Genomic DNA, 72,089 nt, shown 5'->3' on the forward strand with positions numbered 1-72,089 from the left:
AGTGCTGGGGCCACAAGGGGACATGGGTTCGATTCTGGGGTTGGGAAGATCCCCTGGAGAAAGAAATGACAACCTACTTCAGAAGTCTTGCCTGGATAATTCCATGGACAGAGGAACCTGGTGGGCTACGGTCTATAGGATTTCAGAGTCAGCCACGACAGAGTGAGCGTGCGGGCATTAGCCTTCTGGAGGGCATATGACTCAACAAGGCAACACTTACTGGGTTCCTGGAAAAGAAAACAGTGTTTCAAAACCTGGCCCCAGACATGCTGAGAGCCAGCTTCTATCCTGGAGGTGGACAGCACAGAGGTTCGGCAACTTGGAACCCTAAGGTCTCTCAAGTATAGACATCATGACACAAAATGAACACAATAAATGTTAGGGCAAAAACTTAGATGCTTCACTTTCTCGTGGTTGGTTGCTCCTTTTTTTGAATTGGGAGCAGTGCACCAAGGGAAAACTCTTGAAGAAAGAAAAAGTTCCATCCACTTTTATAATGGCCCTACTGTGCTGATTCATAAAAAAAATTAGTATGTAATTTCTCTGGAGAGTCATTGTTAAGACCACTATAAACTTTCTGCATGGAAAGTCAGTTCAGCGGCAATAAGGAAAAACGGCACTCCTGACAATTCTCACTATTTTTTAATGTGGTCCTTCTGCTTCATAATTTCAAAACCTGTTAATGACAAGGATCTGCTTCCCAGACAGAATGTTTTACTTCAGTGTGGAATTCTGTCAAGAAGAAATGACAGAATTACTTTTTAGGACAATCTTATTTACATAAATGTATATAAAATCTCATCATCCAAAAAACTTATTTTTATGTTCTCAAAAAGAGATGGAAATTTTTGAATCTTGATTATAGTCTCTTACTGAACTCAATTCATAGGAGTGACCCAATAGTACTCATTCAAGCAAATCTCTTTCTTTTACCCACCGTGCTGCTGCTGCTGCTAAGTTGCTTCAGTTGTGTCCAACTCTGTGCGACCCCAGAGATGGCAGCCTACCAGGCTCCCCCATCCCTGGGATTCTCCAGGCAAGAACACTGGAGCCGGTTGCCATTTCTTTCTCCAATGCATTAAAGTGAAAAGTGAATAGTCTTCATTAATTCAGGGATTAGGTTCAAGAAGGGATAAAAGAGTTTGGGGTATACCTTTATGATCTCTGTAATAACAGATGCTGTTATTTAGAAATCATTGTCACAGTTTATAGAAAACCTATTGGTGAGCAGTAAACACTTTCCAGTGATCTTCAAGGAGGAGTTCCAAAGTCAAGTTCAACAAACCTTTTTTGAAAGTAGAAATAAAATTACTCATCATCCAAAGAAGTTTTTCTTTTAGTAACTGTTTCACAAAAGCAGTTAAAGATACTCAAAGTAAAACTTGTCTCACTTTCTAAAAGAAACTGGTCATGTCACTGCTCTTTTGCTTTATTAGAACTTATATTGACGGAAACAGGTCCTTTGTCAACCTCATGGGTTGTAAAATTTTGCCATTTTATACATATTCTTATACTTACAGTGTCACAATTTGCTAAGCATTTAATATGTAGATTTGAAACTGTCATTAATGCTACCTAGTTTGAGCTAATACCCCAGAATAAGCAGTTAGGTATCTGAAAATATATATAAAAAAGTGTATTTAAGTCAAAAAATTTCTTATAAAATGTCCTACTTAGGTAATAAATGTAACACAAACTATATGCAGTCTTTAAGAAACGTATCCTGGGTGATGCTTGAGGAATAATTTCAGTTCACTATAGTAGCTGAGGAACATTTCTTTTGCAGGTTTGATTTTAAAATAAAAGAAAAACATCACTGTTCAAATGACACCTCTCAAAACATAAGCCTTTTGGGAAATTTAACAGACAAGGTAAGTTTTACTGAGCAAATACCATGCCAGCAATAATAATGATGTGACACAAAATCCAGTTGAGAACAAAATAAAAAGAAATAACATTTATTTTCCAGAATATGCAAATCATAGGGGTAGAAACAGTTAGTTCCTAGTATATATCTTCTGGACATGGAGACAAATAGTTTGTGTGTACGGGGTTACCTGCGGGTCATGGCACACATCTGCTCTGGGTAACCTAGAGAGCTGCCAAACCCTTGGCGATAAGCTGATCTGGGTTATAGTCTGACTCAAATGACACTTCAAAACCCAATAGGACCCTGGGCATGGAAGATTTTATGTCTGCGTTTCCTGTTTTAGGGAAAAAACTCCAGCCTCCATGACCTTCCTTGAATTCCAAAGGGCAAAGTAAAATAGTTCTTAACTAGAAAAAAGAAGAGATATAAGCCAATGAGTTTTAAGCCACCTGACCTGCCTCTTGAGAAACCTGTATGCAGGTCAAGAAGCAACAGTTAGAACTGGACATGGAACAACAAACTGATTCCAAATTGGGAAAGGAGTACATAAAGGCTGTATATTGTCACCCTGTTTATTTAACTTATTTGCAGAGTACATCAAGCCAAATGCTGGGCTGGAAGAAGCACAAACTGGAATCAAGATTGCCAGGAGAAATATCAATAACCTCAGATATCCAGATAACACCGCCCTTATGGCAGAAAGTGAAAAGGAACTAAAGAGCCTCTTCAGAAGATGAAAGAGGAGAGTGAAAAAGCTGACTTAAAACTCAACATTTAAAAAAAAAAAAAAGATCATGGCATCCAGTCCCATAGCTTCATGGCAAATAGATCAGGAAACAATGGAAACAGTCATAGACTTTATTTTCTTGGGTTTCAAAATCACTGCAGATGGTGACTGCAGTGATGACATTGAAAGAGGCTTGCTCCTTGGAAGAAAAGCTATGACAAACCTAGACAGTGTATTAAAAAGCAGAGACATTACTTTGCCAGTAAATTTCCATATAGGCAAAGCTATGGTTTTTCCAGTAGTCATGTATAGATGAGAGAGTCAGACCATAAAGAAGGCTGAGTAATGAAGAATTTACACTTTTGAACTATTGTGTTGGAGAAGACTTTGAGACTCCCTTGGACTGCAAAGAGATCAAACCAGTCAGTCCTAAAGGAAATCAATCCTGACTATTCATTGGAAGGATTGATGCTGAAGCTGAAGCTCCAGTAGTGTGGCCACCTGATAGAAGACCAACTCGTTAGAAAAGACCCTTATGCTGGGAAAAATGAAGGCAGGAGGAGAAGGGGGCTGTAGAGGACTAGATGGTTGGGTTGCATCACTGACTCAGTGGACTTGAATTTGAGCAAGCTCTGGGAGCTGGTGAAGGACAGGGAAGAGTGGCATGCTGCAGTCCATGGGGTTGCAAACAGCTGGACATGACTGAGGGACTGAACAACAATAACAAAGCTTTGCACACCCTAAGCTTAACAGCAACCCTACCCTTGAACCATTGCCATAAAACTCCTCATCAACTCCTGCTGCATTGGGACACCTACTTTTGGAGGCAGGAACTTGCTGGGTCTCCATTGCCTGGCAAAGTTATAAAGCTATTCTTTTCTATTTCACTCAGAACTCTACTTCCAAGATTTGATTTGGCACTGGTGCACAGAGGCCAAGATTTCAGTATTACTTTCAAATTTTTGACCTATCTGCCAAAGTAAGCTGTCAATGAACATTTATGAGAACTAGACAAGTATTGCTACTACTGCATCTCATTCCCTTAAAAGGTGTTAATTTCCTTGGACTACTGGGTAAGACAATCCAACTACTCTCCAGTAAGTGAGATTAACTTTTTAATTATTTCTAAATTCTTTCACCAGCTTGGCTTTGATCATTCTAGTTTGTAGATATAACTAGATGAAGTATCATTTCTATCAGAGCTGCCCTTCAACATATGCCTTAAACACGACTATAGAATAATCTCCTTGCCCCAGGGGCAAATCTTGAATAATGTAGAATCTGGAGCCTGAAGTTGAATAATTCTCATTCAGAAGATCAAGGTAGGATTAAGTATAGAAATGTGAATATCTAACAGAGACCTTTGGTAATTCTGATGCCAGGGATGCCAGGGCCACCCCTTGAAGTGTTTAGTTTTAAGTAAATAAAGGTTTTGATCTCTTACCTAACCTCGACTTCCTTTTAAGAATAACCTTTGAGTTAGAGAAGCTGGAAAGTAATCATCATGTTCTTGAAGACAGTAGGTAGTTGACTCATCTTCTGTCCCATGGGCACTAATTGACATTTATGCTCAGCAGAGTCACTACCACAACACAGACATTTAATGATCGCACGATCCTGTGGTTATAAGCTTCATAAATGGAAATACACACAGCAGTGTGGTCTTTTATTTATGCAATCATATCAAAGAGAGAAGTCAGAGCAGTTAACTGTGTGCAGTCTGTTTACTAAACGGAGTTTAAGCAATGGGTGCAGACAGAGAACCTTTCAGCTTAATGTCTACCAGATGATTAGAAATGTTTTCAGTTAGCTTCCTGTTCACAATCTACCCAGCAAAGCGGTAATACCTGTAAAATAATTAGGGTACATCATGTGCTTAATTTATTCCAAACATTGCAAGATTTTCACATTAGCATTAATGGCTTGCTTAGAGGGGAACCCTAGAGGCCACATAACATAATAGGAGGCTCAAAAGTTGTAGCTAAAAAGGAAATGTTAAAAAAAAAAAAAAATCTCACATACTGTTTGTGTTACTTTCCACAAAAAGAGGGTGGTTCAATGTGGGCATTGTTCTCTCCAGACAGTACTAATTTGTTTCCAATTAAAAGAAAATGGATTGCAAACGACTTCACAGAGCAGCCTGGTCAAAGGAATAAGGCCTAGCCTTATAATGTGGCCTCAGGAGCTATACTTTTGCTGCAGGGCACAAAATCTAAGCTTCATTGAACAGAGTAGCTGTGTCTAAAAAGAAGAGCTTGAGTTACTTTGGCACTGAAATTTATTGTGCTGTTGAAGTTAATTAGTACCCTCTAGTTTGGTGCTTTGCAGAAGCTTCCAACGTCTTTGTGGAAGGAGATTAATAAACTCACATCACAATCCATTTTGAGTAATATTAGTGTTTACCCTCATTTTTAAAAGTGTAAAGCCATCCCCCCCTCCTTGTCATGAGTAGGTAATTATTTCCTTATGATCCTCATCTCTTTGATAATGGACAATGAGTTAACAGGCAGGCATCTTATGAAGTAAGGGAGACAGGGAGAAAGGAAGTGTTCTCATCAATATGATAAAAGACCCTGAAGACCTGTGATCCCCTTCAATCTCTGACAGGAAAAGCTGGGAAATGCTTCTCATTCCTGTGTTTGGATTCAAGTCCAGGAAGCAAGGGAAATGTGAATGCTTCCAAAAGGGAAGTGCTTTTTCAATTTAGAACCTAAGACATACACAAAAGCTTAGCTCACAGGCACTCTCTCCACCTCCCCTACACAGTTTGGAGAAATTAAGGCTTTGACGATAATAGAGGCACAGAATTCCTATACACATTCTCTAGAGAAGCTGGATCTTGAGATGTGATGACCTCTACGTGGACTTAATTAACCCTCTGCTTTATCAACTATTGGCCAAAACAGTGTCTTCAAAACAAGCGATTCGTTTCTAATAAGAAAAATCCATTGAACAACATCAAATACTGGACTGCAATGAAACAGCTGTTCCCCTGAGCTTTGATTTGCTATCAGTGAGGTCTGTGCTTGAAGAAAAAGAAACAAATCCCAGCTTCAATTGGTTTAGAGAAAACAAAAGAGATTATTGAAACAAAGATGAGCAGGGGAAAAGGAGATAATTGACTTATCTAAGTTTCCATGAATAAGGATCTTCATGACCTGAATTTCTAAAGATGGTAAAAACGAACATATACTGAGCAATGACACGTATGTCTCATTATCCTTTTAAAAGCATTTTTCCTGAAGTCAAATTGTGTTAAGAGAAAAATATCTGAAACTTGGAAATAAGGCAAAAAGTAAGTGACACACCCTTTCAATGTTAGATAGAAAAACTGGACCAATCCCAGTTCTTGCTTGTTGTTTTTGTCCCACTCTGTGTGACCCCATGGACTGTAGCCTTTCAGGCTCCTCTGTCCATGGGATTTCTCAGACAAGAATACTGGAGTGGGTTGCCATTTCCTTCTCCCAGGGATCTTCCCGACCCAGGGATCAAACTCATGTCTCCTGAATTGTGGGTGGATTCTTTACCACTGGGCCACCTGGGAAGCCAAGGTTTAGTTTACTACTCATTAAAACCTCAACTGAGTGAAGCTAATGTTAACATGTAGACTTCTATCCAGTCAAGATGCAAAAAATATCATGTGGTTAAAAGATAATCCCAAAAGCATGGCTTACTATCCAATAGGACAATGACTAACTTTGTATCTAATTCAGTAATCTTATCCTAACTTTTCTTTACTAAATTGACTATAAATACCTAGATCCCTTAACACTCTTCAAATTGATCTTAGTTTCCCTTCTCCAGGGGCTCTTTCTGACCCAGGAATTGAACCGGGGTCTCCTGCATTGCAGGTGGATACTTTACCACCTGAGCTACCAGGGAAGACCCTCCTTTTACTAAATTGACTCTAAATAACTAGATCTATAAATACTCTTCAAATTGATCTTAGTATTTCACTGGTTGCCTCAGTAACTAAAACGTTGACTAAAATCTTCAACAAGGGTTCATGATTTATTTTAAATTTGTGTGAGAATTTACATTTTGGAAAACTATGCTTTAGTAATAAGTAAAATGTACTTATTATACAGTGTCTGGTAAAATATAAATTAATACTAGTGTGCAAATGCTTTTTAGAAATTAGCTTTACACTAAGATTCCCCTAATTAGGAAAAATGGAGTTTCTTTTTTCTCCTTTAAAAAAACAGATTCCTTACTATTGCCCAACAACCTCAGTTCTTTTGTGCCCATGAAGTCTTTGAATTTACTGTTCCCTTTCGCTGGACTGGTTTGCTCCCAAATGCACGGGAGGAAACTAGGAGAATGATTTTCAATAATTAAGTGATATCTGAATGAATGAGTTTTTTTTTTTTTTTTTTTTGACAGTCCACTATGTTTCATACACTTTCCATGGAACTTGGAGATACGGCAGGAGCCAGCGGCCATCTCTGAAAAGAAATATAACTTAAGGAAAATCAGTAATTCGCATTTGAAGTGTAACCCCAAAATCACACCTTATACTAGCCTTTATATTATGATTTCTACAAACTCAAATTGGTAGAGCAAACATCTACCCTGATTCTGGTAATATTTTATCAGTTAAACATAGTGATTAGCTTCAGCAAGCACAGTAGGACTCCGGAGTTAAGATGACCTCTCCTGAGTAGGGAAGAAAGTCTTGGGATATTTGAACTACTTTCTTTTGTAGAATTCAGCAGTCTTGCATCTATGTCCCCTGGAAACACAAGGAAAGAGTCTGCAGGTTCTAGCTGGCCACTTGTGGCTACCAATTTAAAATGTTACTCTCTCAATTTCTGTAATTTTTCTGACATCAGTTCAGTTCAGTTCAGTTGCTCAGTCATGTCCGACTCTTGGCAGCATGCCAGGCCTCCCTGTCCATCACCAACTCCTGGAGTCCACCCAAACCCATGTCCATTGTGTTGGTGATGCCATCCAACCATCGCATCCTCTGTCATCCCCTTCTCCTCCTGCCTTCAATCTTTCCCAGCATCAGGGTCTTTTCAAATGAGTCAGCTCTTCACATCAGGTGGCCAAAGTATTGGAGTTTCAGCTTCAACATCAGTCCTACCAGTGAACACCCAGGACTGATCTCCTTTAGGATGGACTGGTTGGATCGCCTTGCAGTCAGGTGACCTACTACTGAATTGATTTAAGAATGTTGCATGTGAAAAAGGTAGTTATAATAAATGTAGTTTCAAAATAAGGCCTTAGGGGAATTCCCTGATGGTCTAGTGTTTAAAATCCTGCACTTCCACTGCACGGGGCACGAGTTTCATCCCTGGTCAGGCATCTACAGGTCTACATATCTCACAGTGCACCGCTCCCCCCCAAAAAAAGGATTGAAGTGGGCCCGAGGGGTGAAACGACTTCCCAAGAGTTGCCACCTCTGCAAAAGCCAAATCAAAATTAGATATCAACATTTCTTAGCTTAGTTTTCTGTAGAGGAATTAATGTGATGGTACCTCAAACCCAGAAGGCTACCAGTGGTCTGGCTGAAGGTTTAGCATTAGTGGAGCTGTTACTTTTAAAAATGTTTAAAAACATTTAAATATTTTAAATATATTTTTTAAAAAGAAACACAATTTTCTGGGTTCTGGTGAAGTAACAGACAGTTCTTACAACAGGTGGTCCTGAAAAGAGCTAAACAGATGAAACTGAAATGAGAAAGCTGGAGGAACTCAAAGAGGTTTGTAAAGAATGATGCTGTATTAGAGACATTTAAAAGAATTCAGTGTACAGCTGAGACAGAAATCATGAAGAGACTTTCACACAGGTAAACTTTTTTAGAGCTCACAATATAGGCTTTGCTTCCTATATCCCTGTGCAAACTGTAGGAAGGCTGGCAGAATAATTAGCATCTGGATTTCTGGGTTAAAGAAAAAAGCCAAAAAAACTTTCAGTCATTTGATTGATCATCTGTTTATTTTCTCTTCCCTTTTTATGGTGCCTCTTTACCCTTCCACGCACAGTAGGGGATCAAAACAAAGGCAAATGAGAGGAAACAAACAATCTTGGTCTCTTTTGAATTTTTAAGAAAGAGCTAGAGTAATCTACAAACATTGGCCTGAAGATAGTGGTTTTATTTATTTTGCAGTTTGCTTTTTAATAGCAATATCAATACACTTTAATATTTTGAACTTGTACAAAAACTGTTTCATCAAAAGCAGAATCATTTGTCAATTTGAGAGACAGCGTTCAAATGGAGGGTGGAATGGATTAAAAGCTTTCCATTTGAGAGAAAGATGGACGTCTATTTCTCCTTCATTTAATTGAACAGCGGAGAATGAGGTTCAAAGTGTTCTTTGCTAAAACGGAATCTTTTGCCTCCTTAGTGGCAGAAAGGATGCTAAAAACCTGATTCTTCTCTTTTCACCACACCATGAAGCCTGAGTTTTTCACTGTGTGACTGAAAAGATAAAAATAAACAAGGACTATCTGCGAGGTAACTATATCAGGATTGAAACATAGACATTTAGGAAATTTTTTGTTTCTTCATTAGGATGAAATATGTTATTATTTCTTCTGTTCTTGTAGATAGATCTTCAGAAAAAGAAGAAATAAACAAAGGCATTCTATTGTCTAGGTTCAGATGGGGGAAAAGAACAGAGGAGAGAAAGTTTATGGCACGTGAGAGCAGCAAAAAATAGAAAAATAAAGAATAAAGTGTGTCATGGCCTTAACGGTGATTCTCCTGGAAGATAAGTCCCAGTTCTAATCCCCAAGTATTACCTTATGTGGCAAAACATAGGATTAGTTAAGCATCTTGAAAGAAAGAGATCATCCTGGATTATCTGGGTGGTCTTCAGTGCAGTTCAGTTGAGTTCAGTCACTCAGTCGTGTCTGACTCTTTGCGACCCCATGAATCACAGCACGCCAGGCCTCCCTGTCCATCACCATCTCTCGGAGTTCACTCAAACTCAACTCCATTGAGTCGGTGATGCCATCCAGCCATCTCATCCTCTGTCGTCCCCTTTTCCTCCTGCCCCCAATGCCTCCCAGCATCGGAATCTTTTCCAATGAGTCAACTCTTCACATGAGGTGGCCAAAGTACTGGAGTTTCAGCTTTAGCATCAGTCCTTCCGAAGAACAACCAGGGCTGATCTCCTTCAGAATGGACTGGTTGGATATCCTTGCAGTCCAAGAGACTCTCAAGAGTTTTCTCCATCACCACAGTTCAAAAGAATCATTTCTTCGGCACTCAGCTTTCTTCACAGTCCAACTCTCACATCCATACATGAACACAGGAGAAACCATAGCCTTGACTAAACAAACCTTTATTGGCAAAATAATCTCTCTGCTTTTGAATACGCTATCTAGGTTGGTCATAGCTTTCCTTCCAAGGAGTAAGTGTCTTTTAATTTCATGGCTGCAGTCACCATCTCCAGTGATTTTGGAGCCCCAAAAAATAAAGTCTGACACTGTTTCCACTGTTTCCCCATCTATTTCCCATGAAGTGATGGGACCAGATGCCATGATCTGAGTTTTCTGAATGTTGAGCTTGAAGCCAACTTTTTCACTCTCCTCTTTCACTTTCATCAAGAGGCTTTTTAGTTCCTCTTCACTTTCTGCCATAAGGGTGGTGTCATATGCATATCTGAGGTTGTTGATATTTCTCCTGGCAATGTTGATTTCAGCTTGTGTTTCTTCCAGCCCAGCATTTCTCATGATGGACTCTTCATATAAGTTAAATAAGCAGGGTGACAATATATAGCCTTGATGTACTCCTTTTCCTATTAGGAACTGGTCTGTTGTTCCATGTCCAGTTCTAACTGTTACTTCCTGACCTGCATATAAGTTTCTCAAGAGGCAGGTCAGGTGGTCTAGTATTCCCATCTCTTTCAGAATTTTCCACAGTTTATTGTGATCCACACAGTCAAACACTTTGGCATAGTCAATAACGCAGAAATAGATGTTTTTTTGGAACTCTCTTGCTTTTTCGATGATCCAGCGGATGTTGGCAATTTGATCTCTGGTTCCTCTGCCTTTTCTAAAACCAGCTTGAACATCTGGATGTTCATGGTTCATGTATTGCTGAAGCCTGGCTTGCAGAATTTTGAGCATTACTTTACTAGCGTGTGAGATGAGTGCAATTGTGCAGTTCTTTGAGCATTCTTTGGCATTGCCTTTCTTTGGGATTGGAATTGATCTTTTTCAGTCCTGTGGCCACTGCTGAGTTTTCCAAATTTGTTGGCATATTGAGTGTAGCACTTTCACAGCATCATCTTTCAAGATTTGAAATAACTCAACTGGAATTCCATCACCTCCACTAGCTTCGTTCATAGTGATGCTTTCTAAGGCCCACTTGACTTCACATAACAGGATATCTGGCTCTAGGTGAGTGATCACACCATCGTGATTATCTGGGTCTGAAGATTTTTTTTGTACAGTTCTTCTATGTATTCCTGCCACCTCCTCTCAATATCTTCTGCTTCTGCTAGGTCCATACCATTTCTGTCCTTTATTGAGCCCATCTTTGCATGAAATGTTCCCTTGGTATCTCTAATTTTCTTGAAGAGATCTCTAGTCTTTCCCATTCTGTTGTTTTCCTCTATTTCTTTGCATTGAGTCCTGAGGAAGGCTTTCTTATCTCTCCTTGCTATTCTTTGGAACTCTGCATACAGATGCTTATATTTTTCCTTTTCTCCTTTGCTTTTTGCTTCTATTCTTTTCACAGCTATTTGCAAGACCTCTGCAGACAGCCATTCTGCTTTTTTGCATTTCTTTTCCATGGGGATGGTCTTGATCCCTGTCTCCTGTACAATGTCACGAACCTGATTCCATAGTTCATCAGGCATTCTATCTATCAGATCTAGGCCCTTAAATCTATTTCTCACTCCCACTGTATAATCACAAGGAATTTGATTTAGGTCATACCTGAATGGTCTAGTGGTTTTCCCTACTTTCTTCAATTTAAATTTGAATTTGGTAATAGGGAGTTCATGATCTAAGCCACAGTCAGCTCCCGGTCTTGTTTCTGTTGACTGTATAGAGCTTCTCCATCTTCGGCTGCAAAGAATATAATCAATCTGATTTCGGTGTTGACCATCTGGTGATGTCCATGTGTAGAGTCTTCTCTTATGTTGTTGGAAGATGGTGTTTGCTATGACCAGTGCATTCTCTTGGCAAAACTGTATTAGCCTTTGCCCTGCTTCATTCTGTATTTAAGGCCAAATTTGCCTGTTACTCCAGGTGTTTCTTGACTTCCTACTTTTGCATTCCAGTCCCCTATAATGAAAATGACATCTTTTTTGGGTGTTAGTTCTAAAAGGTCTTGTAGGTCTTCATAGAACCATTCAGCTTCAGCTTCTTCAGTGTTACTGGTTGGGGCATAGACTTGGATTACCGTGATATTGAATGGTTTGCCTTGGAAATGAACAGAGATCATTCTGTCGTTTTTGAGATTGCATCCAAGTACTGCATTTTGGACTCTTGTTGACCATGATGGCTACTCCATTTCTTCTAAGGGATTCCTGCCCACAGTAGTAAATAAAATGGTCATCTGAGTTAAATTCACCCATTCCAGTCCATTTTAGTTCTCTGATTCCTAGAATGTCGACATTTACTCTTGCCATCTCCTGTTTGACCATTTCCAATTTGCCTTGATTCATGGACCTAACATTCCAGGTTCCTATGCAATACTGCTTTTTACAGCATCAGACCTTGCTTCTATCATCAGTCACACCCACAGCTGGGTATTGTTTTTGCTTTGGCTCCATCCCTTCATTCTTTGTGGAGTTATTTCTCCACTGATCTCCAGTAGCATATTGGGCACCTACTGACCTGGGGAGTTACTCTTTCAGTATCCTATCATTTTGCCTTTTCATACTGTTCATGGGGTTCTCAAGGCACGAATACTGAAGTGGTTTGCCATTCCCTTCTCCAGTGGACCACATTCTATCAGATCTGTCCACCATGACCCACCCATCTTGGGTGGCTCCACAGGCCATGGCTTAGTTTCATTGAGTTAGACAAGGCTGTGGTCCTAGTGTGATTAGATTGGCTAGTTTTCTCTGATTATTGTTTCAGTGTGTCTGCTCCCTGATGCCCTCTTGAACACCTACCATTTTACTTGGGTTTCTCTTACCTTGGGCGTGGGGTATCTCTTCATGGCTGCTCCAGCAAAGCACAGCTGCTGCTCCTTACCTTGGGTGAGGGTTATCTCCTCACCGCTGCCCCTCCTGACCTTGAACATGGAGTAGATCTTCTAGGCCCTCCTGTGCCCGTGCAGCCACCACTCCTTGGACATGTGTGGCCTTAACTGGAATGATATGTATCTTTGAAAGACACACGTTGGAAAAGATAAAGAGGAGGAGAAGGCAGTTTGATCACAGAGGCAGAAGCTGGAGGCTGTGCCCTCAAGCCAAGGAATGCTGACAGCCTCCAGAAGCTGAAAGAGGCAAGGAAGTTTCTCCTCTAGTAACTCTGGAGCCACTGTGGCCCCACCTACACTTTGATTTCAGACTTCCAGCTCCAGAACTGTATGATAAGACATTTCTGTGGTTATACACCTCTCAGATTGCAATTTTTTCTTTTAATAACCATCGCCGGAAACTAGCACAGACTGGAAGAATGCACGTATGAGCGTCTGTCTTCCTCTTCTCTTTAGGCTCAGTGTGGCCATGGGGCTATCGGATTGCATGCTTATGGAGGAAATCACGATAAGGATATGAAGTTTAATACGCTGGCACCTAAAAATATCGAGCCCCTCAGTACTCTGGATGTGACCATGTTTTAAGGGATTCATACCTTCTGGTAAACCTGAAATCTTGTACTATTAGTTTGCCTATGAGTTGAGTTAGTTGAGTATAGGAATATAGACGACAACAAAGACAATAATAATAATGACATTCATTGAGTGCCTACTGTATTACTCTGGCCTTAGCAAGGAAGAGAATTTCTGCCAAATGGTTCAAACTAAGAAATTTTAAGGACACTACTGTCTACAGAGGAATGATTAGAACTAGAGAAATAAAATAGCAAACAAATGAATATATGGTAGGGCATCCAGAGACACACTACCTGTGGAAAGCAACGGCTATCCATCTATAACATTAAAAAGACATATGGTATGGAAAGCGCCCAAGAGAACCCAACCATGGAGGAAGGACTTCCTATTAGGTGCTAACATCAGGAAAATTATACTCCAGTGTGTCTCTGCTGTCAACACGCTAATACAAAGTCACTTCATTTCTGACACTGGATCTATGGGGTTTTTTAATGCATCAAGAAATTCTGTGACTTTATCTGTATGTCTTACAGTTTAATTCAGTTCTTACACTATCTGCCTGAAAATAACGTCATAACTACACTTTAAGGGGTTTGTGCCACAAGGTGGACCACAGCCCCTTTCAGACACCAATTGCAAGTCCAGCTTCCTATCTGTGATTTACTAGCTATAAATCGGATGTTCTTCAATCCTTTCCTCAGGTTCTATTTTTTCCTAACATGGCTCACAGGACTCAGAAAAACAGCTTACTATCTAAGGTTATTGGCTTAATATAAAAGGATACGATTCAGGAACAGCCCTATAAAAATGATGCATTTCATGAAAACTATGTGGACAGGGAGGAAGAGCTTCTACACTCTCCCTGGGCACACCACTCACTTTCAACATTTCCACGTGTTGACCAAGTGGGAAACCTCCACCTTGTCCTTTTGGGTTCTTACAGAGGCTTCATTACATCAGCAGTATCAATTACATCATTGGCCATTAGTGATACAACCCAGTCTCCAGCCCCTCTCCCCACCCCAGAGGTGGAGGAGGTGGGGTGGGAGGTGGGGCTGAAAATTGCAATCTAATAATTGATATTAGTTCTCCAAGTAGTTCAATTTTTATTTACTTTTGAGAAACCTCTTTTCTGTTCTCCATAATGACTGTACCAATTTGCAGTCCCAGCAACAGTGTACAAAGTATCCCTTTTCTCCACATTCTCACCAACATTTGTTATTTGTGTTCTTTTTGATGATAGCCATCCTGATAGGTGTGAGGTGACATTTTATCGTGATTTTGACGTGCATTTCTCTAACAATTAGCAATGTTGGGCATCTTTTCATATACCTGTTGACTATCTGTATTTCCTCTTTGGAAAAATGTCTCTTCAGATCTTCTGCCCAATTTTTAATCTGATTGTTTGCTTCTTTGACGTAGAATTGTACGAGCTGTTTATATACGTTGAATATTATTCCATGATTGGGCTTATCATTTGCAAATATTATCTCCCTTTTGGTATTGTCTTTTCATTTTGTCAGTGGTTTGCTTTTTTGCTCAAAAAGTTTTAAGCTTGATTAGCTCTCATTTGTCTATTTTTGCTTTTGTTTCCTTTACTTTAGGAGACAGAGTCCCCAAAAATCATTTTGCTGTGATTTATATCAAAGAGTGTCCCTGCCTATGTTGTCCTCTAGGAGTTTTATAGTATCTGGTCTTACATTCAGATCTTTAATGGATTTTGAGTCTATTTTTGTGTATTATATTAGAGAATGCTCTAATTTTATTCTTTTACATATAGCTGTACAGTTTACCCATCACCACTTTTTAAAGAAACTGTCTTTTCTTCATTTATATTCTTGCTTCTTTTGCCATAGTTTAACTAACCATAAGTGCCTGGGTTTATTTCAGGACTTTCCATCTTGTTCCATTGATCAATCTGTCTGTTTCTGTGCCAGTATCATACTGTTTGCTTATTGTAGCTTTGTAGTACAGTCTGAAGTCAGGGAGCCTTTATGACCCAGCATTTCCACTTCTGGGTATACATCCAAAAAAAAAAAAAAAAGGAAAGAAAGGGGAACATTAACTAGAAAAACTACACTCACCTCAGTGCTCATAGCAGCATTATTTACAAATGCCCAGATATGGAAACTATGTAAGCATTCATCAACAAAGAAGATGTTTATCTATCTATCTATATATATACACACACACAGATATAAAATGAAATACTACTCAGCCATACAAAGGGACAAAATTTTGCCATTTGCAGCAACATGAATGAACTTGGAGGGCATTATGCTAAAAGTCAGGCAGAGACGCACAATACTGTATGATATCACTTACATATGGAATCTAAAAAATACAACTTACTAATGAATAAACAGAAAAGAAGCAGATTCAGATATAGAGAACACACTAGTGTTTACCAGTGCAGAGGGGCAGTATTGGGGGAGAAGAAGGTACAATTTTTGGGTACAAGATAGCCTCAAGAATATATTGTTCAACAGGGAGGAATATAGCCAATATTCTGTAATAACTGTAAATGGAAAGCAACCTTTAAAATTGTATGAAAATATAAAATACTTAAAATTTTTAAAAATAAATTGGTTCCCTGGCGACTAGCCACCCTCCTAAAATTATATAGGGACTTTTCAAACCCCTTCATTAACATAAACTCAAAGGTGAGTGAAAGAGTCTTGTTATGAATAATAAAAGGCACTTTTATCACACCAATCACTAGGAAATCCCAGGGAATTTAGGAATTCTGAGACAGGAAGGTGGATGAAGCCCAAATATGCATTTCTTATTATAAATCGCAATAGCACAAAGCTATATTCTTGGAGAAGTACAGCTCCCGACAGAGCCTTAGCGCCAAAGCAGGAAGAAAGCAGAAAGGAAATGCCTTCACTCCTCCTGGCCTGTGACTAAAACTCTGAGGGAGCCTGGAAAGTGTGGTTCACAGAAGTCTGAACGCCGAGGACATAGAGCCAGCAGACAGGATGGAGAGAGAAGGGATGAAAAATAGAAAGCGACTAGCTCACCTATTGGAACCAGGCATGCAATAAGCCCCTTAGAAATTTTTGTTCCAGGCTTTACAATAGTCCCCCAGTTTGTGTATTACTATCCCTGTATTTACTGTGCAAGCCAGAGCTCAAAGGCTTTCACCAAGGTTATCTAAGTGTGTGCTCTTCTCCTGACACTGTTTTTTCATCTATATAAGTGGGTTTTTTTTTGTTTTTTTTTTTTTTTTACTCTTCAAGAGGACATTTATGCTGCTGGCCCTGCTCTCCCTATTTGTACAGCGTGTCCTTTCCGTGGAGTCCTCTGTGGCCCATCGTTCCTGTAAGGTGTCCTCAGCCAACCTTCCCTGGCCACCCTTCACCTTAGTTTCCTTTTCTTCACCACCCTCGACCCCATCTTGGACCTCGGGTTGCATTCGCTTCGGTGTCAGCTGTTACCCACGTTACAACACAAAAGCGGCGAGAAGAACTTGCACAGCCGGCACATAGTAGGTGCTCAGCAAGTGTCATTGCATGACAGGTAATAGGCAGGCTCAGAATGGGAACTCTTCCGCATGTGCTTCTGAAGCCCTTGTTCTTCATAATCATGGGCTGGAATCCCTTGGAAATGTAATCCAAAGGCAGCATGTGCTTCAGTATGTGAGTGAAAATCGTAGGAACAATAGTCATAGTAAAGCATCAGATTTAAAGAGGCAACAGGTCTCCATCCTCAAGATAACAGTATGAGGAAGAGCAGGATCATTTGGATGCAAATGAAAAAAGTCGGAAAAAATGACTAGAATTTCATTTCATCGGCTCACACACAGTTACACACACACACAGGCACACACACACATCATCATCACTTCCCACAGGCTCCCCTTCATTTTCCAGAGGAAGAGCTGACACGTGTGTACCAGATTCACTCATTCGCATCCGGACTGGGCAGAGAGCAGGAGGAAGTGCCCACACTGTGCACGCAGATGGGGACTTTGACACCCGTCGTCGGAGCTGTTGGTGGGGATCTTCCAGCAGCTCTGAGGTGCCTGGAAGGCCTCTCCCTGAAGCACTTCTCACTTCCAGTTTCACAGAAAGAGAAGCCGCCTGGGGATTTCAACCAAGTGCTGCTATAAATAACAGTATTGAGACGGAGGGTTCATGCTGCAGAGGAATCATTCTGGACTTATTGCTTGCCTTTGTAGGGGACATTTCTATCTCTTCAGCCCCTTTCTGGGGGTACTTATTTAAAATATCACGTAGCACATGAAAAAGCTAAAAATATCTGCAAAGAGGCATTCTTGCCTTAAAAGGGAAGGGACTAGCTTTCCCTCATTTTCTTTCAGCATCCTAAAGATTATTAACTTTTGACAAGATAGATGTGGCTACTCTGCTCAGGTACTTGCTGATCATGCAGTCAATTTATGAAGGAAAGAGCTCAATGGCAAAGGCTTCAACTTTCTGCAACCATTTCTCAGTAAGCTCGAATAGTCTGTTAATTACATTTTATGATTATTGAACAACCAGCACCTCTATGATGTGATCTAGGGTGGAAGGGAGAAGGGTTTTTTCCTTCTCAACCTTGATTTTCCTTCAATAAGGTTCTAGCTCCTTGACTTCTATCGTGTGGAGTCATTGGCTGGATCACATGACTCATCCTCCATGTGATGCTCGCCGAAGCTTGCCTGCTGGAATCGTTTTTCCAAGCATCTTTTTTTCCCTTTCATTGCATTTATTCCGAAATGTCTTTGATTAATTTCCGTTCAAAACGTCTTCTTCCAGATGTGGTACACATACATATATGCAGTGGAATATTATTCAGACATATAGAAAGAAATGGGTTTGAGTCCGTTATGGTGAGGTGGATGAACCTAGAACCTTATACAGAATGATGTAAGTCAGAAAGAGAACAAGCATCATCTATCAATGCATATATATGGAATACCGATAAATAGGACTAACGAACCTAGTAGAGAGCAGACTTGTGGACACAGTGGGGGGAAGTGAGTGTGGGCCAAATTGAGAAAGTAGCAATGGCATACATACACTATCATGTGTAAAATGGTAGAAAGCTGGAAAGCTGCTGTATAACACGGGGCGTCCAGCCTCGTGTTCTGTGATAATCTAGAGAGGTGGGATGGGGGGAAGGAAAGGAAGCTCAAGAGGGAGGAGACATTTGTATAATTATGACTGATTCATGCTGCTGTATGGCAGAGTCCAACACAACGTTGCAAAGCAATTTTCCACCAGTTAAAAAAAAAAAAATCTCTTCTTCCTTGGGAGGTGCTTGGGCCACTCCTTGTGTAAAGAGCAGGGCAGAGTGGGACTCAACTCACTGCCTCCGTGGTTTATGATCACTGAGTCCACGTGCAGGTCATACTGGCTCTTCGTGAGGAGCATTGTCATCTCTCTTGACACTAAGTTTGCAAGTGTTAGCACTTTGGTCACTGGGAGAAGCTAACCATATGCAATCTCAAAATCTGGCACTTCTTGTTGCTTTTTTGCAGTGTGTATTCTCAGTATTGGTGGCAGGCATGCTGGTCCATACTACCTCTCTGTGCAGAGAGGAGCACTTTGTCTTGCTCCCTCTCACAACTCTGGGGCCACATGCCTCACAGAGTACCTATCATCATATGGCCCCAAGGACCAGTTTGTCTTCCCCTCTCTGTGTGTATACTAATTGCAATACTGACAGAGCCTCTTCAGGCCTCTGTGAGTGGTGCAGACCAATAAGCACTATCCACGTATTTTTGCTTGCTATCCCATTTGTAGCTCTGAAGTTTCTTCTTCTAAATGCAACATTGAACTTTTCTTCCCCTTACTCTTTTTATCATTTAAAGGTTTATCTTTTTTAAAAATGCGGGGGGGGGGGGATGGGGTAGGGTGGGGTGGGGGAACCAAACAAACCTTTCTCTACTAAGGAAGGCCTAAAAGAACCAGGATAAGGTCATTGTCATAATATGTTTTATAGTAGAGAAATGCTCTAAGTAAGTAGGGACAACAATATTGTTTATTATTTTAGAGGCAAAAAAATTCTGTGGTCGTAATTAAATTATGCTTAAATTAAAGCTGGAAAGCAGCATTATTCAGAGGAGTGATTATGACTGTGTAGTCTGGACTTGGACAGCCTGCATTTGAACCATGCATCACCACTGACCAGCCATTTAACTTAGAGTCATTTTCTTTACCTCCCTAAGATGTGGTATCTCACCCAACAAATGAGGTATTAACGACAGGTTTTATGGCATAATTTAATCGGTGAGAATTATATGAGTCCTTATTGCAGTGTCTCCTACGTAGCATGTCCAGGGAGTGTTAGAAGTTCTCATTCAGAATTTGGTTTGCATTATAATTGAAATAAAAACTTCAAAATCAGAACTTACAGTCGCTTTTCTGAAAGTTTACAAACTGTGATATTGAGAATGGGTTTCATTTCTATCTTTGAATATAGAAAGCTCATTTAGTGTTCAAAAATTCTGAACCTCACTCTAAACATTATTGTCACGTTATTTGCCATCTAGAATACCAGCATGCCAAGAAGCATCTCATCAGTTTAGGATGAAGCCTCTGACACAGGCAGTCCTAATATTTCCTGATGCCACTGTGCCCCCATTAAGGCTGTGAATCATGGGACTGCACGTAAACCGAGCAGATTCTGCTGAAGACAGGGCATCCGTGGAAATAAAATGCAATTTTTCATTCTCTATTATTTCTTAAGTCCTACCAATGTCAGGGAGAATTATGTATTACATAAAGGAAAGAAAAATTAGATTATTACTTCAGTGTACTGCTCTGTAGGTTTTTGTACCTTGCAATATTACGTTTATTTTTTGGTAGCTTCCTCTAAGCACACAGGTGTTTAATGCATGTTCATTAAATGAAACTATGAATATCCGATGCTGCTTACATGTCCTCCAGATTCTGACCACCAAAATGTGTACCCAGTCAGTTATAAGAAGTGGCTTCCCTGGTGGCTCAGATGGTAAAGAAGCTGTCTGCCATGCAGGAGACCTGGGTTTAATCCCTGGGTAGGGAAGATCCCCTGGAGAAGGGAATGGCAACCCACTCCAGTATTCTGCCTGGAGAATTCCATGGACAGAGAAGCCTGTGGGGCTATAGTCCATGGTGTTGCAAAGAGTTGGACATGACTGAGTAACACTTCCACAGTTACAAGAAGGTGTAGACAAAGGAAAACCATTGCTCACATCTCCTATAGTCTGCTCTGGCATCTGGCCTAATCTGCAGCACAATGCCCTCCTCCCCACACATGTGTACACATTCACTTTCAATGGAGCAAAAACATAACCTTGGCACATGGAAATGATGCTCAACCCTAGTCTTGAAAACTAATTCTAAATTGATAGGACTAGCTCCTTCCTGTATCCACAGTATTAACTTTAGCATGAATCATATGTGGATAAGGGATAACACATAATATTGATTTTATTTTTTTCTCTTCTGGCTGTGTCTTAGTTCCTGGCCTTGATCTTAAAAGTAAGATAGATGTTAGGCATTATTATCTATAGCAGAAGGAGTAAAAAATCAATTTTATATCCTGGCACTTTACTCCTTTTCCCTGCAATGGCCAGGCAGTAACACTGGGACAGCTGTAAGCGCGTTTGCTTACTGAAGCGCGTGATGACATTCTTCGCTGGAAATTCACTGGTGTAGGCTCTTTGTTATCCTCACTGCATGCTTCTTAGATGATAAATATGTAATGAGTATGGGAACCAATTAGCTTGTTTTTTCATGGTAGTAGGAGTTCCAATGAAGGATCTTTGTAAGAATGAGGAAATATTAGCATTTTTTTTCCAGTCGTTTTTGATTAACAGAGAGTTGCAAAGAAGGCAATGGCAACCCACTCCAGTACTCTTGCCTGGAAAATCCCTTGGACGGAGGAGCTTGGTGGGCTACAGTCCATGGGGTCGCTAAGAGTAGGACATGACTGAGCAACTTCACTTTCACTTTTCAATGTTCACTTTTCACTTTCCTGCACTGGAGAAGGAAATGGCAACCCACTCCAGTGTTCTTGCCTGGAGAATCCCAGAGACGGAGGAGCCTGGTGGGCTGCCGTCTATGATGTCGCACAGAGTTGGACACGACTGAAGTGACTTAGCAGCAGCAGCAGCAGCAAAGATAACACAGAGAGTTCCTGCATGGTTCTCACTCAGTGTTCCCTAACGTTAATATGTTGCATAACCATGGTACATTTCTCAAAACTAAGAAATCACACTGGTATAATAGACTAATCTACACAGTCTATTCAGATTTTCACAACTTTCCCACTTTTATACCCTTTTTCTGGTCAGGATCCAATCCAAGTATTACACTGCATTAAAATATTATTTTTTTGAGAAATATATAATACTTAGTATATATTTCTCAAACACTAAAAACTAAGCACTGAATCGTAGAGCTCACTTTTGATTCTGTACATTTTTGAAGGTTGCCAGTGAAGGAAAGATGTTTGGTGAGCCAATCAATAGGCGAGAAATGGTTTCCAACTTTACTGTCAAGACACACAGGTGCATTTTAATCAATGGAGAGATATATTCACAAAATACAGGTAATAATAAAGTATTGAAGTTTGTGAATGGTTTATGTATTCACAAATTGGACTGAATGAAATATTATTTTAATAATAACCTGAGTCTCACTTGCATTGTAAAATGCTTTTTGGAATGAGAGGGAAAGAGCTAATGTTACAACTGCAGGCTCAAAACTGCTCATAAACTTACCTGCACTTAGTAATTGCTTCATTCTTCACTTTTTCCGTCTGAGAAACCTCCCCATGCCTCTTCTCATTTAATAGAATAGATACCCAGACTAAGAATAGTGACTGTGTCAGTGTCCAACATCTTGAGGAAATACTTTAAAAATTATTTATTCAGTTCTTTTAATCACCTTATTGCTCAAGGATTGACTGTTACCCACTCAGATTCTATCTAGAGCTTTAGGACTGTGATAACACACAAAAACATGTTCTCTGAGGAATCTGTAGCACAATTTCATCTCTCCATTTGTATTTTGTGTTAAAGACCATGTTTGGTGTGATTGCCCTTTTTGGAAAACACAATTGTGTTTATATTTGCCATGGTATTGCCCTCAAATTCATTCACTCATTCTTTCATGGATATTTAATGTAGTTCAGATATTGTGCTAGACACTGGAAAAAAGAAAGTGAATGCAACATAATAGCTTCTTCTCTCATTTAACTTGCAGCTCAGTGGAGGTGATAATACGAAATCAGTAAGAAGTCTAAAAAGTCATGTATTAAATTTGTGGGTTTTTTTTTTTTTTACATTTTAAATGGTTAAAAAAAGGGACATCCATGCTGAATTTTAACCATTCTGCCCACTGAAACACAAGAAGTCTTCAGTAGGGAAGTGATGATTTAAATGAGCCTAGAAGGATAAAGGATAAATAAGTAACTTCCAGAGGACCAAATGGTGGGAATGAAGAGGTGATTCTAGGCAGATGGAAGTGTTGATTGACATACAGGGGAAAAGGCAGATAAGAACATGATCTCTATGCTGGAAGGGCTGAAGTGAGGGCTCGCGTGTGGAGTCAGACATTACACATCAGCCTTGGGAAACTGATGTCTGTCTAATCTAAGCAGCAGATGAGTTTGAACTAGGGCAGCGGATGAGATGAGATGAGATGGAGTCCATAAACAAGGATGAGGGAATGAGAGCACAGTCACGTTGCTGAAAGTGACATCCAGATTTCCAAAATCACATGCCTTGCTGTGGGCAATACAGAGACGGAAGGGAAGAACAGTTTAGTGTCTGGAGTGCACATTGGAAGGAAGGGGAAGGGAGTATGTTCCACTTGTATATGATGATATCGAGGTTTCTTTACCACATTCACTCTAAAGTAAGCAGTAGGCAGCCTGTGAGCGACAAGTGAATGGAAGACATTTATCTGAAACCTGACAACATTATGTGGACATGGGAGACATGGGCTTAAGCAAGATCATTAACTCAAGGGAAGACTCCAGATGAGAAAATGGAGTGTAACTACATTTAATAAGTGAACAGAGAAAGAGGTGCTCGGACAAGAGAATGAGATGGAAAGACCAGAGGGGTAGAATCGAGAGGGAGATGTGAACACATCAGACAACAGGGGGAATGAGAATCTCAGGATGAACAGGGTAGCACCTGTGGCAGAAGACAAGCTCAGGAAGACGGGACTGAGAAGTGTGGTGCGGAGCTGCAAACGGTGACTTTGTTGGCTACGTCAACGGGAGGGATTTGACTGGAATAAAGGGGGGCATGGGACAGGAATAGGTTTATACCAGGTTGACGGCTGAACAAAGAGGCAATAAACCAGATGCAGAGAGATGGACCGCATCCTCTGGAAGCGTGACTCTGAAAGGAAAGCTAGAGAAAGGACCAGGCGGTACACAAAGCTTAGGTTTCCATTATTTTGCCTTACTTTTCTGTCTGCTTGTTTCTGCTTCTACTTTTTGACCAAAACTCGCAGCATTAGTTCTCCACCCAGGGATGGAACCCACAGCCCCTGCAGAGGGTCTTAACCCCCAGACCACCAGGAAGTCCTTTTTTCAGCCTTTTTGCTTGTTTTTATTTGTTTCTTAATAGGGAAGAGAATGATTCTGGTTACAGGATAAAGGAAGATCCTCCTGTTGAGAGAAATATTGCATCTATGGAAAAAGATGGAATCAGTAATGGAGGGAAGTCTCAGGAAAGTCTGAAGATAATATAAATCTGACTCAAAAGTGAGGAGATTAGAAGAGCGATGTGAACCTCACCCTTGGGAATACCATGAAAGGAGGCAAAGAGGAATGCACACTGGTACACTTGTAAGGGCTTCAGCATAACAATGTGAAGGAAGTCCTGATTAAAGATTTCTGTTTTGTCTATGATTTGAGAGGTGTTTAAATGAAGAGTATCGTGGCTTTGATAAGCATGACACATGTTCAGATATATATATATATGCTGGGGGGAAATGAAAGAAAGGAAATTATTGCCAAGAAACACTGAAGATTCAGCAAAGGCTAGGGCTCATATATGTACAGAGGTTTGCAGTCTTTACCACTGAGCCAGTGGGAAGCCCGTATATGCATGCTTCCCCAGTGGTTACAGTCCAAGGGGTCACAAAGAGTTGGACATGACTGAGCGAGTAACACACACACACATGTATATATGTGTGTATATACACACCTAATATATTGTTTTTGACTCAAGGCATAACCAAAGGAAAAGAGAGGTAGGATTGAGTCAAAATGGAGAATTTTCCATTTTGCGAATATTGGAAAGATAGTGGCAAAATTCAGTGTATTGTGTTAATAAGGGCTTCAATACAGTAGTGGACCATAGCATGTAAAAGAGATAGAAAAGATAATAAATCCAGGAAAAGACAAATGGATTGTAATAAAAGAAAGGAGGGTCCATCAAGAAGATACTCAGGCCTGAATTAAATGATGGGATTAACTATGTAATTGAGAGGTAAGGAAGGCTGACTAAATTTCCTGCACACTCTGTCTATTTACCCTGCAGAGTTGCCAAGCTTTTAACAATAGTGCAGAATTTTCGGTGAGCCCCTACACAAGAAAATGTGTTTTGCTCTCTTATGAGAAGGAAGGATTAATAGTTTTTTAAAAAAACTTTCTTATTATTACTGTCTAGGAACAGTGGGTGGGAATGAGGTCAAGTGCAGGAATCTGCTGAGAGTGAGCATGCTACCATTTATTGCCTCTTTGGATGAAAACCTAATTTTATCTTCTATCAAAGATCAAGCCAGTGCTGTTTTATGGTAAACACTGAAACTGCTTTCTGTGTTATAGAAAGTGACTGTTTTAACAGGTGCAGTCTTACATTTGATAGTGATTTAAAAATTGGCTTCCAGACCAACATCATGCTCACAGCACCCACTGAAGTAATCTCCTTGGATATACTCTCTTGCAGAATCACCATTAATTGATGAGCTTACATTATGTTTAATCCCAAGGTATTCATGAGAACATCTCTGCTCAGATAAATGTTTACCACTTGACATTCTTATCTTGTTTGCTTTTTATTACTGATCAAGGCGTCATTGAGAAAAATAATTTGAATTGCCTTAGTATGAAAGGGAAAGAAGAGCTACAAGAGTGCTTTCTGAAGTTTTGCTATTATTGCTACCAGGACATAACGAATAGTCCTCCATTCTTGGAAGAGGTACTTTTCTAACATCTGCCAAGTAAAACAGAGATTTGTACTAGGTAATGTGTGAAGCATCTGTTTATGGTACAAAAAAAAAAAAAAATTCTTCATTATAACAGGTCTTTGAATGGTAGGAGTAACAGCTGCGGTGATTCATTTATTCATGATAAGATAACACTCAGAAGGGAGTGTGCTCTCCTAGAGCAGGGTCTTTTCCAGTTCAGTTCATCACTCTATTCCCAGAGCTCCAGATACCAGGCACGTAGAGCCTGACATGTCAAGAACATCCAAGCGCTGTTTGGAAGATGCAGGAATGCACGGTTGGTATGTAGATCCTGCAGATGAAAGAGGTAGGTGCACGCAGATTATATTTCCTAAAGCTGGAATGGAGAGTGTCACACACACACATATGAAAGTCCTGTACCTGGAGTAGGTCATGTCACCTGAGTCTTCGGGTGTCAAGAGGTCACAATCTTAGATGAGAGAAAACTTACACTTTTGTTTTCTCTAGCCTCTGCCTGAAAATGTGCATTTCCCTCAACTCTGAATGTAGGAAATAAACCACAAGAGGATGAGTTCATCACCAATAAAAATATAGTTCTAGGAAAAATCTTGATTACCGTCATTGCAGATATCTGAGAATAGTACATTGCTCACTACTAATTTGAAATTATGGTCATTATTAGACTTTTGATGTTGTATTCCTAATGGTAAAAATAATGAAGTCATATTACCATATCAAAAATTTAGTTCTTTTTAATAGTTTGATAATTGGATGGCTGTATAATTGATTTCCTTTGTAATTCTGTGCAATTTACCCTGTGCTTTTAAAAACATTACTCTAAGAAATGATATTGAGATAGATTGTTTGTAAAGATGGCCACAATAATTCCTCTCATTCTTGTTGGCACATTTGCACTGTGACTTTGTTGCTTCTCCCATCAAGAGGTGGATGGATGGAATGTGAGAGTTGGACCATAAAGAAGGCTGAGCACTGAAGAATAGATTATTTTGAATTGTGGTGGGGGACAAGACTCTTGAGAGTTTCTTAAACTGCAAGGAAATCAAACCAGACACTCCTAAAGGAAATCAACCTTAAATATTCATTGGAAAGACTGATGCCCCCACACTTTGGTCACCTGATGCGAAGAGCTGACTCATTGGAAAAGACCCTGATGCTAGGAAAGACTGAGGGCAGGAGGAGAAAGGGGGCTGCAGAGGATGAGATGATTAGACAGTATCACTGACTCAACGGACATGAACTTGGGCAAACTCTGGGAGATGGTGAGAGTAAGAGAAGCCTGGTGTGCTAGTGTCCATGAGGTTGCAGGAGTTGGACACAACTTGGTGATGGAACAACACCCCAAATTCCCAAGCTATCCCATCCCCACAAACCTGGCAACCACAATTCCGTTCTCTATATCTGTGGGTCTGTTTCTGTTTCTTGGGTACATTCATTATGTCATATTTCAGATTCTGCATATCAGCGACACCATGCTTCTATTTGTCTTTGACTTACTTCACTTAGTATGATAATCCCGATTTACATCCATACTGCTGCAAAGGGCATTATTTCATTCTTTTTTTATGGTTTAGTGGTATCCCATTGCATATGTGTATTACATCTTCCTTAGAATGGATGGACTCTTTTTTTCTTTTTTTATTCCCCATGAAGCTGGTTTGGACTTGTGACTTGCTATGATGACCAGTAGAATCCTACGGATATGATGTGGTTTCTGAGCCTTGTCTTGTGAAATGTTGTGGCTTTCAATCTCTTGCTGCCTTCTTCCCATCACATGTTGAAGACAAGGCTAATCTTCTTTAGGATAAGAAATAATGTGGAGGCTGTGTTGATGTCCAGCACCAACATCACCAACCTTGTGAGCAAGGCCGTCCCTTCCCATCACTTTCCAGGCAGGCTTCTTGAAGGTTGCTCCCCCCATGAGGGATCCCTGTTGAGACCAGCAAGAGGTCTGCTGAGCTGAACACAGCCCAGATTGCCAACCCCCAGCATCTTGAGCAAATAAATGTGTGCTGTCATGGGTCACTACATTTTGGGATATTTGGTTATGCAGCTTTATACAACTGAAGCATGTTGGACCTACCTGACTGCACAATGTGTACAGGTCCTCACCAATAAGAACCTGGGTCCTAAACAGATGTTGTCTGTTTATGTAATATCTGGCTTTAAGCCTTATGTATAAAAATCTAGCCTGGTTGTTAGTTGGATACCTCTGGTTCAGATATTTTATCTTAAGAAATTTCTTGATTATTTTTTTGTTTGTTTGTTCATGGGTTCAAACACACACACATATACATAAGTATTAAAGTGATTATGTTTATGTTGGGAACTAAGGTCTCCCCAGGTGACAGTAATGGTAAATAATCCACCTGCCAATGCAGGAGACACAGGTTCGATCCCAGGATGGGGAAGATTCCCTGGAGTAGAAAATGGCAACCCACTCCAGTATTCTTGCCTGCAAAATTCCACAGACAAAGGAAACTGGTGGGCTACAATCCATGGAGTCACAAGGAGTAAAACACTGCTAAGCATCAGAGCATGCAAGGTCTTGAGGTAGTCTTTTAAAAATTTGTGTATGATTTGAAATTTTAATCAATAATTGACAAACCTATTACTTTTAAAAACTGTTCTTCAAGTTGATGGTATAGGGGCTTCATTGTGTATCTAAAAAAAGGAACTGAATGTCCTGCAAATTTTACGACTGTAGTAACAATTATTTTGTAAACCTGCAAGTTCTTGATATGGAAGGGAGATAAAAGTCATATTTCGAATAATAACTGTCTGTCTGGTAAGAGACATAGAGAAAGATCCGCAAGAGTTTAGGGATCATGGAGGACAAGGCAAGAAAATATATATTTTTAAGTAATTTTTTCAAGGCTGCTGAGAAATCAAATTAGATGAAAGCTGAAGAGCACTCACTGAATGGAGGAAGTTGAAGGTCACGAGCAATCGAAAGAATTTAGTTGAGTGTTGGAGTGGAATACTCAGCGTAGATCACTGGGATGCAAAAGAGGCGTAAGGACCCAGAGGGAGCAAGGGCACACGACTACTTCTGGAAGTTTGGCCATAAATAACAATCATAAACAACATTTAAAGCATCGGCCAGATCTCAGAGAGAAAGCTTGCTCCTTTACGTGCTCAGCTTTACCTAACCTTTGCAATATCTCTGAGAGGCAGGAGCCATGCGTCTATTCTTTTAGAGTTGAAAAAACTGAGGCTCGGAGGATTTGCAGAGAAGCAATTACTTCAGGTCACTCCTAGAGTAAATGGCAAAGTCAGAATTTGATTCCATGGCAGCCTGATCCTGAAACTCACACTTAACCCTCGAAACCATCCCTATTGCACCATTAGGTGAGTGTGCAGATGGTGGTAGAGGAGAGGATCCAGACTGGAAACAATGGGGTTAGTTTCTCCACTTTGTGCAGAAGAGAGAGATGGGCACGTGTCTCGGTTCTGATGAGAGGAGCTGCTTGTACACAGAGGAGGTAACCACGAGTTTCCTATGGGAATAATCCTTAATCAGGCTACGTTTCCTAAGAGGTGGGGGCTGGGGCAGATGTGGTGCAGAGCACCCATAGCAGAGGGCTGCACCCATAGAAAAGGGGAGAAACTTTCACAGAAGAGCAGATGGAGGCAGAATGAGAGCGGAGGTAGGCAGGCTTAGACTTTTCCGTACAGAAGTCAAAGCAGTGGCCTTTTAAAAAACCCTTATTTTTGCAAAGTAAGCTGCAAGGTTATCTCATGAAAGCTGAGAGGCAGATGAGGTGTCTGAAGAGTGGGGAAAAGGTTAAGGTCCTCATTGTTGAGAGAGAGGGAGAGAAAGAGAGGGAAGGAGCTGATAGGGAATGTGATAGAATTATAAGCAGCGGGGAAGCCCATTTGAGGTTGGACCCTGCTATTAGAGATGTATCCAAGTTCTGCATTGTGAGTTTTCCTCTACCTCAAGTCCAAAGCCTGGGATTGACCTGAAAGAGCCAAGCTTAAGTCATCCAGGAGGGGAGGTTTTCCAGGCGTGGACAGTCAGGAAGGGACAGAGAGGCCAGTGGAGGTGAGCAGCTGGTCAGAGAGGGGCTGGAATGCTGCTGGCTATTGAGAGAAGTGACCCCAAAAGGGCTGAGTATGGAGTGGCCAACAGACAGGAGGTCCAAGGCACATGGTCTGCAGAGATGCAGCACTGGCCGGGAGATTGTGATTGTGGACCTGGAGCTGTCTCAAGTCATGGTGAGTTCCAGTGGACCACTTACAAGGAAGAAGGGGCCACGGGAGAGAAGGTGGGTCTCTGGGAAGCAAGAATGTCGGCAGGTTGCTCATGCGATTCCAGAGCCAGATTGGAGGCAGACAGGAAGAGTGATAGCCTTACGACAAAGATTCCAGTGTATGAGGCATGGACCACCAGTGCCAGAGGAGGAGAAAGTGAGGAGGGAGAGAGAGGCATGGAACACGGAAGGACAAGTGCCCAGACTAGAAGAAGACGCTGACCCACCACAGCCTTTCAATCCAGAATACCCAAGACTCCGTTGGATGACCTGCAGGAGAATTTATGATGCAAACTCAGGGAAAGTCAGCTTTAGTTGACATGTGAAGTTGGAGATGTAGGATTATAGGGGAGCTTTTCAGTTATGTGGTGAGTGTTCCAAACCTAATGAAAGGATTTGAAAGGAAAAGGAAGCATGGGAGGGTGGGTCGGTGTAGAGGGTGCTCCATGTATCACAGGCTTAATGTCAGGTAAGTCTGGATGCTGAAGAGGGTTTACGGTTCTGGCAAGGCTTGGGAGGACGACGTCAGTCTCTGTCATCTCTGGAAACCTTAGTCTCAGAGAATCTGGCTGTGACTTGAATGAGAAGGAAGCCAGATGGTTGTTTTGGGTGGACTGAGAATTTCTTTTTCTGCTCTCAGTAAGGGTGGGGCAGCTGTGGGATCATGTGTTTGGGGGATGGCCATGCTGTCGATGAGCAGCGGGGAGCAGGCAAGCTCGGGTCACCTGCCTTCTGTGCAGGGAGGGCTGCAGTACCAGCCATGTAATGAGCCTCTGTGGCATAGGTCAGGTCATGCCTTGAGCTGGTGGTTGTCATCAGCGTTCCAAGGGCTCTGAGTGTCCAAGAAAGTGGAAGTGAGTCGCTCAGTCGTGTCTGACTCTTTGCGACCCCATAGACTTTACAGTCCGTGAAATTCTCCAGGTCAGAATATTGGAGTGGGTAGCCTTTTCCTTCTCCAGGGGATCTTCCCAACCCAGGGATCAAACCCATGTCTCCCTCATTGCAGGTGGATTCTTTACCAGCTGAGCCACCAGGGAAGCTCAAGAATACTGGAGTGGGTAGCCTATCCCTTCTCCAGCAGATCTTCCAGACCCAGGAATCAAACCAGGGTCTCCTGGATTGCAGGAAGATTCTTTCTATTAGGGAAGCCCTGAGAGGTCAACAGTTATATACAAATGAATCACAACAAGCACTCTTCCAGTTCTGCACTTGTGTACATTTAGACTTCATTTATGTAGGACGCCTTTCGAGAAATGAAATTGCAAGGTTAAAGGAAATAGATCATGTTAGAGTTTGGGGCTTATATTATAAATTCACTGGTGTGAACTTTTTCCCATGTTCCATTCCCACTTGCAGTGAAAGAGATGGCCCTACGCTGTCTTCTTCACACGCAGCTTAAGTTGAAAATCACTGCCAAAGTAGGAAGCCTTGGCATCCTATTAATCTGCTTTGTCTTTTTAAGTTGGTGAGGCTCTGAAAAGTGTTGACCTGTATTGCTTCTGTCTGTGAGAGGTGATCATCACACACTCTGTCCATCCTCCTGTTGAGATTTGGTCTTTTTTCCTAAGATATCTTCATAACCAATATGAATACACTGCTCTGCATTGTATATAGTATCCAATTTTTTGGTTACATTTTTATCTTTTATAGTTTGACTAACAGATATTTTACATTTTTAATATGAAAAAACCATTACATAGTTGCTTTCTCAACTTCATTTTCAGGCCCTGTTGGTCTGTCAAGGGTGAGAGCCTTTGTTTATAAAATTTGATCTCAGATATGTACTGTTGATGCTTCCGCTGGCTATTTGTAAAGAATGGCATGCAAAAGGGGGTAGGAAACTTTTATTCACAGCAACCCAGTTTTGCTACATCTCTGAATTTTTGAAGTTGAAGCCAGACTATGGCTTTGAGATCATGATTATCCACCTTCGATGTAGCAGGTATTTGGCAAAATATAAAGCAGGGATAGAAGCATTTTCAGTAGAGTAGTGACAAACGTCTATTTGAGTTCATTGAACAGACAGTGGGACACGGGCAAGTTAATTCATCTGACCATCCAGGAGGGTAAGGCTTTTATGCCAGAAAGTAAAGAGATGGGAACAAAACACAACTCTTGAAGAGTTTCCTGTGAATACAGTATTGTAAAGTAAAATAAAGTAAAAATAAAAATTAAAAAAAAATAAAATAAATAAAAAGCCAAAAAAAAGAGAGAGAAGCTAAGAAACAGCCAGTAGCTAAAGAAGGATGTATGAACGAAGGAGAATGTAGACAGGACCTCTTCTCCAGAGCGCCATTGTTCATTGTCTAGCTGTGTCCGACTCTTCCCAACCCCGTGGACTACAGCACCCCAGGCCTCACCAAATATGCCATACTGTGGCCCAGACTCTCAAATCAGCACTTTTATATGCTAGTCATCCCCTACTTTTTAAAAAACAATACATGGCTTAATAAGATCTGTCCAAACTAAAATATAGGGTGTTAAGATTTATTCTACCATTAACCATTGGTTAATTTAATGATTTTATTCATATACTTCACTATATTTCAAATATCTTAATGCCAAATGTGTTCAAGTTCTTCCATAATCTATTATTTCAGTATATTCCATTAGCTGGAAATAATGTTAATGGTTCACTTCAAGCATTTTGTTTATCCTTTTTTAAATTATTTTTTAATCATAAACCATTGTCCTATAAATTCTAATGAATGCACAATGTGTGATATTCTTTCCAAACGTTGCCCAAGAGTGCTGAGTTAGGTTTGACCCTTGACTTCAGAAATCGACATAAGAAGAGGAAGAATGCATTAACTATTGACAATAAGACAATATGCCTAATGATCTCTCTTCATCTATATGACAATAAAATGTGTATACAATAAATAGTTTTTGAACTGATGCAACTGGACTTTATAAAAGGGGGCATTTACAACCCTTCATCCCTTTGCAATTTTATTTCCTTGACTTGATCTGACACTATCCAGGTCACTTAACTTTGTTAATGGCCCAGGATTTGTAAATCTCTTCCAGATGATCAGCTTGCTATACCAAAAGCCATTTTATCAAACTTGCTGTGTACTCTACTGGATATTACAGACAGAGAGGTAAGATTTTTTTTTTTTTTTTTCCCCCTTAGAGCTTATATTCTGACTGAAGTGTCAGGTAAATGAGAAAAAAAAAAAAAAGAAATATAGTTGTTGAAACTATGATGATGGTAAAGGGATAACCTTCTATAGTTGAGCAAGCTTTATGTAGTGCATTGATAATTGAGTCATATATTCTGAATATGTTTTGTATTTGTGTATTGTATCCATAGGGAAACTTGGGACTATTCTGATTTCATATCCAGACAGGTTCCACAAAGCTCCATACAAAAGACACCCAACACAAAGAATCAGCTCTGGCTAGAAGTCAGAAGTCCTACATCCATCCCATTCCTACTCTAGTACTTCATTTTCATTCCTTACTCTTTGGCTTGCTGTATTATTTCCCTAGACCTATGAAAAGTGAAAGTGTAGAACCCACCAGGCTTCTCTGTCCATGGAATTCTCCAGGAAGGAATACTCAAGCAAATTGCCATTCCCTTCTCCAGAGGATCTCCTGACCCAGGAATCGAACCCTGGCCTCCTGAATTACGGATAGATTCCCAACCCTCTAAGCCACTTACCCTTTATACCTAAAGAAGATTTTTGACCAGTGGTTTCATCCTTGGTATTCTCTTAAGATAGGGAAGTTTTGACCCTCTGCTTCTCTTTGTTTCTGACCATTCTAGGTTCTCTCTGCCAAGATCATTCCCCAACTCCTAAGTGCACAAGTCTGGCTTTAACTCTTTTTTTTTTTTCTTTTCTTTTTTTTTTAATTAATTAATTATTTTACTTTACAATATTGTATTGGTTTTGCCATACATTGCCTTGAATCCTCCATGAGTGGACATGTGTTCCCCATCCTGAACCCCCCCTCCCACTTCCCTCCCCATCCCATCCCTCTGGGTCATCCCAGTGCACCAGCCCTGAGCACCCTGTATCATGCATCAAACCTGGACTGGCGATTCATTTCACATGTGATAATTTACATGTTTCAGTGCCATTCTCCCAAATCATCCCACCCTCACCCTCTCCCACAGAGTCCAAAAGACTGTTCTATACATCTGTGTCTCTTTTGCTGTCTCACATACAGGGTTATCGTTACCTTCTTCCTAAATTCCATATATATGTGGTAGTATACTGTGTTGGTGTTTTTCTTTCTGGCTTACTTCACTCTGTATAATAGGCTCCAGTTTCATCCACCTCATTAGAACTGATTCAAATGTATTATTTTTAACGATTGAGTAATATTCCATTGTGTATATGTACCACGGCTTTCTTATCCATTCATCTGCTGATGGACATCTATGTTACTTTCATGTAATGGCTATTATAAACAGTGCTGCAATGAACATTATCTTTTTCAATTCTGGTTTCCTCGGTGTATATGCCCAGCAGTGGGGTTGCTGGGTCATATGGCAGTTCTATTTCCAGTTTTTAAGGAATCTCCACACTGTTCTCCATAGTGGCTGTACTAGTTTGCATTCCCACCAACAGTGTAAGAGGGTTCCCTTTTCTCCACACCCTCTCCAGCATTTACTGCTTGTAGACTTTTGGATAGCAGCCATTCTTACTGGTGTGAAATGGTACCTCTTTGTGGTTTTGATTTGCATTTCTCTGATAATGAGTGATGTTAAGCATCTTTTCATGTGTTTGTTAACCATCTGTATGTCATCTTTGGAGAAATGTCTGTTTAGTTCTTTAGCCCACTTTTTGATTGGGTCTTTTATTTTTCTGGAATTGAGCTGCAGGAGTTGCTTGTTTATTTTCGAGATTCATTCTTTGTCAGTTGCTTCGTTTGCTATTATTTTCTCCCATTCTGAAGGCTGTCTTTTCACCTTGCTTATAGTTTCTTTTGTTGTGCAGAAGCTTTTAATTTGAATTAGGTCACATTTGTTTATTTTTGCTTTTATTTCCAATATTCCGGGAGGTGGGCCATAGAGGATCCTGCTGTGGTTTATGTCAGAGAGTGTTTTGCCTATGTTTTCCTCTAGGAGTTTTATAGTTTCTAGTCTTACGTTTAGATCTTTAATCTATTTTGAGCTTATTTTTGTTGGCTTTAACTTATTTATTTCACTAGTCCTCCTAACGTAGTCTTATGCCCAAACTGTAAAGAAGATTAAATGGTTTCTTTATCTTGATAGTATTTAAAAATAATGAGATACTAGTCAGATAAGAATTGATGAGTAGATACAAGTGAAAGGCATATTGTCAAACAGGACATGACGTTCAGAAAGAGTAGTGTGTGTGTGTGTGTGTGTGTGTGTGTGTGTGTGTGTGTGTGTGCTTGTGTGTGTGAATGCTAGGATGTAATAGCATAGAGAGGAGATGAGCTGCCAAGGATTTATGAATCAGCCCTTTGCTCAGTCTGAGAGCCTGGAACCCAGACAGGGTCAGACAGGAGGTTTGTCGATTACCTCAGCTGAAAGATTAAACGTTTGCAGCAAGCAGTGTTTCAACTTCCAGTAACAAGTTCTCTTGCTTCATCTTCACCAGATGGAATGAAGGAATTGAACCACTGATGAGTTCAGTCAAATGCTCCTTGTTCCTTTGGCGTGAAAGACATTGCAGAATCAGGATTCTGATAGGGCTAACGTGCAAAACAGAGATGTACTTCAGTAGCACTGCTTTGGAGTGGAACTGAATCTGATGACATGGAAATGGGTTATCCTTTTCATTTTCAAAAAGGAAAAGATTACTTTCAGTGAAAGAATGAGTAACATTTCTGAATGAAGTTTCACTCATGTTAAAGGTCTCCAAATCTCAAATAAAGCATACGTTTCCACAGAAAATTACACACAGCTACTCTGTAGTGACCCATTCTTTGCTAATAAAAATTCATTCCCAGAGTCTATCATACAAAATGACACATATTGATTTCCTTTCCAACATGTACATGTACGTTCATTTTTTGTGGTCTAAGACTCTGTCTACTCAGACTTAACGAATCAACAAGGAGGGACTCTGAGATCGGAGTTCCCACAGTTGTGTGATAAATCCCACATACACCTTGTATTCATGAAAAAATAAATGGTTCTTTCTCCGTGCTAGTGCCATGCGGCATTCTGCAACTCTTAAAGGAACTGTGAATTTTGAAAGAACCCCTGTGACAGGGTAACAACTCCTAGTTTAATAGATGAAAACAAATGTTAAGCTCATTATGCTTAACTATTTGGCCATTTAACCGAAGAGAGAAAGAAGTAACTGCTAAGTTAAATTTCACCATGGTAGACTCATAAGAAAATAATTTTTCAAGTAAGAAAGTGAGGCAAATATTTTTAAAGCAGAGATGAACTAATTAATATCATATGTGTAAGTCCAGGTGCTAGACACATTAATTATCATTATCTTGTTTACAGCTTTTCACAGCCCCACTAGGTAAATATTACTATGGTGATGTTACAGTTAAGGAATCTGACTCACAGAGTTTAAGCAATCTACAACTATATTAATTCTCTTAATGCAGTTCAGAATGCAGTTCACAGTTTGATTTCATGAAAAGAGATGGTAAACATAATTTAACTTGTTTTTGATGACTCAGCCTGCCCCTTCAAGGAGCAGTTATAATGGTGTTTGTAAAAATGCTGATGCACAAAGAGGAAGAGGGTACGTCAGTGGTAACTCTTCCGGTATAACTCCCTCAGCCCAACTGACTGCTTTGGTTTTGAAATTCTAATGGCTGATTTTATGGGTTTTCTCTTTCTTCTTCCCTATTAGATCATTAGCTGTCCCTTTGCTTTGTTCTCAAAACACTGGCCACCAGCAATAAAATCCATCGTGTCTGAAAATGTTATTTTTAATCTCCCACATCTGAAAGTGAAAGTGAAAGTTGCTCAGCGGTATCTGACTCTTCGCGACCCCGTGGACTCTACAGTCCATGGAATTTTCCTGGCCAGAACACTGGAGTGGGTAGGCAAATGGATAAATGCATTGAATTGTGTATCGATTTCTATAGTTTCAGAAGCCAAAGCACTAGTTTGCAGAGTATATATTGAATATATATGTATTGACTTAAATAACGAAGTTACAATTTAATATTTCATGTCTCCTTTTTGCTATCACATATTTATTATGCCAACAGCTTTGGTAAAATTAATTTCATGTCTTTTGAGAGTCAGCTACAGTAGAATATCAGTGTGACTTTTCCCCACTAGAATCACTAGAGAATTGAAAATACATGGAAATGAATGATACATCTTAGTTGCTACAGAGTAAGTCAGATGCTGGTATAAATACGACCTAATCTCTAAAGTACTATTGCATTTTCTATGTTCTCTTACCCTTCTCATATTTCTGTGTCCTTGTTGAAGAATTAAATAAAGTTAGGAAAGCATTTACACCAAAGAACCCATCTGGACTGTTGAAAATGAAAGATTTAGAGACGCTTTCTCTAGAACTTTATTTTATTTTTTTTAAAAATCAATATAACAATACAAGACACTACTGCCTTAGGAAGTGAGTTTTTGAAAGTTTTATCATCTCTCACATTATTTTCCCTTTTCAATAGTGGAGGGAGGCTCATTATTTGTATTTCACCTGTGAGGACTATTATGAAGCACTTGAAAATTTATCAAAACTTTCTTAGGATTTTAGAAAAATATTGCTTCTATTCTCATTAATTCTAGAAAAAATCAACTGTAATATAAGGTGATTTAAAATTTGGGGAGCAAGTATCCTGCCACAATAAAGAATCTGCCTGTAATGTGGGAAATCCAGGTTCTATCCCTGAGTCAGGAAGATTCCCTGGAGAAGGGAATGGCAGGCCACCCGAGTATTCTTGCCTGGAGAATCCCATCGGCAGCGAAACCTGACAGTCCGTGGGGTCGCAGAGTCGGACGTGACTGAGAGATTGAATTGAACTGAACTGAGCAACTAACACTTCCACTTTTTTTCATCCTTTTAGAGTTATCCTCCTTTTTGTTTCTTTGACTTTGAATTTATTCCATACTCCTTTCATTCTACAATATTAAAGAAATCCTGTTTCAAGGGTGGAATAAAAAGAGCAAATTAAAGATTTGCTCAATATCAATGCTACAGATTAATTATATTTGTTTTAAAGAACGTATGCATAGAAGTGAAGTACACAGACATTTAAAAAAATTTATATCTATTCTTCAGTATTGCCAAAGTAAAAAGTTTGGCATTCTAGAGTTCTCGTTTTGACTGGAACAAACTGCTCCTGTCCCCAAGTCTGATCACTCGTTGTTCACTTGCCTGTTGGTTTGTCCCTTCTGTTCTTCACACAATAAATACAAGCACTAAGCATCTTCTATACAAATGGACAGCCATCATTTTTTCCAAGCACAGTAGTAAGAACACTCAGTTTTCTCGCCACGAGAACAATGATAGCTGGTTCCCTAAGCATCTTCCCATGATTCCATTTTGGTCTCCTGCATAGAAAGACTGTATGATTTTAATCATCCAATCATCAGTTTAAATTAATGGATCTTCTCCTCCTTGTTCCAGTATTTTCTAGTACAGAGAAAAAGTATGCTACTTTCTCAGATAAGGGCTAATTTTTAGAAAAATCATAGAAGTTCATTAAATATATACATACAATATAAAAATTTGGTTGGTAGAAAGTAGTTGAGGAAGCCTATTCTTCAGAGGATTAATTGGATCACTAAGAAAACTCAACATATCATTACAATGGGAATTTATATTGCACTAGATAATCTAGAATATAGTATAATAGATATGGACATTTTGAAATTTATTTGTAAAGTTTCATTCACTGAAGTTCTATCAGGACTCTAGATAAGTGAAAGTGAAAGCCGCTCAGTCATGTCCAAATCTTTGTGATACTATGGACTATACAGTCCATGGACTTCTCCAGGCCAGAATATTGGAATGGGTAGCTTTTCCCTTCTCTAGGGGATCTTCCCAACCCAGGGATCGAACCCAGGTCTCCCACCTTGCAGGCGGATTCTTTACCAGCTGAGCCACAAATAAGAGTAGCAAAATTTAGAAAAATAAAAAGAAATTCAGGAGTCTAAGTAAAATTGGAATAACAGCTGAACAACAAATGCTTTTTTTAGTACAAACAATTCCATGCAATATTTGGGAAAGACTTGTATTAAAATACTTATTTTTCACTATAAATTCAAATCAAATTGAACGTATTATATTTTTTTCTGGTAACCCTAATCTACTTTAGCAGAAGCACTTGGGAAAACATGGAATAGCTCCTACAATAGCATCCTCTATCAGTTCAGCTTAGTTAAATCACTCAGTTCAGTTCAGTTCAGTTCAGTCGCTCAGTCGTGTCCAACTCTTCGGGACCTCATGAATCGCAGCACACCAGGCCTCCCTGTCCATCACCAACTCCAGGAGTTCACTCAGACTCACGTCCATTGAGTCAGTGATGCCATTCAGCCATCTCAACCTCTGTCATCCCCTTGTTCTCCTGCCCCAAATCCCTACTAGCATCAAAGTCTTTTCCAGTGAGTCAACTCTTCTCATGAGGTGGCCAAAGTACTGGAGCTTCAGCTTTAGCATCATTCCTTCCAAAGAAATCCCAGGGCTGATCTCCTTCAGAATGGACTGGTTGGATCTCCTTGCAGTCCAAGGGACTCTCAAGAGTCTTCTCCAACACCACAGTTCAAAAGCATCAATTCTTCGGTGCTCAGCCTTCTTCACAGTCAAACTCTCACATCCATACATGACTACTGGAAAAACCATGGCCTTGACTAGACGGACCTTAGTCAGCAAAGTAATGTCTCTACTTTTGAATATACTATCTAGGTTATTCATAACTTTTCTTCCAAGAAGTATCTTTTAATTTCATGGCTGCAATCACCATCTCCAGTGATTTTGGAGCCCAGAAAAATAAAGTCTGACACTATTTCCACTGTTTCCCCATCTATTTCCCATGAAGTGATGGGACCAGATGCCATGATCTTCGTTTTCTGAATGTTGAGCTTTAAGCCAACTTTTTCACTCTCCTCTTTCACTTTCATCAAGAGGCTTTTTAGTTCTTCACTTTCTGCCATAAGGGTGGTGTCATCTGCATATCTGAGGTTGTTGATATTTCTCCTGGCAATCTTGATTCCAGCTTGTGTTTCTTCCAGTCCAGTGTTTTTCATGATGTATTCTGCATATAAGTTAAATAAGCAGGGTGACAATATACAGCCTTGGTGTACTGCTTTTCCTATTTGGAACCAGTCTGTTGTTCCATGTCCAGTTCTAACTGTTGCTTCCTGACCTGCATATAGGTTTCTCAAGAGGCAGGTCAGGTGGTCTGGTATTCCCATCTTTCTCAGAATTTTCCACAGTATTGTGATCCACACAGTCAAAGACTTTGGCATAGTCAATAAAGCAGAAATTGATGTTTTTCTGGAACTCTCTTGCTTTTTCCATGATCCAGCGGATGTTGGCAATTTGATCTCTGGTTCCTCTGCCTTTTCTAAAACCAGCTTGAACATCAGGAAGTTCACGGTTCATGTATTGCTGAAGCCTGGCTTGGAGAATTTTGAGCATTACTTTACTAGCATGTGAGATGAGTGCAATTGTGCAGGAGTTCGAGCATTCTTTGGCATTGCCTTTCTTTGGAATTGGAATGAAAACTGACCTTTTCCAGTTCTGTGGCCACTGGTGAGTTTTCCAAATTTGCTGGCATATTGAGTGCAGCACTTTCACAGCATCATCTTTCAGGATTTGAAATAGCTCAACTGGAATTCCATCACCTCCACTAGCTTTGTCTGTAGTGATGCTTTTCTGAGGCCCACTTGATTTCACATTCCAGGATGTCTGGCTCTAGATGAGTGATTACACCATAATGGTTACCCGGCTCGTGAAGATCTTTTTTGTACAATTCTTCTGTGTATTCTTACCATCTCTTCTTAATATCTTCTGCTTCTGTTAGGTCCATAACATCTCTGTCCTTTATCAAGCCCATTTTTGCATGAAATGTACTTGATATCTCTAATTTTCTTGAAGAGATCTCTAGTCTTTCCCATTCTGTTCTTTTCCTCTATTTCTTTACATTGGTCGCTGAAGAAGGCTTTCTTATCTCTTTTTGCTATTCTTTGGAACTCTGCATTCAGATGCTTATATCTTTCCTTTTCTCCTTTGCTTTTCACTTCTCTTCTTTTCACAGCTATTTGTAAGGCTTCCCCAACAGCCATTTTGCTTTTTTGTATTTCTTTTCCATGGGGATGGTCTTGATCCCTGTCTCCTGTACAATGTCAGGAACCTCATTCCATAGTTCATCAGGCACTCTATCTATCAGATCTAGGCCCTTAAATCTATTTCTCACTTCCACTGTATAATCATAAGGGATTTGTGTTAGGTCATACCTGAATGGTCTAGCGGTTTCCCTTCTTTCTTCAATTTAAGTCTGAATTTGGTAATAAGAAGTTCATAATCTAGCCACAGTTGTGTCCAACTCTCTGCGACCCCATGAACCTCAGCACACCAGGCCTTCCTGTCCATTACCAACTCCTGGCATTCACCCAAACCCATGTCTATTGAGTCGGTGATGCCATCCAACCATCCCATCTTCTCCTCCTTCCCTCAATCTTTCCCAGCATCAGGGTCTTTTCCAATGAGTCAGCTCTTCACATTAGGTGGCCATAGTATTGGAGCTTCAGCTTCAACATCAGTCCTACCAATGAATACCCAAGACTGATTTCCTTTAGGATGGACTGGTTGGATCTCCTTGCAGTCCAAGGGACTCTAAAGAGTCTTCTCCAACACCACAGTGCAAAACCATCAATTCTTTGGCACTTAGTATTCTTTATAGTTCAACTCTCGTATCCATACATGACTACTGGGAAAACTACAGCCTTGACTAGACGAACCTTTGTTGACAAAGTAATGTCTCTGCTTTTCAATATGCTGTCTAGGTTGGTCATAACATTCCTTTCAAGGAGTAAGTGTCCTTTAATTTCATGGCTTCAATCATCATCTGCAGTGATTTTGGAGCCCAGAAAAATAAAGTCTAACACTGTTTTCACTGTTTACCCATCTATTTCCCATGAAGTGATGGGACTGGATGCCATGATCTTAGTTTTCTGAATGTTGAGCTTTAAGCCAACTTTTTTCACTCTCCTCTTTCACTTTCCTCAAGAGGCTCTTTAATTCTTCTTCACTTTCTGCCATAAGGGTGGTGTCATCTGCATATCTGAGGTTATTGATATTTCTCCTGGCAATCTTGATTCCAGCTTGTGCTTCATCCAGCCCAGTGTTTCTCATGATGTACTCTGCATATAAGTTAAATAAGCCTTGATGTACTCCTTTTCCTATTTGGAACTAGTCTGTTGTTCCATGTCCATTTCTAACTGTTGCTTCCTGACCTGCATACAGGTTTCTCAAGAGGCAGGTCAGGTGATCTGGTATTCTAATCTCTTTCAGAATTTTCCACAGTTTATTGTGATCCTCTGTCATCCCCCTACAATAATTATGCTGACATACAAATTCTGAAAATAGCTTGTGTTTTATTTTTGCCCTGGCTGCCAGGGAGCTCAGAGTAACATTCTGCATTCTGGCACTCGACTATGACCACCCCTTTCTACATCAGTTGCCTGAAATACAGAGCCAAATTTGGGGTCTATCAAGCAATGTGTCTAAGAAATTACATATGTACTTTGAACAAAAACTGTAACCTTGTTTTAATTGCTTTCACCTATCCTTATTTTTCCTTTGTTTTAATTTCCTCACTTATTTTTCCCCTGTCCCCAAGACTGAATGATATAAAAAAAGTGAGTGAAGTAAATATTTAACAACTTGTAAATCAAGGCTTTCATTAATATAGATGTTTCCTGCTTCTCTGTGGCTCAGACAGTAAAGAATCTGCCCACAATGAGGGAGATGCAGGTTTGATTCCTGGGTGGGGAAAATTCCCTGGAGAAGGACATGGGAACACACTCCAGTATTCCTGCCTGGAGAATTCCATAGACAGAGGCGCCTTATATGCTACCGCCTATGGATTTGCAAAGAGTTGGACACAGTTGTCTAAAACTTTCACTTTTCTTTTTTTCTGTGGCCCTGACTTTCCATGTGTATTTTATTAACCTAGTTAAAGCATGTTATTTTATTGTATGTTTTTCAAATTTTTCTGGTAAAGAGATTGGTAAAGTATCTAAGTTTGTTAATTGTGGATACAATGCTCAACACTGAAAGAAATAGGAAAATTGAATGCATCCAGAAGGAAGATATTAAGGAAAGAGTTTAAATACACTTTAAAATAATGGATTTTCAAACTTCCAGGGAAAAATTCTTGCTTTAATTTTATTTCAATTCTTTTCTACATGCTTTGCTCTAGATCTTTAAGCTTAACCAGACATTTTGCATGCCATTAAACTAATGGTAATTTCTCCTGTTATTCATTTAGCATTTCCTAAATCAAATATTTGAATTTCTGTTATAGGCAAGTGGGTATGCTGAGGTATAAAAGTAAGATTGCAAATGAACAGAAACTAGGGAAACATGTTTAAATGAAGGGACAATGTAGCATACCATTTTAAAATTAATATTGCTACTCTTGTTCCCTGAATAGTGCCTTTCAAATATTTCAGATACCTATTTTTACATTTACCTCTTCATGTCTAAATAATATACTTACACTGCTCTTTCTTGACTTAATCAATTTTGGAAATTACCTACTGATTTCCTATTAGTTTAAATAGGAAATTACCACACACCCCCAATCCTTCCAAAAAAATTTAGATCATAAACTTTGGTTTAGATAGTATATATTCTTTGCATTTACAGTGGCTATGTAAATATTTCTACTGCTGGTTCAAGTCATAAATGAAAATTGTACTTCTTTCTGGTGTTGTTGATCATTCTAAGAAAACCGCAAGGGGTGATCAAGATTTGAAAATTCCTGAGGCTTTCAGTGTGAGCTTGGCATGATGAACTATCCAACAAGGGGGAAAATTATACCTGTATGGTTAGAAGAACAAGTGGACCCTGATTCCATGTTTCCGTGGAAGAAGGGTACTCAGTGTTGGGTTTACTATCTGGCCTCGTGGAAGAGCTTCTCAGTTCAGAGAAGTTTGGTAATGGTTCTCCACATTTGCGTCCAGCCTTCTTAGATTTTTAGGAGTTAGCAGCTGCTTTTTAAAATTAGCTTCCTATGTGCCTATTTTCCTATTTTTCATATTCTCAAGTAAGTGTGCAAATTATGAAAAAGGCATTTCCCAACAATCAACATTTCAGGTACTCTATCAATTACATTTCTTTTCCTCAGAGTTTCTATTCTCTTGTTATCAATTGTACTGAAGTGATCTAGCCTGCTTCCATTTTCAGCCTGGCACTTCCATTTGCTGTTCTCAATATCCCTATGTCATGGACCCTGAATCTTCATTTGTTATTATTTTCCTTCCCCATTTTGATCAAATACCTATTTGCGATGCTTCTTATGAGAAGTGTTGAAAGTTAAATATTTGTACTTTTCCCTTGCATGAATGTGCCACTAGTCTATTTAATTAGTCACACTTATTTAATCACTTGTTAGATTGACATTTCTAAATTGAAAGTCATTTTTAAAGGTATTACCTATTGTCTTCTTGATGCCAAATTTGCTTCTGTTTAAAACTGTTATGATTTTGACATTGCGTGGAACATCTGTATATAAATACCTCACTAAATTTAAATGTGAAAAAGTCAGGCATACAATTTTATAGTCAACCATTTGAAAAAAGAGTGATAATATTAGTGATTAAAGTTGAGAAATAATTTTAGCAGAGTTTCATAGATATGATCAGTGGTATCCGATGAAGAAAGAAGAAAACGAATACTAGGATCACCAGATTATTGGATGTCAAAAAGACAAAGAAGGGAAACTTCAAAAGAAAGGTGTGATCAGCCCTGTTACTACACAGGTATATTACATATTTTCCCAGCAAGATATTAACAACAATATTGATGGTAATAGGAATAATATTGTGAATTCAGGATCAGTGTAAAGACTCCGAAACATCCCCCAACTGAATTCTGACAGCTAAATTTCTGCTTGCTCTTTAGCAAATCAACAATCCCTGGTCTTCTGTGCTTATCCACAACTTTGACCTTTATAACTTCAAATGTCTTTGGACTTTCAATGTTGTCTGGCATGTACTTTACGCATCCTAATGTGCGTTCACATACAGGAAGGATTACATTTGAGTCTTAAAGCAGTCCTATAAGTGAGGATAGGAAACGAGCATTGTCTTTCTTATATTCTTCTGTCTTTCCTTTCTTAATAATTTTTTAGATGACAAAGTGAGTCCAAATGTTCCGAAACAGAGCCAGATTTACAACCCAGGAGTCTCACCCAGGTTTCCACTACAGATACTAAGTGTCTGAAACAGCAAATTAATGTTCCTTTGAGGCAATTGCATCAATGTCTCTATAACAGTCTAAATCTGTGTCTCATATCTCTCAAAGTATTGCTCATGATTTCATGGGATGAGGAAGAATTTGGTAATGGATTATAAACTGATGTGAACTTTAAAGCCCCACCTTCTGATTTTATAGTCAGATGATGAACAAGATTGACAGAAAGCTTAATTGAAAGTCACAATTTGTCTCAAGCTGCCCATTTTTCAGCTGCTGTTGTTTCTTCTTTCCAATTATACATTACTACTTTAGGCTTGTCGTTATAAATTTACCATGGTTTTGGTTAACCTTAAGGAACGCAGAACACAATGATGCACACTTCTTGTATCAGAGTACTTTTGCCTGTGATTTTTCAATAACTAATTTATATAGGTATACATTGTGGTTCAAATGTGACTGATACACAGGGTTGTTGCAAAAGCAGATGGCCATGCAAAGCATGTTGCCGTGTGTATTCTTTGTAAATAACAGTGACCAATAATTTTCATCCCTGAGATGCATTCTACCATATTCTTTTCATTCTTTTTAGATGAGGCCAAACACGAATCAAATGTTTCATTTTTCATAGCCCACAGAACTGATAGGCCCCTCAGTCGGCCTTAGCTTTTACTCATTTCACAGGTGCAGATATGCTTTGGGAGATAACATCATGCAACACTGAGCTGTTACAGAACTCTAAATGAAAGACTCAGGCTTTTCAGTTGGATTAAGCCAGTTGTGCTGAAAATAACAAAGATTTAGTGAATGAGCATTGGTTTTCCCATGAAACTCATTCATATATGATTTCTTTTTCTAGGGTTTGGATCTGCTAGTGTTAATGTGAGTTTGCAAGGTAAGCACGCGAGGGTTCCAGACAGAGGAGTGGAGTCAGTTTCTCTGGGCAGCTTGTTTGATTGATATGTTCCAGTGCTCATTACATCCAAATGTAAGACGTCAGCAACCAGTCTCCACATAGGCTCTAACTGTCAAATCTTTCTCTGGCTCAAAGTAGGGTAACTCCATTTGTTTATAGGCTCAACTCACCAATTTTAATTTATTGGATTCTTACCAAATTCGGCTTACTGGAAAATGGCAAAAACTGAGCCTTTATACTAATATAATATTCAGAATATGAGGAAATAAGAGTAAAGAAACAATAATTCCTCTGTCTAGTTCAAAAGAATGTCAGGATATCTTTGTCCTCCACTCAGATCCTTTTATTGTATTTAACATCTTATTCTCCTCATTCTACCTCTACTTCCAAAATAAAAATAAAGCAAAGTTACCATCTAGTTCTAATATAATCTTACTCCATAGCCTGACATTTTATGTCATAAGCATTTATGAAAGAGTGAGAGTTTTTCATTTTTCTGTAACTAGGTATTCAGCCTATCTGTTCTAGTAGCCAGACTGTGGGCTAGATGTTTCTGCCATTACCAGCTGTCTCATCAGATTTAGGAGGTGAAAGGGTCACATGATCTTGAACAGTATATCCTCCAAAGAGTATTCCCCATCACTGATCATCACCATGACACTAATTTCTATATCAGAGAGAAGTTCAGCCCATAGATAAATTACAGATCTTATATCTGTCGGCTTGCACACTGAGCAAATAAGGAACTCATTCATTTTCTCAGAAGTAACAGCTACAAGATATTTCTGTAAATTTGGGGTCTGACTGAAATAGAAAGACCTTTGCATTTAACATTTTTCGCTTGTGTTTTAATGTATCAGGACCATTGTTTGGAGCTCAAGGATCATAGGACCTCATTCCTCTGTTTAGCTAACAGATAGGTAACAGGTACATTCGCTTCCAAACTCTCTGACTTCCTGAGAAAGTCCAGCTCTTACACATGATAAAAGTGATCACTGAATAAATAAATGAACTGTATAATTGTGGGGTTATTCCTTCTGATCATTTCCCTGGCTTCATTTGAACACATCCTACATCTTAGTTTGAAATAATTAGTAGGACTGTGTTCAATGTCTGTGATAACAGATTGTTATTAGTATCGATGTTTCATCACATAGAAGTTTCTACTAAGGATATTTATTATAAACTGTCATTCAGTTTGCAGACTAAAATAACTCACTTACTTGCTTTTATTGATTAAATGAAGTATAGGTAGAACGTTTCAACATCAGTAAAGCCTTATATTTTGTGAACGTTTTCATAGTTTATAAAGCATTTTTATGTGAATTAATTCATCAGATTGATGCTGATGTATTTCACATCTTTAGAGGATATGAAATCCCTTTTAACAGGGAAGTTGAAAATAGAGTATGGAGTTGAATTTAGAGACTCAGAAGGAAAAAGGTGGCAGGAGATTTTTAGAATAAATGTAGAGTCAGCTACAAATGGAGGCCAGACAGAGCAGGAAGGACCAAATCCAAGCAGTAACTGACATGGGCACTGGGATCCCCGGCATGATAGGAGGCAAACTGACCCTGCTCAGAGAAGAAGCAGTGCTGACCCTCCCACTCACTAACCACGTGCCCCTGGGAATTGCTGGTTTAAACAGTTGAGGCCTCAGTTTCCTCATCTGCAAAACGTTGTGATGATAACTGTTATGTTTATCTTGTAGAATTGCTGTCGTTGTGCTTGTGGGTGGAAGGAGTAATTCAAAACTATATTTTAACCGCAGGAACAACATTTCTCTTATGAAGAGACTGACCTGGATGTGGAGAAAAGTCCTTAGTAAACTGCTTTCACGGCAGCTGACGGAGTTCCCGGGGAATGATCTGGAATCAGATGGCCAAAGAGAGAGCTATGTGGCTTTGAAAATGACTTTAGCAGGCGTCGGGGGTAAAGAATAGAGCTAAGAAAGAGGTACAGAGGTTAGAGAGAAAAGAGAGGATGAGGACCACAGCAGTGACTGAACCTGGAGAGAGAGACAGCCTCTGAGATACTCCCCGTGGGAAAACAGCAAAGGATTTGTAAAATACGATGCAAAATATTAGACTTTAAAGTGTTTATGGTCCAGTAATTTAAAACTCGTGTACTGTCCTGATTGTGGGAGCCTGATACATACATTTCTGCTTATAGAGGTATTGTGTTGGGGATATAAAAGGGTCAGAAGAATATTCAATATGGGTTTATACATGGAAACACTAGGATACTATATTAGAAAAATAATTTTAACCAGACATTAGTTTGGGAGATAAAATTCCCTGCATGAACTCTGTAGCTATTATCAAAGGTCCTTTATGTTACCTACTGAAAGTGGGAAGAGTTTTGAGGTTAATTTTGATCTTCAGTGTCAAGGTACCCTCAGTAATGCCTTGATTAGATGATATAAAAACCTTTTTTCACCACCTGTGCCATATAATGTGATCGTGATGATCATCATACTATAATTAAAAGTTGATTTCTCTGTATCCAAAACAACTTTGTAGAAAATTAGAATTCTGTCTATTCTGAAAAGTCAGGTCCCAAAACTAACATGTGATGCAACACCTCTGTAATACAAGTATTATTTCCTATGCTTTATAAAGCAAAATGATTCTCTTGGATTATAAATCTTGAGAAACAGAACCAGAGATAAAACTAAGGTTTTTTTTCATTCTTGGATATCAGGTACATCTTCAGAATATTTTATGCATGTGTGTGTGTGATAAGTCGCTTCAGTCGTGTCCAACTCTGCAATCCTATGGACTGCAGCCCTCCAGGCTGCTCTGTCCATGGGATTCTCCAGGCAAGAATCCTGGAGTGGGTTGCCATGCCTTCCTCCAGGGGGTCTTCCTGATCAAGGGATTGAACCCACATCTCCTGCATTGGCAGGTGGGTTCTTTACCTTCTAAGCCACCAGGGAAGCCCAGAAATATTTTATAATCAATAGAAAATGCATATTCATTTCTAGATGTTAAGAGTCATAGTAGTAATAATAAGAATAGGAATCAAAGTATTTAACTGATAATGAAGGCAAGTATGCGGTAATTTAGGCTACCCAGGTGGCACTAGTTGTAAAGAACCCACCTGCAGTGCAGGAGATATAAGAGACATGGGTTCGATCACAGGGTTGGGAATATCTCTTGGAAGAGGGCATGGCAATCCTTGCTAGCATTCTTGCCTAGAGAATTCCATGGACAGAGGAGTTTGGTGGGCCACAGTCCATGGGGTGGCAAAGAGTTGGACACAACTGAAGCGACTTTGCATGCATGCATGTATTTTGTTTGTGCCTGTATGGAGATATAAAATGGATCTGATATTTCAGAATCAGGGAGTAGCTTTCACAGTACTAGTTAACCACAGGTCAGTTAAAATGATGAAGTTAGGTGGGAGCTGTGATCCAGACAATGATGTTTATATTGGTGATTGGTTCTGAGAATATGTACTTATATGATCCCATGTCTTAAGGGAAAAAGAGTACTCTTTGGTTTTCAATGGACTTCTTAAAAAAAAAAAAGATTAAGTTTCTACAAATTGGTTGAAGTTGCCTTTTTAAAGTGAAAGAAATCCAGATTATTTAAGGGTTATTCAGTCATGAAGATGTATCTCTTTTTTTATTGACGCAATATCTAAGAAAATGCAGCCTCTTAGGTGGCATAGTGGTAAAAACTCATCTGCAATGCAGGAGATGCAGGAGTTTCCAGATCAACCCCTGGGTCAGGAGGATCCTGTGGAGGAGGAGATGACAACCCACTCCAGTATTCTTGCCTGGAAAATCCCGCAGACAGAGGAGCCTGGCAGGCCACAGTCTGTGAGGTCACAAAGAGTCAGACACAACTGCGCACACACACACGAACGCCTGATCTAAGAGAACACTGGACAGATTTTGAGTTACACATTTTGTGAAAAATGGAAAACATTAAATTCAATTAGTTTATTTTTTTATTATCAGAACAACTAACTAAAAAAAAAACTATTGTTTGAAGACAAATGAAAGCAAAGCTCTCTCAGCAGCATGGAACGCTACTCAAGAGGCTTTTATTTATACAGGTTTATGACATAAAATTGCTTTTCACTTCAGCCATGAAAATACTGGATAACTTAGTGGGTAAAGAATCCGCCTGCAATGCAGAAGACTCGAGATGTGGATTTGATCCTTGGTTGGGAAGATCCTGGAGAAGGAAATGGCAACGCGCTGCAATGTTCTTGCCTGAAAAATCCATGGAGAGAGGTTGCTGGCAGGCTATAGTCCACGGGGTTACGAAAGAGTTGGACACAATTGAGCAGCTAAGCATATACACATCATTGTGTTTGTCTAAGGTTATTTGGTTTTACTTGTAGAATTCATGAATTTGATCTTTCTTCCAAACATGAGTTAGGACATGTCTGTTAATTCATTGTCTCAGCTCAAAAATGCAACGATGCTCCCAATTTTGTTTGTTTGTTTTGTGCTTTGTCTTTGTTTTGCTTTCAAGACTGCTGTAGGAGTTACAGTGCATGCAAAGGTAGACAGCAGTGTCAAACTAAGAAATATTAATTGCACAGATATCATACTAACGGTAAGGACTTCCCTGGTGGCTCAGGCAGTAAAGCGTCTGCCTACAATGCGGGAGACCTGGGTTCAGTCCTTGAGTTGGGAAGATCCCTTGGAAAAGGAAATGGCAACCCACTCCAGTACTGTTGCCTGGAAAATCCCATAGACGGAGGAGCCTGTTAGGCTACAGACCATGGGATCACAAAGAGTTGGACACGTCTGAGCGACTTCTCTTTCTTTCTTTCTTTCTTTCATATTAATGGTGTACTCATGCAGCATTTGCAAGCAGCACTCCAGAGGCACAAAAGCAGATCACTTGACTCCTTAACTTTGCAATGTTAGCAAGTCAGAGGACAAAATCCTTTACAAGATGCCAGTTCTGATCTTTAAATGGAGAGCCATTTTTGTGGCCTCAACACAGAATGACTGCAGTTTTTGGTTTCTGCTGGGAAGGATGAAAGGTTTGTGCTGGTTTCTTGATTTAGTCAACAAACAGACGCGCCTGTTTGAATTCAAAACACTCAAATATAAGTGATTGCACACCCTTTCCGAAATATCCCGAATCACTTCAGTATGGAGGAAGAAGTATACAGACTTTTTTTTTTTTTTAATAATGATTAAGCAGATAAAGCAGAAGAGGGAAGCACTTTTTGAGGAATAGTAGGTCAGATGCTTAATTTTGATAATTTCTATAAAAAGCTACATTCACAATATAATTGTTGTTTCCATATGCTCTGTTAAGAGTGGGATTCCAGTGTCTATAAATGAGGGGCTGATGTAGACTAATTTCTCTGCAAGGGTCTGTGGCTTTGGCTAAATTCCCAGTGGGATATACTGTAGCTGATTACACATATTTTCTCTTGCATTTAAAGGAATCATGGAAGCCTGTGCTTCCTGTTTGTTGTAATACTCTGAACAGCTACGACACGTCTACCTAAAGATGACTGCTTTCAAAGCATGCAAGTTAATGCCTGTAATCATTGGCATTAGGAGACTTTTTAGCCTAAGACACAATTATTGTGGTTGATTTTCAATGAAAATCATGAAAAATATTATACACGCACTGCAGATTTTCTCAGAGTTGAGAATAGAGCTAGTTCATAAGTTCCAAAGCCTAATGGAACAAAGAAATAAAGGAGAATATAATTTTAGATACTATCCCCAAATAATGACCATGATAAATGCAACAATTATAAAACCTCACCTCTCTGGATCCCTTGGATACAAAATCAGGAGGAGTCAAATTTCTGGTTAGAGTTTCCTACCTGGTGGATTAAAAAAAAACTTACACATCTTGAGATTTTCTAAAATATATTATGTACTATTCTTATTTTTCAAACTAAATGTGCTGGAAATAATTCAAAATTACACAGACAATTTATATTTATTAGCATCACAGTCTGCTGTTATACAATGATGCCCTCAAGACCATTAAGGCTTATATGCTATTTCATTCTTTTGCTCAGTCATTCAAAAACTATACGTTAATTCAACACACTGCCTTTGGCGCTGGAGACATCATGGTGAACCAGGTAACATCATTTCAGCCCTCACGATCATGCAGTGCAGTAGGGTATTGGATATTAATCATATATACTTAGTAACTATATTTATTTGATAATCACAGATACAATTAACACAAAAGAAATAAAATGGTGTGGTTTCTCTGCTTTTGAAATAGTTTGTCAATTGTATTTTTCTGCTTCTTCCTCCCCCCTATATAGTATTGGTGTTGCTTTATTTTTTCCTCTAACTTTTAAGATCAACTTTTCTATGCTTTGACATTGAATGTTAGACAAAAATGCTGGGCAGGTTTTGGTATGCAATACCAGGAAAACACACATTAGATCATGTAATTCTCCTCCTGAACGCCACTCAGGTGTTTGCCCTCAGTGTATATTCAAAATTCTTAACGGAGCTTCATGAAGTGGCCCTTCATGAAGTGGGCCCAACGTCTTTTTCCAGATGCAGTTATTCAGTCTTCTTACATGCTGCGCTTCCGCTTCACTGGCTTTCTTTTGCCCACTGGCATGCTTTGCTCTCTCATCCCTTAGTGACCTTTGGACCTGATCTTCCTTTGCCGACATTCTCCACTGCTCCACCACCATGCCCTCTCTTCACCTGAGAAGTGCCCTCTTCTCTTCTTGATTGCCTGCTTCCTCTCGCCTTCATACACTTTGGATCACGATCCTAACGTCATTTTCCTTAAGACGTTTTGACCCCCTGTGGCTGCTCCTGTCCAGTTGGTTGGTCTGCCCGTGTGTTCCCTTGAGCACTATTACTGAGCCTCTGGCGGTCTTTTGACCTTTCTGGTGCTGTTTCCACCCTGTGATTGAAAGCTGCACGTGGACTCTAGAGCTGACCTCACCCCTTGCTTTCACTTCGCACATGATGGCACTCAGCAATCACTTGGAGAACGGAAGTACCAGAAAATCTAGGATTAAACTGTCTTATTTGTAATTAAATCCCCTCTATCAAAGAAAGAGGGAATATTCAATTTGTGTATTATTAATTGTTCAGTTGCGGAGTCATATCCAACTCTTTGTGACCACAGGGTTCCCTGTCCTTTGCTATCACTCAGAGTTTTCGCAGACTCATGTCCGTTCTGTCAGTGATGCCATCCAACCATCTCATCCTCCATTGCCCCCTTCTTTAATATTTACATTTATTTATTTATTCGGCTGTGCCAGGTTTTCACTGCAGCATGTGAACTCTTAGATGCTTCATGTCGGTTCTAGTTCCCTGACCAGGGATAGAACCCAGGCCCTCTGTCTTGAGAGAGTGGGGTCTTAGCCACTGGACCCCCAAGGCAGTCCCTCAATTCATATTTGCTGAAGGTATGAATATGCAAGTACATTGGGAGTAAGGGTCTTGGGGAATTCTCTTGGAATAATTTATAGGAACTCTGAAGGCTGTCCTCTCATTCATCACTCATTCCTGTTATATATTAGAGAGGAAAAAGACTGTAGGGAAGTAAACATGGTTTGGTTCAGTTCAGTTCAGTTCAGTTGCTCAGTTGTATCTGACTCTTTGTGACCCCATGGACTGTAGCATGCCAGCCTTCCCTGTCCATCATCAAATCCTGGGGTCTAACCAAACTCGTGACCATTGAGTCGGTGATGCCATGCAACCATCTCATCCTCTGTCGTTCTCTTCTCCTCCAGCCCTCAGTCTTTCCCAGCATCAGGGTCAGCTCTTCGTATCAAGTGGCAAAGTATTGGCCATAGACTGGCGGCTCATAAACAGCAAACACTTCTGAGACTTCCCCAGTGATCCGGTGGCTAAGACTCCATGCTCTCAGTGCAGGGGTCTAGGTTCAGTCTCTGGTTCCCGGTGGGAACTGAATCCCACACGCCACAGCTAGGAGTTTACACGCTGCATGCCATGAAGCTTCCATGTGTCTCAACTAAGACCCAGCTGTTCTTGTTTCATCACTCAGTCATGTCTGACTCCTTGCAACCGCGAGGACCACAGTATGCCAGGCTTCCCTGTCCTTTACCATCTCCCAGTGCAGCCAAATAAACACGTGGAAACAAATATTAAGAAAACAGAAACATTTCTCTCAATTTTGGGGTCTAGGCAGTTCGAGGGTAAGGTGCCAGCATGTTCAGGGTCTGAGGAGGGGCCACTGCTTAGTTCATAGATGATTGTTTTCCTCCTAAAACCTCACAGGACAGAAGTGCTAAGTAGCACCCTCTGGGGTCTCCTTTTAGATGGGCACTGATTTTACTCACGAGGGTTCTGTTCTTGAGACCTGATCACCTTCCAAAGGCCCCCACTTCGAAATGCCATGATATTAGGGGTTAGGATTGGACCATCAAGAAGGCTGAGTGCCAAGAAATTGATGCTTTCCAATTGTGGCGCTAGACGAGATTCTTGAGAGTCCCTGGGCTAGCAGGAATATCAAACCAGTCAATCCTAAAGGAAATCAAGCCTAAATTTTCATTAGAAGGTCTGATACTGAGGCTGAAGCTTCAATACTTTGCCCACTTGATGTGAAGAAATGACTCATTGGAAAAAAAAAAAAAACTTGATGCTGGGAAAGATTGAAGGCAAAAGGAGAAGAGGGCAGCAGAGGATGAGATGGTTAGACAGCATCACTGACCCAGTGGACATGAATTTAAGCAAACTCTGGGAGATAGTGAAGGACAGGGAAGCCTGGGGTGCTGTGGTCCATGGGGTCACAAAGAGTCGGACATGACTTAGTGACTGAACAACAACAAGGGGTTAGGATTTAAGATGTGAATTTTGAGTGAACACAAACACGGGCTATAGCAGTGGGCATCTGAGAGATCATGATGAAGAGGGCTTCGTCATGGTCAATGGTGTTATCCCAAACTATTCCACAAAAGAAGAGCACTGGGTTAAGAATTTGCAAAGCTACTCCAGTCCCATGTATATATACCATATTAACATCATAAAATTTTTTCTATACTTTCTTCAAGCATAGCATTTTGATATTTATATTTTCTTGTTTAACACGTAGACTATTTATAAATTTAAATTGAGACTTTTTAAAATGCCAAAGTATGCTAAAAATTTTAAGTATTATCATCAGTTTCAGAGACACAACAGGACAGATGGACTTGGGTCCTGCCAAGCATCTCCTGTAGGCATGGCATAGGTCTCAAAGGGAACAAAGCCAGAAAAATCCTGACTGATACATACACATGTGTCATTATTTGGGCATGCACGCTCCACTAGTGCAGAATGGAAACTTGGTGAGCAAGATGGAGCATGTACTTTTTTTAAAAAAACACTTCTGATTTTGAAAAAAAAAAAAAAGGAAAATGACAAAGAATTGTATATGGAGCCCTGTGTGCACTTCATTCATCCACCCTGATGTTAACGACAGGGGTGACTGTAGTGCAATGTGAAAACCAGGAAATTAACCCTGGTACAAACCTGAGTTAATTGATTTAATGAGTTCTACATGTAATCACATGTGTGTGTGTAAACCTCTGTGTGCTGCTGCTGCTGCTGCTGCTGCGTCGCTTCAGTCGTGTCCGACTCTGTGCGACCCCATAGACGGCAGCCCACCAGGCTCCCCCATCCCTGGGATTCTCCAGGCAAGAACACTGGAGTGAGTTACCATTTCCTTCCCCAATGCATGAAAGTGAAAAGGGAAAGTGAAGTTGCTTAGTCGTGTCCAACTCTTAGCAACCCCATGGACTGCAGCCCACCAGGCTCCTCCGTCCATGGGATTTTCCAGACAAGAGTACTGGAGTGGGGTGCCATTGTCTTCTCCAAAACCTCTGTGTAGTGTTATCATATGTGTAGCTTTGTGCGAGCGCCCCACAGTCAACACACTTAACCATCACGTGTCTCCCTTGTGCTGTATCTTTGTCACCACGTAGGCCCATCCCCTGCCAACCCCTAGCATCATAATATCATAGTGTAATTCCACAGTTATTTTTTTCAGGAATGCTAAGTAAATGGAACCTTGCAGTGTGTATCCTTTTGAGATTAGCTTTTTTTGCACAGCATAATTTCCTTGAGGTTTATCCATGTTGCACGAACTAATTGTTCATTCCTTTGTATTGCTGAGTATTTTTCTATGGTTTGGTGGTACCACAGTCTAACCATTCATGCATGCAAGAACAGCGGTATGTAGTTATAATTAGGTAACTAGGAAGTGATACATATTGAAATTATCTCATGTGATGGGAATAACAAGACACATTGTCAAACAAAACCTCATCGAAGGATCTTTTAAGCATCTCCATCATAGTTTTTCTTCTCTGTGTCCATAAGAAAATATAAACCTTAAGCTCTATAAAGCATAATTCAATAAATTTATTTTTTATAATTATGCACATACAGTGATTTTATAAAGTGTAGACTTTGAAATAATTAAACCTGGTCCATTGTGCATGTTCAGTCTCTCCATTGTGTCTGACTCTTTGTGACCCCCATGGACTGTAGCCTACCAGGGTCCTCTGTCCAGGGGATTTCCCGGGCAAGAATAGTGGAGTAGGTTGGCATTCCCTACTCTCAGGGATCTTTCCTGACCCAGAGTTGGAATCTGCTACTGCTGTGTCCCTTGCATTGTCAGGCAGATTTTGACCACTGAGACACCTGGGAAGCCCTTTCATTATTAATGATCCTGGGCTCTGTGTGTGTGTGTGTGTGTGTGTGTGTGTGTGTGTGTGTTTTCAAAGTGAAGTCCCTGAGGACAGGGTCTGAAAGAAACTCATCTCCATCCCCAGGGCCTGGAACATTGTCTCACCTCTAGATCACATCTAATACAAGCTTAAATAAAATAAAATTCCAAAGTCAAGTGTTCCTGACAGAAGCCATTCTCCTGTCTCCATTGGGCAGATAGGCAGGTGCTCTGATCCCAGCTTTCTACCCAGACAAGTAGAAAACCTGAAAGATGTGTGACTTGACCAACACCCAGAGTTTCCCCAGGGCACGCTGTGTCCCCAGTACATTGTCCATACTTTCCCCAAGATTCCCCCACTGTGCTTAAAGAAAAAAAAAATTCTAAACTGATAAATTAAGAAAATAAATCTGTTTTATTTTTGACACATATAATACGGACATCAGTTCAGTTCAGTTCAGCCTCTCAGTCATGTCCAACTCTTTGCGACCCCATGAATCGCAGCATGCCAGGCCTCCCTGTCCATCACCAACTCCCGGAGTTTACTCAAACTCACTCCCATCAAGTTGGTGATGCCATCCAGCCATCTCATTCTCTGTCGTCCTCTTCTCCTCCTGCCCCCAATCCCTCCCAGCATCAGAGTCTTTTCCAATGAGTCAACTCTTCCAATGAGATGGCCAAAGTATTGGAGTTTCAGCTTCAGCATCAGTCCTTCCAATGAACATCCAGGACTGGTCTCCTTCAGAACGGACTGGTTGGATCTCCTTGCAGTCCAAGGGACTTTCAAGAGTCTTCTCCAACACCACAGTTCAAAAGCATCAATTCTTCGGCACTCAGCTCTTCACAGTCCAACTCTCTCATCCATACATGACCACAGGAAAAACCATAACCTTGACTAGATAGACCTTTGTTGGCAAAGTAATGTCTTTGCTTTTGAATATGCTGTCTAGGTTGGTCATAACTTTCCTTCCAAGGAGTAAGTGTCTTTTAATTTCATAGCTGCAGTCACCATCTGCAATGATTTTGGAGCCCCCAAAATAAAGTCTGACACTGTTTCTACTGTTTCCCCATCTATTTCCCATGAAGTGATGGGCCCAGATGCCATGATCTTCATTTTCTGAATGTTGAGCTTTAAGCCAGCTTTTTCACTCTCCTCTTTCACTTTCATCAAGAGGCTTTTTAGTTCCTCTTCACTTTCTGCCATAAGGGTGATGTCATCTGCATATCTGAGGTTATTGATATTTCTCCCGGCAATCTTGATTCCAGCTTGTGCTTCTTCCAGTTCAGCGTTTCTCACGATGGACTCTGCATAGAAGTTAGATAAGCAGGGTGACAATATACAGCCTTGACGTACTAGTTGCTTTAAATTATCTCACTAGGGGGTATGAATATTTTAAAGACACAATCAGCTGCCTTAAAAAAAAAAAAATTGCCTTTAAAGAAGTAACTAAATACCGTTGCTTCTCCCACAAAGGCTACTTTAGAGAATTGTATTTCACTGGTATCTTGAGAATAACCTACCCTCTAATCTAACAAATACTCTTAAACTGTCAGTCTTTTCTGGGCATTGTAGGAGTATTAAATAATAATAAAAACTGATATATCCAATTGGATTTTTTTCCCTAACATCTAAAGCCTATTTCTCTTCTGGAGCAAAAACAAAAAGTTATAGTTCTAGATAAAAGGACCTCATATGCCATATCCCAGTGTCTTTTGTTTCTGCTTCTTTTAAAATGTTTATGCATTTACTGGACTGCGTTGAGTCTTAATTGCATCATGGGGGACCCTTACTTGTGGCACACGGTGTCTCTAGTTGTGGCACTCAGGCTAGCAGTTGCTGGGCAAACGGTTCTTTGCTCTGCAGCACGTGGGATCTTAATTCCCTGACCAGGGATGGAACCCGTGTCCCCTCCATTGCAAGGCAGATTCATAACCATTGGACCACCAGGGGAGTCCCCATATTCTAATATTTTTGACTCAAGCTATACTGACTGAGGAGAAGGCAATAGCAACCCATTCCAGTACGCTTGCCTGGAAAACCCCATGGACGGAGGAGCCTGGTAGGCTGCAGTCCATGGGGTCACAAAGAGTCGGACACGACTGAGCGACTTCATTTTCATTTTTCACTTTCATGCGTTGGAGAAGGAAATGGCAATCCACTCCAGTGTTCTTGCCTGGAGAATCCCAGTGACAGGGGAGCCTGGTGGGCTTCCGTCTATGGGGTCTCACAGAGTCGACACGACTGAAGCGACTTAGCAGCATACCGACTGAAAGGTGTGCCATACTTGAGCATCTTATAAGTATGCAAGAGATTCCGGCATTCTTCTGTGGCTGCTGGAGGCTAAAATGAAAATGACCACGGCCCTGAAACAGAAGAGCTTTTTAAAGTAGGTTTTATAAAAGCTTGAAATAGTCTGAGAATGTCGTCTGAGTACGTGAAGGGCGAGAAGTGTCACTACTTCTATGAAACATTCTCTGTTTTATCTCATCCAATGTAAGAAATGAAATGACAAGCCAGAGCATGATAGGTTCACAAGCTTTTGTTTCAGCAGAGAGGAATCTGTTCAACCAGCAGTGAGAAGCATGGCTCTTTGGTGTGCTAGAAATGCCAGAGCTGAAGCCTGGTGCACTGGGCCCCGTGCCCTGCCAGCGTCTGCAGGTGAGAGCACGGGAGGAGAAGGACGTATGCAAAGAGTGTTGTGCCAGAAGACACCTCTCTGGTCAGTGGCCTGTTTATTCTGTGCCTCAATTTTCTACCACCTAGTAACCCAATAATGACTGTAACACTTCTAAAGCTCCTAGAATACTGATGCTTTGACTTTCCGCCCATACTTGAGAACTTTGTCTGTCTAAGCTTGCAAGATATGGCAACAAAATTTTGGAAGCTTTCTTTTCCTCCCTTCTGCCATTCCTTTCGTGAAGGTTCTCAGCTGTATCCAAGCTGAGCTGTTATTTTTGATATTAACTCTAGTATAACTGTTCAAAGATTTTAAGCGTAAGAATCACATGGGTTCACACATGCCTGTGATAACATTTTCTCCAAGATAAACAACATAAATATGATTAAAAGATAAAAGTGTTTGGTTTACATTTACTCAGACTGAGATCTGGCCCAGAATGCCTAAAGCTAATCCTTGCCACTGGCCATCTGACAAAGTCACACAAGTTCTTCTCTTCAAACTTAAAACCCCCCTTCATTGGTAAGGATTTTGGAAACAACTTTTTGGAATGAATTTCTGTGAATGATTTGGCACGTATTTGAATAGTGCCTATTGAAAAGGGGAATTATGTGAGTATAGTATATTGCACCTGTTATGAATTGACTCAAAAAATATCACCAAGAACAGCATGTGATATTAAAAAGCAATTTATGGAGCAGAAATTAAACTTGATAAGAGACATTAATATTTGCAATCAGGAAAACGTGAATCAAGCAGGTGTTAGTATATTAAATGGAGTGAATTCATACAGGTCTAGGTCTGTCAATGAAACCATCTTGGAATGTATCACTTCAGATAAGAAATCTTTTTTTAAGGCCCCAAACCAATTAATGTCCCATCGTTGTATTTTAGATCTAATATCACCAATTATTTTTGAATAGTTACTTGAGACAGTGTTTATGAATAAGTGGGGATAGTTAACTTTTATTTCAATTAAAGATAGTTGATTGATGTTATTCTATAGGAAATGAATATAATATTAGGATCCTGCCCCAAAATGATGCCACACAGTGCTTTCTACATTGCCCTAACTTTAAAAATGTGATAAAGAAGCATTTTAATAAAAACTTAAAAGCCTTTTATATAATGCAACATTTATCTTCTGCGTATATGTAAGTGCAGATTCAGAAGGAAAATGATTACTTGTAGACAGCCTCCCTGTGTCCTGGCTGATCCTACACTCTACACAGTCTTCAGGTCACTGCTTTTCTCTCCATCCTGGCTTCCACAGTGTTAAGTTAAGCTTTTAATATTTTCTGAAGAATGACACCAAGAGCTTTCCCCTTCAGGGCTGCCAAATGCCCTTTCTACAATCTGAAAGTGTCCCTTTGTGTATCACATCCTTAGCAGCTCCTCCAATATCTCCTGCAAAGTAATGAATGACTTCTTACTCTCTCACTTTTGGGCCATGCCTATGGTAAACCCAGTAATGTCCCCTCAACAATGTCCACACTCCCATCCCCAGAACCTGTGAGTGTTTTTTCTTCCATGGGACAAAGGACTTTGCCGCGGTGATTAAGAATCTTGATATGACAACATTCTCCTGAATTACCCAGGTGAGTCCAGTATAACCTAAAGCAGTGGACTCCAGTCTTTTTTTGGCAGCAGGGACTGGTTTCAGGGAAGATTATTCTTCCACAGATTGGGGTCTGGGGATGGTTTGGGGCTGATTCAAGCACATTGCATTTATTGTGCGAATGATAATCGGTGTTTGCAGCTGGTCCCTTGTGCTGGCACCATTGCTTCAGCTCCACCTCAGCTCCTCAGGCATTAATTTCTCATAAGGAGCTGGCAGCCTCGATCCCTTGCATGAGCAGTTCACGGCAGGGTTTGCGCATCTGTGGGGAGCTGCCAGGAGACAGAGTTCAGGCAGAAATGCAAGTGATGGGGAATGGCTGCAAATACAGATGAGTCTTCACTCTCCTGCCTGTGTGGCCCAGTTCCAGGAGGCCGCAGACTGGTACCAGTCTGTGGCCCAGGGTTTGGGGACCCCTCACCTAAAGGGTCCTTATAACTGAAAGTGTTGGTTGCTCAGCCGTGTCTGACTCTTTGTGACCCCATGAACGGCAGCCCGCCAGGCTCCTTTGTCCATGGAAATCTCCAGGCAAGAACACTGGAGTGGGTAGCCATTCTCTTCTTCAAGGGATCTTCCCGACCCACAGATCAAACCCAGGTCTCCTGCTTTGCAGGCAAATTCTTTACCATCTGAGTCACCAGGGAAGTCCTAAAAGGATCCTTATAATGGAAAGGCAATAAGGAAAAAACAAGAAAAGGGTATGTAACAATGAGACTGGAGTTTAGAGTGATATACACTGAACATGGAGAGAAGAGGCGGAAGCCAAGGAGTGCAGCATGCTTCTAGAAGCTGGAAAAGGCAAGGAAATGACTTTTCTCCTGAAACCTCCAGAAATAAAGTCCTGCTAACATCTCGATTTTATACTTCTGACCTCCAGAACTGTAAAAGCGTGAATCTATGTTGCTTTAAGCCACTAATTAGGGGGTGATTGGTTACAGCGGCAATAAGAAATCGATACAATACCTGAAGGTTTGTATGTTATAAGTTAGTTCAGTTCAGCCACTCAGTCATATCCAACTTTTTGTGATCTCATGGACTGCAGCATGTCAGGCTTCCCTGTCCATCACCAACTCTCAGAGCTTGCTTAAACTCATGTCCATCGAGTCGGTGATGCCATCCAACCATCTCATCCTCTGTCGTCCCCTTCTCCTCCTGCCTTCAATCTTTCCCAGCATCAGGCTTTTTTCTAAGGAGTCAGTTCTTTGCATTTTATAAGTACTTGGTAAAGAATTGATATATCATTAATGAAAAGGTACATCTTATGGTTTTCATGTCTATGTTGGTATATGGGAAGGTAGTCCTAGGACTAGGATTAAAATGACATAGAGGCCTCCATCTTTAGAAAAATATGTTTCCTAACTGCAGTGTGAATTTAATATGGAAACGCTAGATTATTTATTCACCAGAGAGGTACACCAGGCATAGAAACTCAGTGTTGTGGTGAAGCGTGCACCCTCTGGAGTCAGCCTGCCTGGATTCAAATCCTGACTTCATTGCTAACAGGCTAAGTGACCCTATAGAGATTGTATCCTGGTATTTTCATCTACTTAATTCAATTTTGAGAAGGATTTTGTGAAAATTAAATAAAGCATGTAAAAAAACATGGAGATATACCTAGCCCACAGTCAGTTCTCAATAAAATTTTACCATTATTGTTATAAATTAGAGTTTGTTCTATAGGGCTCTAATCATAGATATAAACATTGAAATATTTTGGTTGTTAAACACTTGGTAACTAGCAGTGGAAATGTGAACTGTCCTGATGATGACAATTGTTAGAAAACAATCTTTTCCTCCCAGAAAGCTGTGTTGAAGTCCTTAAAAAAGTGTTAAGAGCAAAATTGGACTTATTCAGCAAACACTTGCTTAGACATGCTTTCATCTCTGAGGTTTCCCTGGTGGCTCAGAGGGTAAAGAATCTGCCTGCAGTGCAGGAAACCTGGGTTCAATCCCTGGGTTGGGAAGATCCCTTGGAGAAGGGAATAGCAACCCTCTCCAGTATTCTTGTCTGGAGAATCCCATGGACAGAGGAGCCTGGCGGGGTCCATAGAGTCACAAAGAGTGATCGAGTGACTAACCATGAGCACTGTCTTGGCAGTTGCTTGTATATAAACCATGTTCTGATAATATGTTTTTCAATAATAAAAGATTAAATGTTGGCTTTTCCAGTTGACCAGTTGCATTCCAGTAAAACATGAAATATATTCCCAGGAACTTACAGTTTTTGTGGTGTGAACTATTCAAAGGAGAAAAACTTGGGTAAATCACAAAACTATAATTTATATCTAGTCTTACATCTTTGACCAGATGTATTGACTTAATGCAGGAGTTTTAAATAAGAAACTATTTTAATGGAAAAATGAAACCTTTGGTAGTCACAAAGATTTCAAACAAGGAATTTTCTATGACATCTTTTCTTTTTATGAATACAGTGAGACAATATTTTTATTATTGTTTTTACCTAGTGTTTATGAGTATGGGGCTTGGCAGTTTTCCTGACAATCATTCTGTTTCTGATTGAAAACCTGGAATTAATCTGCTTTACATGAACAGTTCCATTCAAAAATAACAGTCTCTGAAATGTTTGATTTTACTAGCTTAGTTCATTCACAGTGCTGCTGGTGGTACTGGGTATGGTGACATAAAATGAACACATGATTAATTTTTACTAAGTCACAGACATTGACAATGAAATGGAAACCATTATATATATGTGTATATACACACACACACTACTCAGGTTCAGTCGATAAAAAAAAAGCTGGAGATTATCTGTTCCATTTTTGTTTTGTTTTTCTTTCATAAAATAAAAACTTTTAAGAAATACATCAGAAACCCTCATAGATATGGATATATTTATGTGTGTATACTGCTATTCTTATGATTATTCTCTTGACCACACGGTCAAAAAAGAAATAGCTGTATCTAAAATTTCAGTATTTTTTTAGGATAGAAGCAAAATCATTTTTTCAATTTGATGCATGGAGACTTAATTGCCAGACCAGGGTTCTCAGGGCTGGTGCACTGGGATGACTCAGAGGGATGGGATGGGGAGGGAAGTGGAAGGGGTGTTCAGGATGGGTAAACACACATAAACCCATGGCTGATTCATGTCAATCTATGGCAAAAACCACTACAATCTTGTAAAGTAATTAGCCTCCAATTAAAATAAATAGATTAAAAAAATTAAATACTCTGATATTTAATACATTACCATGTTTTCAAGGGTTCTTAAGTCTTTATTGTTGTTGTTCAGTCACTCAATCATGTCTCTTTGTGACACCATGGACTTTAGCACCCCAGGCTTTCCTGCCCTTCACCATCCCCTGGAGACTGCTCAAACTCAAGTTCATTGAATCATTGATGCCACCCAACCATCTCATCCTCTGTCATCCCCTTCTCCTCCTGCAGTCAATCCTTCCCAGCATTGGGATCTTTCCCAATAAGGTGGCTCTTCTCATCAGATGGCCAAAGTATTGGAGCTTCAGCTTCAGCTTCAGCATCAGCCCTTCCAATGAATATTCAGGACTGATTTTCTTTAAGAGTCACTGGTTGGATCTCCTTGCAGTCCAAGAGACTCTCAAGAGTCTTCTCCAGCACCACAGTTTGAATGCATCAGTTCTTCAGCACTCTGCTTGCTTTATGGTCCAGCTCTCACATTCATAGATGACAACTGGAAAAACGATAGCTTTGACTATATGGACCTTTGTAGGCAAAGTGATTTCTCTGATTTTTAATACACTATCTACGTTTTCCATTGCTTTTCTTTTAAGGAGCAAGTGTCTTTTAATTTCATGGCTGCAGTCACCATCTACAGTGATTTTGGAGTCCCCCAAAATAAAGTCTGTCACTGTTTCCATTGTTTCCCCATCTATTTGCCACAAATGTATATACATCTATTGATTAGTAGTTTATTTTTACCTAACATTTTTGTCATCACATTAATTCATTCATTATCCATTTATTCATTCAATCAGTCATTCATTGTTCATTGAACCTTTTGGGGGCACTATTTTTCCAACTTCACACTAGATATTAGATATCCACTGGCAGCGATACGGAATCATGAACTCAAAGATTTGGATATAAAACATTGTTCCATTTTCACATCATCAGCAAAAACATAATTGCTATATAAATTTTTACTTTTGCTGTGCTGATTCACTGTAGATCCAAGGGAAGCCACTTGGAAAAAGCTTAACTTAGAGTAATTTAGGTTTTCTGATTTGTTAGTGACAGAACTATGGAAGATAATTAGCTCCATGAGTCCTCAATGTTGTGGGGACAAATTTGCCAAAGAAAATAAGCCAAGATGCTTAAGGAAGCAAATATTGTTCCAGTTATCACATTAATCAGCTTGAGATATTTTTTGTTCATATTCTTCTCAGCATGAAAATATTCATGTTCCCTTATTTCTTAAAAGATAAAATCAATTAAATTTCATAAACATTAATTAACATCTATTATGTGCAAGGCATTGTGCTACGAGTTATTTGCCATGGTTATTAAATTGTAGAAGAACTTGTAATCTTTATGAAGGGTTTGGAGGCGAAGTAGCATGCAAACAATAGAGAAAAGAGAAAGTTAAAAGACAATCTTGGGTAAAATGCTTTGCGTTTTCAGATCATTTTTGGCCTGGGAAAATCTGAAAAAGCATCTTAGTGACATGGACTTCCCTGGGTAGTTAACATCTTGATTATGGAGATAGAAAAATTACAGCCAAAGATGTCATAGTAAAAATATTCACTGTCTCTCCCTGTTGGGTGAGTCCTTGGGGGATAATTACGCTTCCCAATCCATTGATGTCAGATGTCATCAAATAACTTGCTCTGGTTCACAAAAATTACACCGTTTCCAAGAAGAAGCTTTAAGAGTCATCACATGGTCCCACTATTTCTCCATTCCATCTGCCAGGAGACTGTTGTGTTCTAGATAGGAGGTGGTTCATTAGTCCTGTTCTGAGAATGAAGTGGACATGAAGCAAGCCACAGGCAAAACACAATGAGCGTAAAGGTTAGTGGGACACAATCCACTGTTGTTTTAAAGCTCTAAGAGTTGGAGTATGTGTTGTGCATGTGTGTGTGTGTGTGTGTGCAGCCACTCAGTCATGTCTGACTCTTTTGCGACTCTATGGACTGCAGCCCACCAGGCTTCTCTGTCCATGGGGCTTTCTGGGCAAGAATACTGGAGTGGGTTGCCATCTCCTTCTCTAGGAAATCTTCCCAATACAGGGATTGAACCTGCATTTCCTGCATTGGCAGATGGAATTTTTTTTTTTTCCTTTTTCTTTTTTTTCCTTTTTTAATCACTGAGCCACCCAGGAAGAATATGTTATGAAAACAACAATGTCGTTTAAGCCAACTGTTATAGGGACAAGCATCTTGGAAGATGGCACCAAACACACACGGCACCGAAGCAAAGTTAGACAACTGAGTGCCTGTCATTGTGAATTTAAAATACACGTATGATAGACAGGAAATGCCCAGCAGATGATATAAAATGCAGGTTTGGAAGTGAGGAGAGATCCTATAGCAAAGGATAGTGACTTGAAAGCTGAGAAATTGATTGAACATGAGACATCTGAGGGAGACCAAGACTTGCAGCTAAAAATTTGGTGGGTGGGGTGGGATGGGAAAGAAGCGCATCTGCAAAGGCGTCAGACAAGCAAAAAGAAAAAGTCCTGGACATTGGGGAATAGCATTCACTTTTGTTAGCCAGTCACTGGGGAAGCCAATCAGTTGAGCCCAAAAAACAAAGTTTGCTGCCATATAGGTTCTGACACTCACAACCTTTGCGATCGGAACAAGATGTTCGACTTCTCCCTCTGTGTCCTCATCTGTAAAATAGAGAAAATAAAATGCATTTTGGTTGGGATTTGGGGGGAGAATTAAGTGGTGTAACTTACTGAAGCATCTCTCAACATGCTTATCATATAAAAGGGATCCAGTGTGAGTTTTTATCTGTAGCTGTATTATCCATAATTTCACTATGTCAACTCATAGTACCAACAGTTATCTAGTTATCTACATATTTCTGAATCTTGTTGAAATCCTTTAATAAGATCCAGTTCAAATCCCATCTGGACTATAAAATTCCTTGACAGCCCTAGCCTCCTCCAAATAGCTGTATCTTAAATTGTCTACTTGAGTCATGTGGCTCACAATTTATTTTTAATGTTTTGATTCTTTTCCAGACTACAAGTCACTTGAGGATAGATATTGTCTCATATATTTTGATTTCTAGTACCATTAACCATGTCTTACTTATAGTGGAAACTTAAAAGGAAATATTTGCATTGATATTTTTAATACAATAAAAATTCTCTTTCATCTGACTTAGGATTTGTAGTTAGAGAATTTAAAAAGACCGTTATAGATGAAATATATATAAAATGTAAAATGTACACCTTACCATTGATATCAACTTTAAACAAGACACACAGAGAGTATTAGGAAGGTAATCCTCAGCAAACAGACTGTAGCATGGATGCTGTCAGTCTGCCCTGAGTGGTACCTGAGAGAGCCAGATGAGTTTGAGCAGCTAACACTGAAGTTTATAAAAAGTATAATAACACTTTCCAAGTCATGGTCTCAAAACTTCAGCATGACTGTGGATTCCTTGATTTTTCCTAGTCCCTTCCCCATATTCAGTCATCATGTACTTTCCTATTTTCCATTTCAGCATCCATTATCCTAACATAGACATTTGTTACCTGACTCTAAGCCCATCACTATTGAATAGTCGCTGGCCTCCCCACTTCCAGAGTCTCCTTTGCATAGTTCATTCTAGACCCTAAGGCTTCTTAACTATTTTGGTATTAAAGTTGGTGCACCTTCCAAGTTCATCATCCTCCCTGCCTTGAGAACTGGAAATGATACACAGGCATGTTCATACCATGTATCTTTGGACTCTGAGCCAAGTATTGTTAGCTGCTCAAGTGTGGACTTCTGACCCAAACTGGGGCCATCAAGTAATCTCCCCAATGTACTTAAAATCGGACAAAACCATCACAATCCTGAGTCACTTGTAGTAATTGTAGTGTTAGTTGCTTACAACCCCACAGACTGCAGCCCACCAGGCTTCTCTGTTCATAGCATTCTCCAGCCAAGAATATTGGAGTGGGTTTCCATTCCCTTCTCAAGAGGGTCTTCCTGACCCAGTGATTGAATTCAGGTCTCCAGCATTGCAGGCAGATTCTTTACCGTCTGAGCTACAGGGAAGCCCTAAGACACTAATGTAATTTTTAACAGTTGACTCCTGGATGCGAAGCTGCACCAATGAAGGCCTTCAGCTGAGACAATCGAACCTGTCTCCTTCCTGCTCTTTCCGAGGCTTAGTTCTTCAAATCTTCATTTTCTTTTTCTTTTAAGCTAGCTAGAGCCAATTTCTACTATAGCAATCCCCCAAATATAAACATTTGTTTATATGAATAATATAAATATAGTTTTAATAATAGCATTCTAATCAAAAATGTTAAATAATAACTTGATTGAGATTTATTTTAAAAAGTCCAAATCCTTACCTCATCCATCCTCTTCTTTTAAGTTTCATTGTGACCTTATTCCTTCATCTTCCTTCATATTTTTCCTTTCATTATTACCATGTGTGAGTCTAATATGATACTGTGGAGATGATGTTGAGAATATGGGTCTTGGTGTCATATTGCCCAAATGCAAAACTTTGTTTTCCAGCTTACTAGCTGAATTACTTTTCCAATCTACTTAAATTTTCTGTGTATCACATTCTTAAAATAGGGATAATATTGATGATAGCCATCCAGAGCGTCCTTACAGAGATCAAACAGTTAATAATCACAAAAAGCTTAGATGAATCCCTAGCACTATTTCAATATTTAGCAAACATGACTGTGATTATTATTTGTTGTTCCTGAATTACACTTGATATTTTCCAACCTTTGAATTTCCTTCTTCATTTCCAAAAATCTTCATGGTATCTGTTAGTCAAACTCCGTTCAGATACATTTGCAATGACTCTATCCAAACCTTGATGCTTTCTTCTCATGGAATTCCCATAGCAGTTCATCAGAGCACATCCTTCTTTCCTGTTCCAGAATAATCCCCACACTGTATCTTTATTTGTCATTATACTTTTTTTTTTTTTAAGTTAACATGTACTCAGGGGAAACCACATCTATATCTTGTTTTCTCCAAACTTATCATAAGGCAGGAAATTTAGCAGTCTCAAAAGAAATGTAGGCTTCAGTTCAGTTCACTTCAATCGCTCAGTCATGTCCAACTCTTAGGGAATCCATGAATCCCAGCACACCAGGCTTCCCTGTCCATCACCAACACCCAGAGTTTACCCACACTTATGTCCATTGAGTCAGTGATGCCATCCAGCCATCTCATCCTCTGTCCTCCCCTTCTCCTCCTGCCCCCAATCCCTCCCAACATAAGGGTCTTTTCCAATGAGTCAACTTTTCGCATGAGGTGGCCAAAGAATTGGAGTTTCAGCTTCAGCATCAGTCCTTCCAATGAACACCCAGGACTGAACTATAAGATGGACTTGCTTGGATCTCCTTGCAGTCCAAGGGACTCTCAAGAGTCTTCTCCAACACCACACTTCAAAAGCATCAATTCTTCAGCGCTCAGTTTTCTTCACAGTCCAACTGTCGCATCCATACATGACCACTGGAAAAACCATAGCCTTGACTAAACGGACCTTAGTCGGCAAAGTAATGTCTCTGCTTTTGAATATGTTACCTAGGTTGCTCATAGCTTTCCTTCCAAGGAGTAAGTGTCTTTTAATTTCATGGCTGCAATCACCATCTGCAGTGATTTTGGAGCTCCAAAAAATAAAGTCTGACACTGTTTCCACTGTTTCCCCATCTATTTCCTATGAAGTGATGGGACCGGATGCCATGATCTGAGTTTTCTGAATGTTGAGCTTTAAGCCAACTTTTTCACTCTCCTCTTTCACTTTTATCAAGAGGCTTTTTAGTTCCTCTTCACTTTCTGCCATAAGGGTGGTGTCATCTGCATATCTGAGGTTATTGATATTTCTCCCGGCAATCTTGATTCCAGTTTGTGTTTCTTCCAGTTCAGCGTTTCTCATAATGGACTCTGCATAGAAGTTAAATAAGCAGGGTGACAATATACAGCCTTGATGTACTCCTTTTCCTATTTGGAACCAGTCTGTTGTTCCATGTCCAGTTTTAACTCTTGCTTCCTGGCCTGCATACAGATTTCTCAAGAGGCAGGTCAGGTGGTCTGCTGTTCCCATCTCTTTCAGAATTTTCCACAGTTTATTGTGATCCACCCAGTCAAACACTTTGGCATAGTCAATAAAGCAGAAATAGATGTTTTTCTGGAACTCTCTTTTTTTTTGATGATCTAGCAGATGTTGGCAATTTGATCTCTGGCTTCTCTGACTTTTCTAAAACCATCTTGAACATCAGGAAGTTCACAGTTCACATACTGCTGAAGCCTGGCTTAGAGAATTTTGAGCATTACTTTACTAGCATTTGAGATGAGTAAAATTTTGCAGTAGTTTGAGCATTCTTTGGCATTGCCTTTCTTTGAGATTGGAACAAAAACTGACCCTTTCCAGTCCTGTGGCCACTGCTGAGTTTTCCAAATTTGCTGGCATATTGAGTGTAGCACTTTCACAGCATCATCTTTCAAGATCTGAAATAGCTCAACTGGAATTCCATCACCTACACTAGCTTTGTTCGTAGTGATGTTTTCTAAGGCCCACTTGACATCACATTCCAGGATGTCTGGCTCTAGATGAGTGATCACACCATCATAATTATCTGGGTTGTGAAGATCTTTTTGTACAGTTCTTCTGTGTGTTCTTGCCACCTCTTCTTGATATCTTCTGCTTCTGTTAGTTTCCTTCCATTCTGTCCTTTATCGAGCCCATCTTTGCATGAAATGTTCCCTTGATATCTCTAATTTTCTTGCAGAAATCTCTAGTCTTTCCCATTCTGTTCTTTTCCTCTATTTCATTGCATTGATCACTGAGGAAGGCTTTCTTGTCTCTCCTTGCTCTTCTTTGGAACTCTGAATTCAGGAACTTATATCTATCTTTCTTTTTCTCCTTTGCTTTTCACTTCTCTTCTTTTCACAACTATTTGTAAAGCCTTCTCAGACAGCCATTTTGTTTTTTGATTTTCTTTTCCATGGAGGTGTTCTTGATCCCTGTCTCCTGTACAATGTCATGAACCTCTGTTGATAGTTCATCAGGCACTCTGTCTATCAGATCTAGTCCCTTAAATCTATTTCTCACTTCCACTGTATAATCACAAGGAATTTGATTTAGGTCATAATTGAATGGTCTAGTGGTTTTCCCTACTTTCTTCAATTTAAATCTGAATTTGGCAATAAGGAGTTCATGATTTGAGCCACCGTCAGCTCCCAATCTTGTTTTGAGTGCCTGTATAGAGCTTCTTCATCTTTGGCTGCAAAGAATATAATCAGTCTGATTTCGGTGTTGACCATCTGGTGATGTCTATGTGTAGAGTCTTCTCTTATGTTTTGGAAGTGGGTGTTTGCTATGACCAGTGCATTTTCTTGGCAAAACTCTATGAGCTTTTGCATTGCTTCATTCTGTACTCCAAGGCCAAATTTGCCTGTTACTCCAGGTGTTTCTTGACTTCCTACTTATGCATTCTAGTCCCCTATAATGGAAAGGACATCTTTTTTTGGTGTTAGTTTTAAAAGGTCTTGTAGGTCTTCATAGAACTGTTCAACTTCAGCTTCTTCACCATTACTGTTGGGGCTTAGGCTTGGATTACCACAATATTGAATGGTTTGCCTTGGAAATGACCTGAGATGATTTTGTCCTTTTTGAGATTGCATCCAAGTACTGCATTTCAGACTCTTTTGTTGACCATGATGGCTACTCCATTTCTTCTAAGGGATTCCTGCTTGCAGTAGTAGATATAATGGTCATCTGAGTTAAATTCACCCATTCCAGTCCATTTTAGTCCGCTGATTCCTAGAATGTCGATGTTCACTCTTGTCATCTCCTGTTTGACCACTTCCAATTCGCCTTGATTCATGGACCTGACATTCCAGGTTCCCATGCAATATTGCTCTTTATAGCATTGAACCTTGCTTCTATCACCAGTCACATCCACAACTGGATATTGTTTT

The sequence above is a fragment of the Capricornis sumatraensis genome, chromosome 2 (genome assembly GCF_032405125.1).
Source record: "Capricornis sumatraensis isolate serow.1 chromosome 2, serow.2, whole genome shotgun sequence".
NCBI lineage: Eukaryota > Metazoa > Chordata > Mammalia > Artiodactyla > Bovidae > Capricornis > Capricornis sumatraensis.